Raw genomic sequence first — 67,458 nt, 5'->3', positions numbered from 1 at the left:
ACCCTTCGGGGCCATATGAGGTTCTCTTTAGCATCCGGTCATAATATTCAAGATGAATTTCATAATTCTAAGTCTGAACACCGTTACGAAAATTTATTTTCATCCTTTGGGGTGATATACTCTTTCTAACGAGTTGATTCGACTTTAGAATTAGAACTCAACCTTAATCTTAAAATTCCCAAAGAAAACTAATATTTTTAAAACATATTTTCAAAATTCCACCAACAATGGTTTGTTTAACTGATTGTTCCGGCCGATCCTATGATCATCCAGGATGATATGATCATGTAATAAAAAGTTAATTTCTTTCCTTAATTACAATACTAATAATTTAGGAATAATTGCACTGCATCATCCAGGATGATGTCAAAAAATAAAACATTCCTAAATAGATCTAACAGTTGATTCTTTCTGATTTGAGCCTATCATCCTGGATGATGCTAATATCATCCAGGATGATTTTCTTAATTGCGACTGCCTTTACCAGGATGCCCAAATTAGGTTTTTGTTTTTGGTTGTTGATCTCAGACGATGTGATCTAAAACAAAAAACTCTAAAACAGTCAAAATTTTCTCCCCAAGTGTGTGTGTGTGTGTAAGTTTGCTTTGCATCAGGATCCACATCGATACAATGACTCAAAAAAGGTAAAATATAATTGACGTATATAACAAACCGACTCAGTTCTAATCTACCTAATCTTGAGTTGATTAAATTTGCAATTTGATCTTGTGAACCTGAAATATTAATAAGCAAGGCAATCATAAAAAATAAAAGTATTAGAAATATTTGTTATCATCAAAATTATATTTCCTGAAATCAGATTCGCAACACATCTAAACTAAGAAAAGAGGCTTTACGAAGAATAGAGGAAAATATACCAATCATCCTATACAAGCTAGAAAATATTCTTTCCCCTTGATACTTTAATTCCATGGAACATCTTCCAATTCATCTGTCTTATGAGGCCAGCATAGGAGGATATATGCAATTTCATTGGATGTACCCTTTTGACAGTTAAAATATATATTTAATATGTTATCTTTAAAATTTTAATCATAACTAATGATTCTACTTGAGATATTTGAATAAGTGAAAAAATTATGTTAAGAATAAAACACGACTAGAATGATCCATATGTGAAGCATATTTGGCTCAAAAAATCACCCACTTCTACTTCTACTACTTTGAGCCCCATATGAGAAGTACAAGAATAAAAATTGGTTGTAACATAAACTTTGATATTAAAGAACAATCGTAATCTACAATGCTAGTCTTTATAAGTCATAAAAAGGTCAATGGTAAATGTGTTACAAGATTCCTTAATGATTTAGAAATTAAAATTGCAATTTAATATGTATTACTAAACTACAGGAAGTTCAAACTATCTTAGAGTAAGTTTTTTCACAAAATGCATAAGTCATATTAATTTTTAATTCTGATGTATAAGCTGAATGATATGTTGCCTGATATTTTGTAAGCAGTTTACCTCCAATAGATACTATAATTATTGAGTAACTTATTGCAAATAAATTTTCATTATGGCTTAGATCTTATATGAGTAAAATATATATTATTTTATTGATTTACATCTTATTAAATACTATAAACTCTGAAATTTCAACTTTTCTTAGATTCATGACCCCTGTAATAAGATCTTCGATTAAGTGGTATAAACACTGGCATGTGACCCAGTGCTAAAAGCAAACACATAGTCAATTTATATAGTTAATGGGTTTATATTTTATTTTAAGTTATGGAGTGAAGGAAAAAAATTAAAAAAAAAAAGGAGTTTATGTTAAAAGAAACACTCATAAAGAAAATGAGTGTAATTATTATGGTATTCTAGATGAGGTTCTTAAGCTGAAGTACCAAGGAGAAGATGAGAATATTGTATATTTGTTCAACTATCAATGGTACAATCTTGTACCAAATATAGGCACAAGCGTTCATCTTACGTATGGTTTTGTAGAGGTAAAATATAGTATAATATATAAGAAGTTTAATCCATTCATGTTAACAAGTCAAGTTGTTCAAGTTTATTTCAACAAATATCTCAATGGTCGTAGAGATAAGCAAGATTGACTGGCTATCATAAAAACCAAAGTATTAGAGATTATTAACCAACAATATGTTATAAGTACTGCACATCAAGAGGATTAGATGTCAGATTATAAGAATGTTGAAATTGATGTTCTTGATAGTTCATTTCCTAATGTTGAAATGCAGTTAGAAAATATAAATAGTTTACAAGCTCTTCAAGTGAGAATGAAGAAGAAAGTGAAGATGCCTTAGAGAGCACTAAAAGCATTTCTGATTTATAATAGTTCTTGTAGCTTAAGTGACCAAATTTATTTCAATATATTTAATGTTGTGTTACTAAATTTGTAATCAAATGAATATTTAACAAGAGCAAGTTAGTAAAATGACAAACATATCCACCTTAGTTATAATCTACATTTATGTGATTTTTTTTTTATTGCTTGTAATGGCAAATTAAATTCAATATGAAGCATTATCGTATGTAAAATCTCATAATTCATCTATGTTTTTCTGGTAAAAGTTTTTAAATAAAAATTCATATTTGTAGAGATTAAATTTGGTTCCAATAATAATTTTAGGGAAGATCCCCAAGCTCCTCAAAAGTGAATGCCACCATGCCACCATGTCATACCATTAAACAAACCATAAAAAATAACTTATTTTGATTCTAATTTATTTCGATGATATTATATGTGTATTTACAACATTACAACTAGGAGGTGTAGAGGAGGTCTACCAAACTAAAAACATACATTAAAAAGGGAAAAGAGCTAATAATATTGATGTTTGATCAAGCAAACGTGAGGAGTTATTCACTTTACAAATTAATGTTAGTCCCATAAGCTTGAATGTTTATTATTTGATTATTATGATAAAACATATATATGGTTGGATATTTGAATATAGTAAATAAGTTTTTTAGGTAGACCTGAATCATAACAAGCTAAATTTAACACAATTATGGCTTATACAGTGCACCTACTTACCTAATGATAATGTGGCTATGAAATTACTTTAAATGAAATAATTCAAGTGCAACAAATCGCTAGATATATATATATATATATATATATATATATATATAAAGTATTAGTTAAGGTATATTATGTCATAGATGTCCATGATGATATTTAAATTAATAAAATAATACTTTTATTTTTTTTAATGGAATTTTATTTTTTTTATTTCTAATTGTGCAAATCTTCATATATATTAAAACTTCATTTATAAATATGTATATTTGTTACAATTATAGTGTTACTATAATTTAATGAAATGTACAGTAATTTTTTTATTACACAAGGCTTCAAGTGATAAGCCTCCTCGTAGATCCATTACATCAATGTTTGGTCGTACAAAGAAGTTGAGCACTGGACCAACTTAGTCTAGATATGGTGATCAAGGTTAGGGGAAGACAGTTCCACTAGTAATAGGAGTGCCATCACCACCATCAGGGAATCAGCATCAATCCCCCACAAAGTAGAGTTAGGGAAAGATAAATCCACCTGTGGTTGGAGTACCACCCCATACTAGGTTCTTCCCAACTCCTATTTTCACTAAGTCCTTGATTTCCATCTCTAGATTATAGACACCAAGCTCCCTTCTATCTATATTAACCCAACCAACATCATAAACAATTCCATCAACCCACCCCTATCCTTCTTACCATCACCATTATTATTATCCATCTCTTGTGTAGTCAGACTAGGGCGGACCATCAATAGAAGCAGATGTTCGGGCCGGGGAACATGCAACTGTTTGAATAGTTGCTATATTTCGGTTAAACTTTATTATTAAGAGGGTTTAAATTTTAAAAACTACCAATTCACCCCCCTCTTGGTAGCCTTGGGACATTTACTTAGGCTTAACAACCTAATTACTGGACTCAACAGCAACAATAAGGGATAAAAAAGTATACATAAAGCTTAAGGGTGAAATGTAAGTTTATTTTATTTTGTAATTGAGAAAAATTATATAATTGAGAAAAATTTTTAGCTGCAGTTTTAACCTTACAAGGCAGATTAGCCATAAGATTTGTGACATAATACGGAGTAAATATGATACTCCTTACTTATCATGGAAGAAAATTTCAAAGGAAGTTTGAGGAATGTGGTTCAGAGAATTTTAGGTATATTTATTGGATATTACTTAATATTTGTGATAATATTTGTATTAATATTACTCATTATGACAATATTTTACATAAAATCTTTAGGTGATTGTCTGAGCATGAATCAAAGATTAGAACCATTTTTGAGAAAAGAGGTTATACTCATCTTAGGGACATGTTCGAAGACATTAGAAAGTCTGAGCAGTGTCTATTATGGATTGGTGATGGAGTGTGGGATGATTAATTTGACCAGAGCTTGGGGGAGACCTGAGTACACCATATTGAGATAACATAATAGGCAAAATAGAGCATCTAACTGTAAGGGTTTAAGAAGCTCTCTTCATACAGGTGATTCAATGCCTCATATTGAATATAGATGATAACTAGTAAAATATTATTTTATTTAGTTTTATAATTATATGTATATTATTTTAATATGGTCTATATTTGCATAAAGATCATCTTTATTGGGAGTCGACACCATTAAAGATGTATTTAAGGACTCACCAACTTCAAGTTGATCATTAGTGGGTTAACGAGAAGGCGATAAAAGCTCACGTGAGTAATATTTTTTTAGTAATAACAAAGAAATAAATAGAAATATATTTTCATGGATTTATTCTTGTAGGATGATATTATATGACTTCAGAAGGATCATCTATCTACTGACGAGGGAACATATTTAGGATCGACTAGTATTCTGAGTATCACACATGGTTAGAAGCTATTGGAGGAAGATAGATGGGGAGGGTTTATGGCTTAGCTTTGCAAGGATATATTTTTGGGAGAAGTATATCCACCTCAACATTTGATGATGCTAGTGAAGTTAAAGAAACCCTCAGCTAAAGGGTTGTTGCTCTGATAAAAGAGATAGATAAGATGAGATAAATTCAGGGTAAGATGTAGGCGGAGCTGTGATCGTATCACGCTAAAAATTATAAGAAAAAGGATAAGGAGCCTGTGCATCAATCATAGAGCAACGATGATACAAAAGATGATTAGATTTAATTTAATGTTGAAGTTGTTGTTAGACTTTGAAGAATAAGCTTTTATTTGAAAAATATTGATGTGAACTCTTTATTGTAGTTGACTTTATATGTTAAAGATTGTTTATGTTAAATTTTATATTTTATTATATTTTAAAGTTTATTTATTTTGAATTTTATGTTTTCAACTCTTTTAGTATGCGTTGAATATTAGTTTTGTGTTAGTGCATTTCATTTTGTTTATATTAAGCATCTAGTGCAAGTATAAAATGTGAAAATGTTTGCAAATAGTAAGGAGGATGTCAATTTTTTAAAGTTGCTTCAAGTTTAACCTCCGGTAATTAATGACAATTTTCTAGAGGCCCATTTGTCAAAAATTACTGCGGTCTAACCACCAAAAAATATCGGTGGTTTAACCTCCAGTAATGCCAATGAAAATCTCTGGCAGTTGTCTGACAGTCCATGCATTCGAAATCACTGAAAGTTAAAAATGCGATAAATTACTGGCGATCATATCAACGGTAATAGAGTTAGAAATCTCTGACAGCTATTCTGTAGAAGCTGCTACCCCGACCGCTGCCACAACCAAAATGGAAAATAGTCAGAAAGTTGTCGAAGATAATTTCTAGTGGAAAAAAATCCGATGGTTTGCATTTCCTATGCAACTTAAACCGACGGAAAAAATATGCGCGTGCGCACTCACGAGTATGCGTTTATGTGTTTTGATAAAAACTATTTTAAAATTACTAAATTTTGGCTTATTATTATTCTATTGGATTTATTAGATTATATAGATGCAAAGTGATAGATTATATGTCCCTTTTTTTATTAAAATTGAATTTATTTTGATTTTTCAAATATTATCTAGTGTTATTACAAATTTTTCTGTAGTGCCTGATCTTTAAATTGCAAAGAGGCTACCAATTGTTTTAGAGCTATCTAAAGGGATTTTGAGTTGCTCCTTTAACTATCATTTACATAGTTATCTATATTTAAATTTTATTTAATATTAATTAATTTCTATTAAATATTATCGTATTATTTGATAAAAAAATAACATAATATTAGCTTTCATTAAAGTTAGCTTAAATTATTTTTTGCTTATAAATAGCCCCCATTCAATTCATATGAGAGCGGTTACGATTACTCCTAACTTAAAATTTTTAGCAGATTTTCTTTCTATTCCATTCTTCTCATACTAAATTTTAAGAGGAGAAATTTAAATTTTTATTATTCCAAGTGCTCTAGAACTTTGCAGGTTCAACTCCTTAGTTCGAAAGCTCAGATGCACTCAATCAAGTAATTTCTTTTGATGTGCTTAGTTCATATTTCTTTCAATTTTTTTTTTTAGTACTCTTTTATTTTTTTAAAGAAATTATTTATGTTTTGGGTGAAATACTATTCGAACATTTTAGATTAACGTTTTTTATATTTAAAACTTCTTCATCCATAAAATAAGTAAACAAATCATTTTCATTTTAGCATAGATTTACTTTCTAGATCTAATGCATATTTGAAAGTATTTTATATACATATTTATTTCAAAATATACATTCTATGTTGTTGAAAATTTATTATTTTGCATCAAAAAGGGAAAATAAAATTAAAGTTAAATACTATTCATATATATAAAGATATAAAAATGTTTTATAGTTAATCATTTTTACATTCCATTTATAAGTGGTGAGATGATTAACAGTACATTATAAAACCACTTCAAATATCTTGATCATTTAATTGGAAAATATTCTGAGCTCGTATCATATACAATAAATTATACTTTATTTAAATCTAAGCTATTTGGCTTGGTGAAGTTCATTTTTTACTTAGATTGGGTTGTAGATATGTGTATAAGAGTATTTCGATTGTAAATTTTTTTATTTAAATATTATGTTAAATATTTTCTTTTAGTGGATTTCTAGTCCAAGAGTTGACTAGTTTGGACATATGCTACATTGTTGTTCGAGCTACATGAACTGTAAAATAATATTGTTCATACTTTTTTTTTTACTTGCATTATGTTAGTTTATCATTTACAAGTTTTTGAGATTATTTGATAATTTATACTCTTGTTAGTTAGCATTTATATTATATTATTTTTATTTTTAAAAAAATTTATTTAAAACCCCAATTTACTCCCTCTATTCCCGTTAGGAAGTGAGCCGAGCCAGCTCGTAAGTTGGCTTGCGATCCGAGTCAAGTTCAACTTGATAACAAGCTTGTGAACTGACCTTATCGAGCCACAAGCTCGAAATCGATCTAAAACATGAGCTCATTTATTAAACAAGTTTGAGTTTGAGCTTATTGAGGCTTGACTCGCAAGCTCACGATCCGACTCGTATTTTTTTATAACTAATTAATTTTTTTATTTGATAAATCAATAAATATTTTTTCCCTCTAATAAATTATATTTACAAAAATAAAAGTACCCAACTACCCTAAAAATAAAATAGTTGATTTTAAAAAAAAAATTATATTCCCAAGAAGAAAGTAATAAAAGAGATAGCCCGGATCCTAATAAAAGTACCCATCATTCTTCTTCTTTTTTAGCTAGGTTTTATGATGCCCTAGCTGTCCTGATCCTGACCTCCCTCTGTCCTTCATTGGCTCTACCATAGGGCCTTCTTCTCCTCCATGGACAACCTCTCCTCATCCTAAGATCTCCCCCCTCTCTCAAACAATTATGCTCCATCTTCTTCCCCCCTGCGTTAAACTTGAGTAACATTATTTATGCCCCTAGAAACCTTGGGAATGCCTTCTCCCTTTCTCCCCCTCCCTCTCTAGATGACCCCCTCAATTTTAACGAATCACATGTTAAAGATGTGATGGAAGAAAGGTATGTCGCTAGTTGGATACTTCATTGGAGGCGGTCGTATTATGAATCTTTACTCTTGGGTATATGTATGTCTTGGAAGCTGAAAGGTACAATGATGTAAATTTCTCTTAGTAATGGTTTCTTCATGCTAAAATTTACTTCACTTGAAGACTATGAAATGGCATTGTCTAGGGGTGTTTGGTTCTTCCTAGGAAATCTGTTTGTGCTTCAGAAATGGGTTCCTAACTTTAAACCTAAAAGAGATGAGTTCACCACCATTCCCATTTGGTTTAAAATCCTTGATCTCCCAATTTCTTTCTAGAAGGGATTTCTAGTATTGCTTGCACGATTGGGATTCCTTTGTCTATGGAGAATTTGACTATTGAAAAAACCCGTCTCACCTATGCGAGGGTTTGTGTTCAAGTCACCAAGGATTGTGCTTATCTAGAAACTATTACCATCAACATTCTTGGAGAGTCCTTCGAGCTTAAAATATAATATGAATAGAAACTAATTCATGTTTATTATTGTGGCTCAATAATGCATACAACTGATATATGTCCCTCCAAACCTCATCCCCCTCTAACCTCCTCTTAGCCTTCAACCCATTGAGAATACCTCTCATGCCACTAATGTCTCAAACTTCATATCTATTGTCCTTTGTAATGTATTCTACAAGATCGTCTCTAAATTTTGGCTATTAGAATTAAGGATATTATGTCTCTTATCATTGATAAAAATCAAGATGGATTCATTAAGGATGATATTTCTACAGACAATGTCTTTTTAGCATCTGAACTGTTATTGGAATTCAAAAAGTCAGCTAAGAAAAATTGATTTGTGTTAAGTTTGATATCCAAAAAAGCTTTTGACTCACTCTCTAAAGACTTTCTCCTTGCCAGAATGAGTCAAAAAAGTTTTCGACCTCTTTTATTTATTGGTTCAAAGCTTGCATTTCTAATATTCAATTATCTATTTGCATTTATGGTGCATTGGAGGTGTATTTCAAATCCACCTCTAGCCTTAGACAGGGTTGCCCTTTAAGCCCTTACCTCTTTGCATTATTATGGATGTCTTTGCTTGCATGATTGATAACCACAATTCTCAAGATAGATTTGTAGGTATTTCTTCTGAAGATTTTCACCTCACTTATCTTCTTTATGTGGATGATCTCCTCATCTTTGGAGAGGCTAGTTATCACAACTGTGAGATTATTATGAATATTTTGAATGCTTTTTCTGATATTTCTAGCTTGAAGGTTAATCATGATAAAAGCAAACTTATTATCTCCAATTGTATCTCATCCCCTATGGAAGTCTGTGCAGCTCTTAAGATCATTATTATAAGATGACTTATCATGCTATCCCCATTTCTATTAAGAAACACTATTCTATAGACTTTTAACCTCTTTTACACTCCATCTCTAATTTTTTGGCTGGTTAGAAAGCAAGACTCCTCTCTCTAGCAGAGCATCTTCAATTTGTTAGATGCATTATCTGGAATATGATTGCTTATTGGATCAGGGGTTCAATTATACCTAAATCTTGTCTAAAGAAATCAGGCATAATGTATGCTAAATTCCTTTACTTTGGAGATATGGAAGCCAAAAAGTTGCATCTTATAGCTTGGCATAATACGTGTAAACTGAAGATCTTTGGTGGTTTGGGAATTCCTAATCTTTAGGCTCTTCAATTTGCTAATTGAAGCTCCCATATCATGAAATTCTATAATTCTAACTCTCCTCTTTTCTCTTATCTGAATGCAAAATTTGGTACTCCTTGATTGCCTATTAAAAACAAAGCTTCTAGGCTTTGGAATGAGATAAAAAGGTGGCAAATATTATCTCTTTAAGCCTTCAATTCACCATCACTCCAAATAGTAAGTTGGCTATACTTTGGGACCTATGGTTTAATGGCAGCTCTCTATTCTGCCTCTCTCAATAACATCATTTGTTCTCTTCTCCCCTTTTATGCTAAGGTCTCGAATTTTATTGTTGAAGATTCTTGGAATTTGTCTGATATTATGAGTGTGGATTTGAATTATTTATTGGATTCCTTTCCTATTGTTAATGATAATGCTAGTTACATCTCCTGGAAGGATAAAAAGAAAATTTGCTTCTCTACCTTTATTAGTGATTTCTTTAAAGATGATATTACTTTTCGCTGGTCTAAGTTTGTTTGGTACAAGCATTATGCATTGAAATATTTAATTTATACTTGGCTTGCTTTGAATAGAGGGCTTAAAACAGTTGATGAGCTTCTAAAAAGGAACATTGTGACTGAACCATCTTGTCCACTTTGTTTTATACATGTTGAATCCACTTCTCATCTTCTTTTTGAATGTGATTATGCTTTCACTGTGTTGGTGAAGTTGATCCCTGGTTTGGGTGACTTCTTGTTGCAGCCGAGACTCACTCTGGTTTTTGCGTTTTTGGAGGGAAGGATCTATTTGGTAAAAGATAAAAAAATGTGTTTGCTTACGATTTGTTGTGCCACTTATTTTCTATGGAGGGAAAGAAATGAAAGACACTTTAATTCTAAATTTAGGAGTACTTCTACCTTATGTTCTCTTATTAAATTAGCAATGGATAGGAAAGTTTTGACCTGGAAGTTTGGGGAAGGCCTTAGAGTGCCCTGGTCTTCTTAACTATCTGGTTTTTTTGGTTGATTCTGGGTCCCTTTCTTTCTTCTTACTATTCTATCTACATGGGTGGTTTCAGGAAACTATTCTCTTGCGGCTCTGCTCTTTCATTTTTTGCTTGCTGGTATGGTGCTGTTGATTTTCTTATGCTGCCTTCGTGAATCTGATTCTAAGCTTTTTGGAAGGTCTTTCTTTTTCCTTGGATGATGATGACTCCTTCCTCCACTGAGTGTCATCCCTTGGAAGGTCTCTTGGCAAACAGGAATGTTTTTTTGTCTCATCTTTGCTTCTTATCTTTCTAATTCTTAAGTCCAGGCATGTTTAATATTTTTTTATCCGAATGTATTGGCCATATCTTTGATTTGGTTTTTGTGGTATTTTTGGGAGATAGCTTGTGTTTTTTATTTTTAATCTTGCTCATTTTTTGTAGCTTCTCATATGTCTCTTATCTCTTGTATAGCAACACACATGTAATTCTTTTGGTTATCAATACAAGGGCTTTGCCCATATTTCCCCCCCCCCCCCAGGGGTTTTCCCATAAATCCCCCCCCCCCCCTCCAAAACCCTATAACGAAAGAGTGAGGAAGCAATGGATCTTTTGAATCTTCTACTATTTACTGTGAGACTAATATGGATTTCAAAACTCTTTTTCATACTCTACAAACTCTCTCGAATCTCACATCATTATCCAACTCTTACTCACATGTTACATGTATAATAAGGTTGAGTATCATCCACAGATAAATTTAGATCTAAAAGGGTATGTTTTTTTCAAGCCCATTTATTCTCTCTTTATTTTTCTCAAATTTGCCTCAATTCATTGGATCTGTTGTTAGCTTATACTCAGGCATTATTTGTTGAACCTGTTGTTGGCTCAATTGATTTTGTGTGACTTATGCTAGCAATATCTAGTATCTTTTCGAGCTTGCCACATTATGCAAACAAGCGCTGCTATTGGGTTTTGAGATTTTTTATACTCTACAATTTCGTTATGCTATTTTCCATATTGTGTGATTGTTCATTTGTGATATGCTATCACATACATTCAATAGCCGGTACCTTTCAATTATTGTGTCCATATTTTTTTGCTGCATAGAGGATAAGTTTTGCCACCCCTTGGGGAAGGGCAAAATGGTGAGTTTGTTGAGACCATCCCTACGCGGGGCAACTTCCCTATATCATTTTGGATAGATGTAATCGAATATGCGGCCTCAAAATGTCTAATATGTCTAATAAAAAATCAGCATGTAAAGATAGCTCATTGGATTAAATAAATAACTGATATGTTGACATAGATTTTACATAAGCTCACTCAGAAAAATCAAGAATACAAGATGTTATTTTCCATAACAATATCTATCATATTACACGTTGAAATCTATCGATCCCACCCAGAAGGCCGTTTCCTTTCCCTTGGTTTATCATGGGAGCTGCAGAATTAAAGAAAATGAAATGATCAGAGTCGCATAATTGGCATTGTAAAATATACTAAACTAAAAAAATTTCTAGCGATCTGCAGCAAAACTTCCGAAAAATTGAACAAAAAAAACAAATGGTTAATTAGAAGGAAATACAATAGCATGACGAATCTACCTCTCAGCCTTCTTCTGACTTCCATTTTCAACAAAACTTCCTCCCAAAGAAGCAGCAGCAGAGATTGAGGTTGCCTGTGGTGCCTTGTATGTTTCTCCACCAATGGAACCACCAGAAACAAAACCAGGCAACAATGGTCTTGAAGCTCTACTAACATCATTTTGGGAATTAGAAGAAGCGGCAACAAAGTTACTTCTAAACTGTGCCATCATCCCAGTCCTCAGAGAATTAACAGCAGCAGATCTACTTGGAGCAGCAGTCTGAGAAGTACTTGTTGACTCGGGATTATAACCAATACCCAAACCAAAGTCAACACCACGAACGCCACGTCCTCCTCCGCCACCCTTCCCTCTACCGCCTTTTTTTCCACCTGAGTAATAATTCATGTTAAGCCAAGGATGATGAAATTAGACTGATGAATAAAGAGTTTCTGATGCATTAAACCATCACAAGCGTAGAACTGCTTATGTATGATTCAATTATATAAACAAACCTTTCCTTGCATCACGTCTTGCTCTGAACCTTCCATCCTAAGAAATTTAAACAGAAATGTGATCAACTTCAAGAAGAAAAAAGCGCAACATCAACACCTTCAAATAGACAATTATTTTTCAACCAACGTATTTGGTAGGTAGCTAAAAGATGAGTTCAACGGCAGCAAATTCATCCTTCTTGTTCTAGTTTTTTGGAAATCTATTCACATAGATGCGAAAGAGATTCTCCAACAGAACACAAGTAGATTTGAAAAAATAACCTCACAACAACATACGAGATTACAAAATAAAAAGAAGAAGCTGGAATTATGCTGCCACAATAAAGGAATTGAACATTACTACTATCTAATTAGTAAACTTTACCTTCATAGCAAGATCCATAAGTTCATTAGATACATTTTGCCCAGCAGCAATCAAACAGTTCACCAGCTCACCCGCAAAACGTGCTTCCTTCTGTGTAATGAGACTGTAAGCAGTTCCATCTTTGTCACCAGCACGACCTGTTCTTCCAATACGATGAACATGCATATCCATATCTCTAGCTATATCAAAATTAACTACCGATTTGATTGATTTGATGTCCAGTCCACGAGCAGCAACATCAGTGGCAACCAGAACATGATAAATTCCAGACTTGAATTTCTGCAGGGTTTCCATACGGGATGCCTGATCTTTATCACCATGAAGTGCTGCTACCTTGAAACCTTTCTGAATTAACTGCAATTCAATTTCATCCACAGTAACCTTTTTTGATGCAAAGACAAGGACATCACCATTATCAATCAGTCCAGGAAGCTTCTCGATAAGCCAGGGCATCTTCTCGGAATCAGAAGCAACTACATGAACAACTTGAGTAATGTCCTCATTAGCCATCCCAACCTCACCGACTGTGACTCTAATAGGATCAGTGAGGCATTCTCTAGCTAACCTTTCAACTTTGCGAGGCATGGTTGCAGAGAAAAGTAGAGTTTGCCTATCTGGTCTTATCTGACCCACAATTGATCGTATTTGTGGCTCAAACCCAAGATCAAACATCCGGTCAGCTTCATCAAGAACAAGGTAAGTAGCTCTCAACATTGTTAGGGCCTTCAACCTCAGCATGTCTATAAGCCTACCTGGAGTAGCAACAACAATATCACAGCCAACCTTCAGTTCTTTTAACTGATCATGTTTGGACATTCCACCATAGACAGCACTAACACGCAAACCATGTGGCTTTGCAAACTTTTTTGCCTCCAGATATATTTGATGTGCTAATTCTCTTGTAGGAGCACATACGACACCAATAGGGCCTTCTTCCTTTTTTAGTTCAGGTTGATCCATTATGTGAACGACCATTGGAAGTATGAAAGCAGCTGTTTTGCCAGAACCTGTTTTCGCAATACCAATAATGTCTCTTCCGGAGAGAGCAATTGGTAGAGCCTGGCATTGGATTGGAGTTGGTTTCTCATAACTCTGCTTTGCAATAGCATTCATTAACATATTAGAAAACCCACAATCTGCAAAGTTCTTTATTGGCTTTGGTACATCAAACCCGGAAACCCTTATTGCTAAGCTTTTCCGATATTCAGTGACATCTAGCTCACTCATACCTGGTAAAAGAAAACAAAGGAAAATCTGATAAGTAACAAATGAATAAATTATTTCTATGCTGACAAGTCCAAGGAAAATGTAGGATTCACGTGATAACTAATTTGATCCAAAAACTCAACAGCAAATCCTGCAAAACATAGCTAAAAAGATTGACATGCATGCATTTTACACAACTAAAAGGTCAAGCATATAATCATATAAAGAGAGAGAAATATATGCATGCATGCCCATCTGCATTAGCCAGCAACATTAGTCTATGATCCAAGGGATACATTTGCAAGCAGCAATTAAAATTCGTTCTTTGCAAAATATGTCAATAAATCAAGATGAAAAAAATGCTGCTTATGGCAGAAGGTTAATCTATTTAATAAGTAGATAAGTACATAGAGTAATTGATGCTGAAACCAACTCAGTTTCATACACTTTAGTATTGGCATAGCTAAACTATGCCTTGATTTCCTTGACTATATTTTTAAAGGATTCATATATAGTGTAGAACTACCAAAGGTATGTATGACTCGAAAAATCAAATCTGAGCAATATCCAGTTAGAACTATGTTGAAAAAAAAAACAAGGGAAAGTAAGGTATATGATATGATAAACTGGAGAGCATGCAAGACGCTCGTGGGGATTGGTGGAATGCCTAGCATAATCGAAGAAGATCTTCAATGATATGATGAATTGCAATTGCCAGCATCCATGAGAATGGAACACAAATTTATAAGTAATTTTTAAAAAATAAAACTTCTTAAGGATATGAATTTAAGTAATTAACATAAAAAATGATAATTTACAAACATGCTTTTATATTCACAAATATAAAGGAGGATCATATGCGCATAACAATACGTAATAGTAAATTATGAATAACATATGCTTCTGTCAGGCTAATTTGATAATCTCCTACCAGAACAACTTAAACCAAAAGTTGTCAAACAAGCCATTTCAACTGTGGACTATGAACATTAAAAAAGAAGTGTTGTGCACAGCTGAAATACCAATCCTAAACAGATAATACAATCATCTCACAGATGCCAAACCTTCCATGAAAGTGAAACTTGAGCCTCAAATCTAAATTACTCTCTCCCACTTACAATTGTCCAATTTCTCAAACCAGAATCCCCCAACATCCAACTACACTCATTGGGGGAAAATTTCACCTCAAAATCAACTAACTGGCTCAGTTGAGGCTCCCAGCCAATTGGTCAAAAAACAAAAGTTTACTACTTAATTTTTTATCAATGGATTTCAACCTAAAATAAACTGTTGACACTATACATTTGCTTTTAGATCCCATAGTCTTCTTTTTTTTTCCACAAAATTTCATCAGATTTTCAGTCTAATGGGCAATGACCATCATAAGAAAATTGCGACATTTGAGGAGATTTCTCATTGTTTGCTTAGAGAATGAGTTAAACATTAAATAATTCGTTTGAAATCCACACCATTAAAATTTTGCTCCAGATGGGTTGCCTTGATTCTATAATTAAATTGTAGCAATTGAAGGAATTTTGCCAATGGCGATGAATTTCCTCTTACATGCTAGCTTCCTTTTCTCAAGTTCTCTTTTAGCCACTCAAGCTTCTACTTGCTAAACCTTGTATGAGGTAACTCTTAGGTGGCCAAAGATTTTGAATGCCTATTTTTTATCCTCAGTTTATTATTTCTTATCTTTCATATAGTAACACTAAATTAATATTTTGTTTATTCGTTCATATTTAGATATTGCTAAGTGCTCCACAAATATTATTTATTTGGGATATTATGTGAACCAGAAAATCTCTTATTTATAAATAACCACCAATTATTTAAAAGGAACAAACAAACCTATGTAATTACATGTGATAGAACCAGATAAAAAAAATAATTAGAAATTTAACAATTTATGGAGAACGAATAATTGATATTTTATCGCATTCATTATTTGGGGTATTATTGCAAATATAAGTAATTGAGTTGTACTTTTATAAATATTTAAAATTTTGATGGCAAACATGTAATTTTCCATATATAGTTTTGGTTCTTATCTTATGTGTGTCTTCTTAGAGTGTTCTAGCATCTTATTAAAGCATACTTTTAGTGTGAGGGTTGGTCTTGAGCAAATGAGAATCACCTAGTCTACGTGCTGTACTGAAGCCTAACATAAAAACCTTGATCTTAAGCTCATATAAAACACCACGTATCGGGGATGCACTTGATCCTGAGAAAATGCAGGTGAATCTTATAAAAACTTTCACCATCACAATTAATGAAGGTTATTAGTGGAATTTCCAAATGGGGGCTTGCTAAGTGAATGTAAGCTTAAGGTGAAGTCTTACCACTATAAATCTTGATTTCTTTGTGTATGATTTGCCTTCTTGATTTTATTTATAGCGCTCCCTCACATATTTTGTTGTTTATTTATACACCTCTCTTTTTTTTTTTTTGTTCATTTCACTCATATGCTGAAATTTTTACGTGATTGCTATCAACAAATTTTTCAAAAAACCTCCACCTCCACTAACTCTTCACCATTTCAACCTCTGCCTTCACCAACTCTCCAGACTTGTGATTGTGTCACATACACATCCATAACTCTCAACTTTACAGCATTGACAACTCCACCAACACCAACTCTCTAAGACTATGCTTATGAAAACTCCAAATCCACAAACTTTCCAAGCCTATGATTGTGGCACTTCCACCTCCACCAACTCTCTAAGTTCATGATTGTAATACCTTCACTTTCACCAACTCTCTAAGGGTTGAGGCATTTCCACCTCCAAAAATTTTTTTAAGTTTATGTTTGTGAACCTCCACCTCAACTAACTCTCTAAGCATACGATCATGTCTCTGTATGTTTATACAAGTGGCACTTCATCTCCACCAATCTTTCCTTGGCACTTAGAAAGTGAAAGGAAGAAAGAAAGAAGGGAAGGGTACAACAACAACAATAACAACAACAACATCAAGCCTTTGTCCCACTACGTGAGGTCGGCTACATGAATGTTGGCCTTTAAAAGAGAAGCATAATACTAAGTTAAGTATTGCAAAGAAGAGGATGCTTAGGTGGATGAGTGGCTTTACCCTTAGATATAGGATACGAAATGAGAAGGGAAGGGTGTTGAAAAAAAAAAAACAGGGGTTTGGAGGGTTATGAAATGGAGAGAAAAAAGAGGGACAAGAAACACGATGAGATTAAGGCCTCGTTTGCTACGGCTCAATTACAGCGATATCCAATTGAAAACAAAAAAAAGACATTTGACGTCATCTATTTAGAATCACGGCTTTTGTAAAACTCTTTTTCCTAAATTGCATTTATTTACCGATTACGAAAGGTTTTTGATTGTTGCTTATTCATTCAGAACCTCTGTTTGGAAAGAAAATAGTTGAAAATACCCCCCAAACAAACAATCACGCATCTTTTTTTATGATATTAACTTATTCCAAGCATTTTTCTGTATAAAAGGCAAGTAATATCCATTTACATTTCTTTTCAGTGATTCTATCCCCTAGGGTTATTTTCAGAAATACAATTCATATTTGTTGTAGTTGTTACCGGTAAAATAAAAGCAATAATAAAAAAATACCAAATTCATAATTGTAATAGCTGAAGCAGCCAGCACTATCCCGAAAACTATCAATTAGAACAAATGCAGTATTCTCTGTGCAGTAATCCAAAATAGAAGCTAGAATTATCTACAAAAATAGAGAGAAGAGACATTAATGGACAAAGAGATTAATCACCAAAACTGGTGGCGTGAGAATTGAAAAGGAAAGTGCTCCGAGCATAATGATGTCGAAGGTTGCTTGCGAGTCGAGCAATGACATACTTCATTGCCATGTCAGATTCGCTGCTATTCTGGGTAGATTTCTCTCCTATATACTTACTTTTAATAAAAGGACAATTTAGCCTTTTATGATTAAAATGCTACAGCTTATAACACAACCAAGCAATTTAAATATATTTTTAAGTTTGCATAATTATGTCAATCTAATCAAACAATCATCAATTTATTTAAACAACTTTTTTTGAAACCCCATTTTCTCAAAAAACTGCTTTTACAATAACTTATATAAAAGGGGTAGAGGAACCAAACAAAGCCTAAAACTGCTTGAACAATTAAAAAACAAATCATTGAAAAAAAAAATAAAGTATAACACAATTACCATTTTGTTATGTAAAACAAGATTAGCTCGAGAGAAAGTGCTAATTTTTTAAGAAATGAAGAAAAATATGAAGTGCTAACCAGCCTTTCTTCCAGTCAAAACAACTAAAATTGAAGGAATTTAATTAGTGGTTTAACGTGAACCGACCCGAAACCCCACCCGAATCTGACTCGAAAAATTCCGGTTTCAGGTCAACATGTTTGCCAAACAAGTCAGGTTAGGGTTCGTTTTCTGACCCATTTCTAAAAACGGATCGTGTTCAGGTTGCCCCAAAAACCTGAAATCAACTTGGAAATGACTCGAGTCACCCCTGGTCTGCAGTGATCCCGTTGTCCTGCGCTTGCACCCATACTCCGACATGAGCCTACAGCGCTCGCTCCCACGTCGGCACCCGCGCTCGCTTGCACACACTCGCCTCATCGCCCGCTTGCACACACTCGCCTCATCGTCCGCTCGTGCCCCCTTTGTCCGTAAACGCTCCCCCTTCGTCCACACGCGCTCGCGTCCAAACTAGGGCTGTCAAAACCGGGTCACGGGTCGGGTTTGGGTCCAACCCGAAATTGATCCGACACTGTTCAACCCGACCTGAACCCGACCCATTTTTGCAAACGGGTCGGTTTTCCGAACCCGAACCCGACCCGATTCGGATATATTTTATTTAAAAAAAAATTTATTTAATTCAATTTATTTAAATCTAAATCAAATTAAGGTAAGATTTACTTCAATTCATTTAAAATAAATCAAGATTAATTTAATTTGGGCAATAATGTTTATAATTTTTTGAAATATCATTTACTTATTTCATAAAAATCCATTAAAAATCCTCCTAAATTAATTAAAAACAAGTCAAACCGGGTTGATTTCGAGTTTCCGGGTCAACCCGAACCCGACTCGATTTGAGTTCGGGTTGACCCGAACCTGAAATTTTTGGGTCGTGTTCGGGTCGGATTTTCGGATCGGGTCAAATATTGACACCCCTAGTCCAAACTCACTCGTGCTTCGCAGTATTCCATGTTAGTCAGACGGGTCGGGTCCAGGTATGAATTTCTAACTCGTTTACCAAATCGGGTCGAGTTCGGGTCAGCTAAATTAGACCAGGGATAATTCTGGGTTCGACTCAAACTCAACCCGAATACCCATTTTGATACCCGTAATTTTAAAAGGCTAATATAAAATTGTTTATTGGTTGAAGTTTCTATTTAGTTAATTATGTCATTTTTAGTCATGTTCATAATAATACAACTCAGATTAATTTATTTTTACAAGAAGAATAGATCATTCAGATTGCAAATATTATAGTCATTTCGAATGAAAGTTTATGTACCCAATGTCACTTACAAGTTTTGAACTTTAAGATGAATTGGCATAATATGAAAATTAAATTAAAATGTTATCTTAGAATTATATAGAAGCATTTAAAGAATACTAACAAAAATATTTTTTAGAGTAATATTTAAAATCTCAAGATTTTGATTCAACATGAGAAGCTTAATGTTACGTGAGAAAAAAGTAACTAGTAATATTAAAAATGTTGCAAAATATAAGCTTTGAGTATTAAAAAAAAAACCTACTAATAGTAAAAATAGTCAGTGATGGAATCAAAATGTGCAAGAAATATCAAAAAAAAAAAATTGTTATAAAAATTGATTTAAATGCAAAATATCAAAAATTTAGGAAAGATATGGAAAAATCTATAAGAAGTCTAAAAATAATATTGGGTGAAAAGAATTTAGCTTTTAATGATTTATATAATAAATTAGATACTAAAGAGGAAAAACATATATGTATAAGTTAGCCAAGCAAAGAGATTATAGTAAGAATCTAGTTCAAGTAAAGTGCATTAAAGATGAAGATCAAACAATACTTTTATTATAAGAAAATATTCAATATAGGTCAATGAGATATTTTGATAAACATTTCAATGAAGATTGTGAAACACATTTGACTTTAGTGACCTTAACACTCAAAATGAAAATAGATATTTTTCTTTTTATCATCGTATTAGCAAAATCGAAGTTAAAGAGACTTTAAATAAAATAAAATTGGAAAAGCAGTTAGTCCTGATAATATTCCAATGGAGGTGTGGAACTGCTTAAGAGATGAAGAAATTTTTTAGCTAATAAAACTTTTTAATATTATTTTGAAGACTAAAAAAAAGCCATATTAGTGGAGAAAGAGTGCATTAGTTTTGATTTTTATGAATAAAGGTGATGCACAAGTGTGTGCAAATTATGAAGGAATTAAGTTAATATGTCATACATTATAACTATGGGAGAGAGTAATATAGGATAGGTTACGACATGATACTAATGTTTCTCAAAATCAATTTGCATTCATGTCGAATAGGTCAACTATGGAAGTTATATATTTATTGAGAGGTTTGATAAAGAAGTATAGCGAGAATAAGGAGGATTTGCATATATTATTTATTGATTTAGAGAAAACATACGATAAATTTCCAAGAAATAAGTAAATAGTGCTTATATTAATATAATTAAGGATATGTATGCAGAAGCTATTACTTGCGTTCAAATACAAATTGATTTTAACAAGTATTTTACTATTTTAATTGGATTACATCAATGATCAACTTGAAGCCCATATCTTTTTGCCTCAATCATGGATGATCTTAATAGATATTTGCAAGAGGATGTACTAGAGTGTATATTTTTTGTTGATGATAAACTTGAATTATAGAGGTCATCCTTAGAGTTTAAAGGTTTCATTTGTAGATCTTAAACTAAATAATAGGGTATAATTTTAGTAGTAATAGATCTAATGGAGGCATTATAACTTTGGGCAATCAAGTCAATAAAAAGAGTACACGCTTTAGATATATTGGGTCTATTTTTCAAAGTAGTGATGAAATAGATAGGATATTATCAGTAGAATTCAGGTTTGATGATTGAAGTGAAGGAATGCAATAGGTCTATTATGTGCTAGAAAAGTACCTCTCAAACTCAAGAGAAACTTTTATAAGATGCTGGTGAGAGTTGCAATGTTTTATGGTGCATAATGTTGGGCATTAAAAGAGAAACATAAAATTAAGTTAAGTGTTGCAGAGATGAAGATGCTCCGATGGACGAGTGTCTTAACTCTCAGAGAAAGAATTTGAAACGAGTATATATGTGAAAAGGTTGAAGTAGCTCTAGAGAAAGCTCCAGTGGCAAATAAGAAAAGAGAGAGTCGCCTTAGATGGTTTGGTCACATAAAACTTCAGCCTTCCGATAGCCCGGTTAGGAGAGTAAATGTATTAGATGTTGCCTATGTTAAGAAAGGTAGATTTATATTAAAAAACTTGATTAAAAAGTATTAGAAATTACTTTTTATCAGATTTAAATGAGGATTTGACTGTTAGTAGGACACTAGAGAAAAATGATTCATGTAGCCAACCCCATGAAGTGGATAAAGGCTTGATGTTGTCCTTATTATTGTATCATTTCATCTATTTATTGCCTTGAACATGTATCCTCTGAACAAACACATTGAAGTGTAACTTAGTTCATGATGTGTTGATTACATGGCTCTTAGTTTTGGACAATCTTGTAAAAAGCATCAAGATTATATTTGTCATGTATGGCAAAACATAATATATAACTATGAACCTATGTGTGAGTTGATGACTCCAACATGTGATTTGGGAATCAATAACTTGAGAAATGTGATATTGTGATTCACTGATGTAGACACAATAAAGAAACAGACGCGATGGATAGAACTTAAAACAAACTTTATTAAAATAAAGATGAACAACTAAAACTTGACAAACACGACAAGAAATACTAGGAGATTTTTTAAGGAAATAAAGAAAATTAAAAACTAAAGCTATCCTCAGACAACCGTCAGAGCGGGTTCCTCACATGCATCGAATAGTAGATTAAATAAGAGAAGTGCATAAGACTAGCAAACCGATGGTCCACCACTGCAAGACTGTCCAAATGTTTCCAAATCAACCAAGACACGACACCCTAAAGTTGTTTCACTGTTGAGAAGAAGGATACAGATGGAGTGGAACTTGCGGAGAGACGAAAGAGGTTAGAAGCCCGAGAAGAAAGGTTGGAAAGAGCCCGTAGGATTTCCGGAGGGGATGAGAAAAGAAGGGTGGAAAGAGCCCGAAGGATTTCCGAATAAACCCGCAGGTTAATAGCAAATATGCTCACAAATATCAACTGTCTTCCTTTAAAACATCATCTCTTATTTATAGGCAAAGTAGAGGAATGCCAAAAGCCACCTTAGTTAATGTTCACAACATCCCAAGCTTCATTTTTTCATAGATTTCCAAATGCCACTTCGGAAAATAGCCCAGCATAAATCCTGAAGGAATAGTTACGGGAATCAAAGGTAATTCACGGAACCAAGGAGTCAAAATCTCGGAAAGCAAGCAGCCCACCAGAATTCAAAGCAACACAGTCTCGGGAAAACATCCAAGCACGGAAAAACAGAGGCTGGCCGGGCTCCCAAGAGGTAAAGCACAAAAATCAGCAACCTCATTATGAATTTAAAGCATAGAATTCAGCCCCCAATAAATACAAGCCACGGTTTCCCAAGAGACAAGAAGAAAGGGGAAGGGGAAGGGACAAGGCCACTCCAAAAGTAATTCTTTTAATGAGGTACCTTTTGGGATATTAATGAGCTACTAAACTTCAGCTCAGCAACTTAAGAGAATGAGCTCAATGCCAAATGCTCCAAACAGCCAACCGTGAACCATCATCAAAACAGCCAACCCGTGAACCATCAGTAGCCAAGGACCAATCGAGCCAGCAAACCAAAGGTCTACCAAGTCTTATGCTCAATCTACCATGATCATTGGATGCTTTCCCATCATTGGATAGCTAAAAAGAGAAGAAAATAAAATAGAAAACAAAATATATTATTGTTCAAATAAAAGAAAAGTACAGAAATTCTTGATAGCATCATTCACGTAACAAGAGAGTTGTGTGGTCTATTATTACTAACAATTAGTGAAGTTGGGTCAAGGCTCATTCTATATGTTTTAACAATTGCCTAAAACGAACTTATATATAATATGAATCACAAATCTTTTGCATGTGTTTAGAGCTGACAATTGTCATAAGAATCTTATAAAAGATTTGAACAATATTTCCTTGCTTCACATATCGTGTTCTTAGAAGAATAATAAATTATTCAATCCTTAAAAATATGAGACTCACAAATGAAGTCGTTCCATTAGAAGGACAATAAATTCTTCGATCCTTAAGAATATGATACTCACAAATGAAGTTGTATCATTTTATAATTTTCAAATTTCACTTGAACCTTTGTTGAATCAAAAAAGGTCATAGCAAAAGCTTGATATTTATGTATAACCTGATCATGGTATAGTTGGGTTTTCTAAAGGTCTCATTTAGATGCAAAATTGTTAGAATTGGCAAGCGGCAATTATTTCAACTAGGAATGTCATGAGGAAGATAATAAAAATAATTTTTTTAAGTGCAAACACACATTTAACTATAGTGCTAATTGGATATTTGTAGCAGCGATGCAGCCCACAAATTGATGGAATGAGGTGGGGATACCACAAAAAACTTGGTTTTTCAAGCATAACAAAGTCTCTACCCAACAACATAAAGAAATAGAAGATGTAAAATGCACAAAGGTGCTGAAAACATAACAAAGTGCCACATGTCATGACTCCTTAATGTAGGACTTTCTGAGGCATATGGTTTATATTACAAAACATATATGCAATAAAGTGGAATACAAGACTGATGAATATAAAATATTTTGAGAGAGAAAGTTCATCAATCCATCATTAGACTCATTAAATCAATACGGGAGAATTTCATCACTTCAAAACTAAAGAAAGAGGAAATGACCACATCTCAATAGTTTACTTTAAAAGATCAACAAATAGTTGATCTATTTCGACAAGGATGAAATTCCTTACAAGTAGCAGTGATTTTGTTAGTCAAGCAAACTTATCCAATTGAAATTGCTTTCTTGTGTTTTTCATGTGAACAAAAATAATATTTCACTATTTTTGTGAGACAAGGGATAAGCTTCAAGGTTTTTTGAGGCTCAAGACTCATAATGAAAAAATTGCGTAAAATTAAAAAGTAAAAATATATATATTAACTTCATAATCAATTAATATATTACAAAATGGCATATGTTTAAAAAGTAACAAATAAACATATATATCAAGTAACAAATTATACAATCCGTAAAGTATCAAGTAATAAATTACACAACTAGAAGTATAACGCAAACATCAAACATAAGATATAAAATAAACTAAAACAATAAATTAAATCAAAGTAAGGCATTAAATAAGTTTAGCACAATAAGTTTATCCCCCTCACTTCTATTGTATAGCATGACAACTTCCAAAGTTCTAGTAACCAAATTAACAATATAACAAGTAATCAAATTACCAAATAACAAGTAATCAAAAGTCCTCATCACTCCCCCCACTCAAGAGACTTCATTGGAATCATCATCATAATAAATAGTTTTCTCCTTGCCTCGTCTTCAATGGAATCTAAGTTCTCCCAATCTTCCACCTCTTCTTTAATCTTAGTAATATTCCTCTTCTCTAATCAATAATAGTCAATAAGAAATTGATAATAGTAATTAAAGTTTAAAACAACTTCAAATAGTTAAACAAAAAAAAATCCAAGAATATTCCTTAAACTATTCTTTTGTTGCTAATTTAGCCATAGAGTATCACGTTGCTCTAATTTAGCCCCTTAACTATACAAAATTAATCCAATATTGTCTCTCAAGTTGTAATTGTGATATAAAATGTATCCCAATTTAGTTCTCTAAATTTTAATATACAAAATGGACTAAATAAGAGTAATGCAATACTCTGGAATTAAATTGTCCATATAAGAATAATAAGAGGACTATTTTGAAATTTACCCCGATAGTTATTACTTTTTTTCCCTTTTTGTTTCTTGTTATTATTAGCTGTCGTTAGATGTAATTGTCGTGCTTCTATCCCCATTGAAAAAATCAACATTCAAAACTTTTTGTAGCAAATCCAAATGATTTGACCTCATTATCATCATCTAACAGCATATCATCACCTATGTTGCACCGATACGGATATGGAGACACGGATACGACACGATACGGATACGGGACACGTCAATTCTTAAAAATACAGGATACTGGTACGGCGCGGACACTGCATCATAATTTATAAATCATATATAAAAATTAAGAAAGCAATCAAAACATAATATTTGAAATTACAAAAAAAAATGACAACAACATCATTTGTGGTCTTGTAGCTTATAATATCAAAATATAAGCATTAAATGTCTAGTATAACAACAAAAGCATAAACATAAATTGTCTAGCACATAAAGTTTCAACTATTCAATAGAAGGAATGATATGATTAGCTTCTTAAGTGGTTTGTCTTTGAACTTCTATATCATCTTCAATAAATATCATAGCTTTTAATTCAGACTCATCAAGTGAAGATTAGTAATTTTTAACATTCTCATATCATCAAGAGACTCAAATCCATCTCTGAAATGAGAGCTTTGCTCGCAGCCGCGGAAGTAAATATGATGCAACTTTTTTTTTCGGATTTCTTTTTGTTTTTCAACGGACACGTGTATAGGATACGCGTGTCCTTTTGAAATTAAATAATATTTTAATTGGAAACGTCTTTGGCGTATCTGACACGTATCGGTGGAGTATCAGAGGCGTATCCGCGTATCGGTGTATCGGATACAGCACGCCTTCATAAATAGGTGTATCGGTGCAACATAAATCATCACATAATAGAGGATTCTCATCTTCCTTCAAACCATTCTGTTCAAATTTCCATCATTTAATCTCCTATTGTACATGATTTACAGCAAAGAGTTCATCCTAAAGGTCATTATATAGTTTGTCATTATATAGTTTATCCCTTTTGTTTGATCATGATTATATGTGTTGTAATTGTGCTCACATCTAGATGATGAACATGTAAGTCAAAATAACTTAAAAGAAAATGTTGCAGATCTAGAATTCATCATCAAGCTAGATCCACCACTCAACTAAAGTTTAAAGAAATAAGTGCAAGTAGATATTATAAATTTAAAATTTGAATGATATATTTTTATTCCAATCAAGATATTAAATGTTAAAAATTATCTAGATACTATTTTGCAACTATATCTTTAGCTTGCCATATTCGTAAATGGCACAAGTTACATATCATTCATTACTCTCTCAAATGAGTCAACAATCAACCTATCTATGAAATGGAGCAGTCCCAATTAGATCTCATGATTAGTTTAGTTATTCTTAGCATATTAGAATTAAAGTTTTAGGTAATATCCATCTACATGCAAATGACAATGGAGCTAAATTTCTCACTTCTCATTAATGATAACCCAAATATCTCTATAGTTGGCCTCATCTCCCTCTAAGTTATATGGTCTATCAACCTCTTGGCATCATCCATGCATTCTAAATGAAGCCCATAGTGGGCCTTTTCCCTACTTGTCATCCTCCAAATTTACCATGTAATAATCCATGGGAACTCTTGCACATCTACTTGAGCTTGGTTTACATGCATCCCTTCCATTGCCCTCACTCACATTACAGAGCCGACATCAACTCTACATCAAACTGTCTTTGCACCATATGATTTAACATAGTCAACTTGTTTTTATATGAGTGGACCTCTTTTTTTAATGAATATAGTAGTTTGGCAACAGGGCCATAGCTTTGTGTAACTCAGAGAGGTGCTCATTCATCCTTGTAACACACACTTAAAAAAAAACAGCTCATAATAACTGCATTTCAAATAAAAATATGTTTTGTCAATACCTCTAATGTCGACTTGCACAATATATATCTACAACGAGTCCTTCCTATGACTCGTGGACTTCTTTCCTTTAAACATTTCTTACAACAAATCCTAGAATACAAATTTTGATTGAAAGTTTAAACAAATTTGAAAACATGCAAACATTCAAAGAACTAAAAACCCAACTAAATCATGCAAAGAAATTATATTGATGCAAGGAAAAATTATAGTTTAGAAATTGTAATTGTCAATAGAAAAAATTTGGTAGGAGAAGTGGATATCCTTGTGGAAGAGGCAAAGTTGGCTAGGAGGAAGGGGCCAATGTGGGGGCACTGGAGATAGTCAGCAGTAATGACAGGGCAGGAGAATGTCGATAGGTGCATGAATAGAGTAGACAAAACTCTTGTTCTATTGACTTGCATAGATTAGGATGTTAGGATAAGTAAGGTTTGTTAGGAATAATAATATTTAAATATTATTTATATAAGAAAAAAATCTAAAATTAGGAGGTCCACAGCTCAAGTTACCTGATGTTCAGAAGGCATGTGTCTCAATGCATTTTGAGCCCAAACTACGTTAAGGTGCACTTCGCATTGTGCAATTTAAATAGTGAAAGTGCCTAAAGAATTTTACATAACTACTCCGTATCATATTAGTTTCTTTCAAGTTTTAAGAAAGTGAAATCAATACTTAAAGCATTTTTCCGTAGTGCGATGAGACATAAAGCTTGGAGGCAGACTGATCATAAGCCTCAAAATGAAAAAAAATGAAAAAACTCATCAAAATCAACATGTTTATTTTGTTCGTCTTCATAAACAATAAAATCACATAATAAGGAAAGCAAATCTCTATATTAATGTTAATAAATCAATCCATGTTAAATTACTATGCAAACCTCAAAACATACTAATAGATTGTTGTATTAAGGGGGACTAAAAGTCATGATAGCCTATTCCTATAATGTTGAATTTTCTCAACCTCGATATAGAAAAGTCATTGGATAATGATACCTAAAATAACCCAAGAAATAAGTCTTCAGCTAAGATAAATAGAAAATTGGATTTATATAAAAAATTTGAGATAAGATATGTGGGAAACCCTTCACTGAGCCGTTGCTAAGAAGTTATTAACAAAACCAAACATAAGCCAATCCCAATAAACAAAATAATCACATGAAAAAGGAACCATGAGTCAAACTCAGTACAGACAAAACAAACTCTTAATATAAGAAAACAACAAGATATATAAAACCTATTATAGGTATATTTATAAATATATGAAACAGCTAAATACAAACTTCATTTATTTTTGTATCTTAATTATGATCCAACAAACTCATATGGCTTGATTAAAATTCAAAATTCAAAAGCATAAGACCAAATGAATATTAGGAAAAAATATAACATAAGTTTTGCATCAATCCACCAAAAAATCATATTTTTTACCAAATCTACCATCAAATAAATTGGTATAATGAAAGGTTAGGTTATGTGAATTAAATAACAAGTGAAGTTTATCCAGTCAAGTATAGACTTCAGTAAGATATAAGGAATGAAATTAACACTAAAACAAACCAGGCCATCATTCACTATCGAATTTTATCCATTCTTACCAAAATCTAAAATTTTCGTACCTTTTTTAAGAAGTTAGATGGCCATGAATCACCAGGAAATAGGATTGTTAGCTACAAAGACTGTTAAATAGGACAAACAAAAAGGTGCGTGCACAATACTAGATCATGGGAGGGATGGTTTAAGATTTTTTTGCATACCATTTATATCATCCTATGAGATGGATTATAATGCATTGCAAATTTTAAGTTTTATATGAATCCCCTGTCCTCCAAAGACAGAAAGCTTTTTCCTATTATCTCACCCCCACAATAAATCCTAGATCTGCCACTATATGAAAGTAAAAGCACACATAAGAAGTAATACATGGATGAAAGAGAGATAGTCACGCAAGCATGTGTTTCATTAACCATATACCAAAAAAGCAAGATTAGAAAGATAAATTAAGTATTTTATCTTATTAAAAAAACCCTATTCATGTTCTAAAGTAATAATAAAGGTGCATGGTAACATCGAAAATAGCAGCAAAGTGGAATAATTTAATTCTATGGATATTAAGTTCATGTTCTAAAGCAAATGAAGAGAAATGCAATGAAAACTCTAATTCATATACTGGAACTTAATCCTTCCCTCAAAGATGGAAAACTCATGTTATAAATTTTTAAATAACTATGAAAAAACTTATCACTAATTCATGACTTGAGAAGTTTATCATGTTAACCCCAGCCTTGCTTGGGGTTTAGCCATGAATTAAGCCAACATAGCTCCTAACCAATCCAAGTAGGTTTTGAAGATTTTCTTTTAAGTCCATCTTAGAGCCTTTGAGCTTGTATTCCGATTTCCTCTTGTGACCCAACATCATCCTTCAACAAACATCATTGCAAACAAACATGCTTGATGCCACCACTAAATAAAACCACTTAAAAAAAAAAAAAAAATCCATTCATCATCATTGCTCATGAACTTGTTTGTAATTATCATGACACTCAATTATACAATCATTTTTGTCACACTTCATTGACATAAGCTAACCTCAATCCTCACCTTTGACTCTATTGATGACTTTGCACAGTAAGATGCTCACCGCTATCATCAGTACTAGCATTTACAATTAGTTGTCTCAACTCATTTTTCAAGCTTCTTATCTACGTGCACCATCATTGTCTCAATCACCATCATCCCTTGCATTATGGTTATCATCATCATCATTACCCCCTCCATTATCGCTAATAATTCCCAACCCTTGTTGCTTGTCCATCATCATTGCAGAAAGAGATTAAAAATGATTTTGAGATGGGTTTCATTAACTGATTAATAATTTTATTTCAAACACTGTCATTGCCAGGTCCCAAGTCCTGGATGAGAAAAGTGGAGGGTTGCGTTAGATAGTCGACAGCCAGCGTAAAACTTGTCGAACAATAATGACATGAATCCTTTAAGAAATTGTGTTAATGCTAGGGCGTCCCCTTGAAGTGACGCGCTGTATGGCCTGAATACAGTGAAGTGTGCAAGGGCCGATGCACCGGCGCCCGGGTGCAGTGTTAAATAGGCAAGGGTTCCCACATCAAGGATGGATGTGGGCAAAGAAGCTAGTCCATGAAACTAAAATTAGGATAGGAACTTGGAATATAGGTTCCCTTACAGGAAAATTAATGGAATTAATAGATATTATGATTCGTATGAAGTTAAATATTTTGTGCATTCAGGAAACTAAGTGGGTTGGAGAGAAGGCTAAGGAAATTGATAGTTTAGTATTTAAACTTTGGTATTCGGGTAGGAGTCGTACTAGAAATGGTGTAGGTGTTATTATAGATAAGAGTTTAAAGGATAATGTTATAAAAATTAATAGAATTGGAGATAGAATTATAGCTTTAAAGATTGTTGTTGATGATAAGATTGTTAATATTATAAGTACTTATGCTCCTCAAGTAGGTTTGAGTATAAGTTCTAAATTAAATTTTTTGAATGACTTAAAAGAATTAATACTAAAGATACCTCTTGAAGAAAGAGTTTTTATTGGAGGAGATTTAAATGGACATGTTGGTAGAGAGGTAGATTTTAAAAGCATTCATGGTGGGGAATATATTAAAACTACATAAATCTTGAAGTAAATGCCCGACATTGGACTCTATAGGAGAGGAGGAAGGGGAGAGAGCAGTTCATCATAATGATGATTCAAATAAAGAACCCCTTAGTGATGACAGTGTTGATGACTTATGAGTTCTTATGTTATATGTCATTGCTATTTGTTTTTGGAAATTTGAATTATATGTTAATGAAAAGAATACTGAGATTTAGGAAAGATAGAATTTTGAGTTGAACTATACTTCATGTTATCATATTATTGGGATATTTTGATTTCACTTCATATCTTATGCTTTTTTATGTTTTATATTATTCACTCATTAGTATATAAAAAATTTATTATTTTATGTTTACGCAATTTTTTTATTTTGAGGTTTACGCCTCAAAATGCCTTGAGGCTTACGCCTCGCCTCACGAATGAAAAATACCTCAATACCCGAATATGCAATTTTAAACATTGTTCCGATGACCCGGTTAGGAGAGTAGAGGTATTAGATTTGACTTGTGTTAAGAAAGGTATGGGTAGACCTAAAAAGACTTGGTTAGAAAATATTAGGAATGACATTTCTTTATTAGATTTAAATGAGAATTTGACTTTTAATAGGACACAATGAAGAAAAAGGATTCATGTAGCCGACCCCACGTAGTGGGATAAAGGCTTGATGTTGTTGTTGTTGTATAAAAATGTTAACTAATTATTTTAATTATCAGAGAAACTAATAAATAGCATAACTGATAATTGAATCATTGATTATTATAATTAATCTACTCTTTATTAATTAAATTATGCTACAAGTACAATTTTTTGATAAACATCCTAATTAATTGAAGCAAGCATAAATAATAAATCTAACTTGCTAAAATTTTTTTGAGCTAATCTTAGCATATATTATTATCCAATCAGACGGCTTAAGTTCACATAGGTATTATTAAACTACTAGAGCTCTTAAGCTTCCCGCTTAGCTCATCTAAACAGACAGCAAAACAAGAAAGTTAAAGGATAGTGATTAATTAGATTCAACAAAGCATCACATGCAGAACGGAGTGACTAAAGTTCATCTGCATGAATTTAGATTACAAAGGTCTCCATAAGCAGAAGTTCTTAAAAATAGGAATAAAGAAACACGAATAAAGCAGAAAAAGGATGACAAATTTACCAGATATGGATGGTTTCTCTTCATAGAAATCCTTGTTGAATGCGTCATAATCAATCGCACTATGGTCCAACGCCGGGATAGGCTCAATCTTCCTCTTATCCACCACAATCGGGTTATCGTCCGAATCATATTCCAGCATCCCAGCATCCACAGCCTTGGCAGCAGCGTAAACTTCCTCATCCGAATTAAATCCAGCATTTAGAGCTTCTGCAGCTAGGGTTAGCCCCACATCCTTCTTTGCTCTCAAAAAACTCTCCACGGGATCATCCTCGTCGTCATCCAGGAACCTGTCATCCTTCTCCCTAGCCTTCCCAACAGAGGGAGGCGGTGGGGCCCGGATCTCTTCCTGGATCCCCTCCATGAAGGCGTCGAGTGGGTCAATCTCACCTTCGTAGTCTTCACCTCCACCGTTGGCACCATCACCGTCGTCTGTTCGGGGCTCGGCGCCATCGTAATCGATGTTGTCCAGGTCCTGGTCCTCATAGTTGTCGCCGCCACGGCGACGGGAAGAAGGCGGCACGTATAAGCGGGCTGGTGCCTGAGAACGCTCGAAGTTGTAAGTGGCCGGACGGTTGATGCCAAAGCCCTCGAAGCCGAACTTGCGCTTCGACATGTGCGACTTCTCTTGGAAATGAAATCAAAGAGTCACAACGACCTAGAAGAACAGGGGCAGAAACCCTAGCTAGAGTATGGGCTCTGCATTGGTTACCCGCTTCTCTTGATTTGGCACGGTCGAGCGGATGGGCGGTGTATAGCGATTCTTACGATTTTAGCGCTTATTTGGTTGGCAAATGTTTTTGAAATATTTTGATGTTATTTGAACAAGTGTTAAAAAATATAAATGATCATATTTTTATTTAATTTAAAAAAATTTATATAATATACAGTTTAAAAATGTGGTGATTGGTTGATGGAAGTGACCGTGGGAAGGGGTGGAATTAGTTTTGATACATCGTCAAAAAATTATCTTGATCGGGCACGAATCTAGATGCAGAATCAAGTTGGAAACTTCAAAAATTAATTCGGAGACCACGCAAATTCCGATTTCAGCAAACTTATAGTCGAACTGAGCGTCTCGGAAATACGAACCCAACGACACCAAATTCAACTCGATCCGAGTCCAAATGGGTTCGAATCATGGACCCGAAGCACTGTTGGAAGGTTCAAACCTCAATTTCAGATACCAAACGGTCTCCGATTTTAACGAACTTATACTCGAATTGAACGGCTCGACGAGACGAATCCAACGAACCCAAGATCTCCGAATTCTGACATCTCTAAAGCCTCCAAATGCTTGACAAACGGTCAATGATCAGGGGGTTCAATATCGGCCGTCCATCCAACCACTCCTCATTTACCCTTGATCTCTCACCTATTTATGGGGCATGCCACTCCAGAAATCTATAAATAGATCTCCCTCTCCTCTTGAAAGGAGGAGGGAAGCCTAAGGAAAAGAGAGAGAGATCGGAGATCGCTCTTGCTTCCTTGCCTCCTCGACCACCGTCAGACCACCGCCCGACGCCATTGCTCCGTCGGTCCACCACCTGAAGCCCTCACCTCCGTCGGACCACCGCTTGACGTCGTTGCTCTGCCGGACCACCACTTAAGGCCCTCACCTCCGCCGAACAACCACTTGAGCCCTCACCTCCGCCGGACCACCACCTGACGCCGTTGCTCCGCCGGACCACCACCTGACGTCGTTGCTCCGCCGGACCACCACTTGAGGCCCTCACCTCCGCCGGACCACTACTTGAGGCTCTCATCTCCGCCGAACCATCGTCTGACACTGTTTCTCCACCAGAAAACCACCTGAGACCCTCACCTCCGCCGGACCACCGCCTGACGTCGTTGCTCCGCCGGACCACCACTTGAGGCCCTCACCTCCGCCAGACCACCATCTGATGCCGTTGCTCCGCCAGACCACCACCTGAGGCCTGGCCTTTTCCCGGACCACCACTTAAGGCCCGGACTCCGCCCGACCTCCATCACAAAACAACAGTCTTTCTTATAGAGAAAGTTGTTATTTGCATGTTTTATATTCTTGCAACTTATATTATTTTGATGATTTCAAATATTATTGTTTTTATATATCTCCTAACATTTTTTGGAAGTTTTATTTTTGCTCTAGTGTGTACTAACATTTCAGGAAAATCAACTCCAAGCGATGAAGACTTCAAACTATTCATTTGTAAATCATAAGTTTTTATATGAAAGGGAGTGATCTTAATTGAGTGAAAAATCACAACACACACTCTTAGGGGATAATTTTTGTGAACTGATCGTACGGGACGAACCTGGTTCGTACGGGACAATCATGTCAATCAACCCCTTAGGAGAGCAATGGATTGAACGTGCAAGAAAAAAACTTTCTAATTCCTAATCGTCCATGAGGAATTTAATATTCATCCCGGGACGAACTTCTCGGGATTCTCTCTTGCACTGTTCGTCCAGACGAAAAATAAGGTTCATACCGGGATGAAACTCTCTATATGAGATCGTACATGACAAAATTAATTTTCGTCCCTGGACGAAACTCTCTGTTTAAAATCGTCCCAGGAAGAAACCTGTTCGTCCTAGGACGAACTGAACCGACTTACGTTAGTTGGTTACATCCTGTAGAATTTCTGGGAATCGACCTATGTAATAACCGTTTCGTACCGGACGAACATAGTTCGTACGGGATGATGAGCGTGTATGAACATAATTCGTACCAATATACATTAGGTTTGTTTCTAACACTTTAAGTAAAATCGTCCAGGACGATCCACGATCGTACGGGACGATCCACTGCGTACATAATTGAAAACTTGCAGTTTTTGGGCAATTTTTCTTGTCTTTTGTATACATATTTCAAATTAGACTGCCACCCAATCTTTTTTCCATTTGATCTTCGTGCCTATTGAAAGAAAAGTCAAGGAGAGAGTGTGAGAGAGCATTCAAAGGATGATTCCTACCACTGGAGCGTGAAGGCTTCACTTGGTGTTTAAAGGTAAGAATCTCTACTTGTGATTTAGGATTACTTCACTCTTTTCTTTCTTCCTTCTAGATTTCTTGTGAGAAGATCTGTCAAAGAGATTCAGTTCTCTGCCAACACTAGGAGAGTGTAAAAGGACGAAGGGTTCTTTGCCCACACTAAGAGAGTGTAAAAGGACGAAGGGTTCTCTGCCCACACTAGGAGAGTGTGAAAGGATGAATGGTTCTCTGCCCACACTAGGAGAGTGTGAAAGGATGAAGGGTTCTCTGCCCTCACTAGGAGAGTGTAAAAGGACGACGGTTCTCTGCCAACACTAAAGAAAGTGTAAAAGGACGAAGATTCTCTACCGCACCGGGTAGTGGTGAAAAGAGTGATTGTAAAGGCTTCTCCGCCTTGCTGTGGGTGCAAAAGGAGAGACACTATTGGTATTAATGCAATACTCAGATGGTGCCTCTGGGGAGTGGATGTAGGTCTGGTTTAGACCGAACCACTATAAATCGTGTGTTCTTTTATTTTACTGTTTTTTATTTTCCGCATTTAATTTCGTGTTTTAAAAATTGTGGTTGAAAAACTTTTTATAAAAACTCACTAAATTTCAATTTCGGTTAAACTTATCAAAAGAGGGAAAATTTTTAAATACCAATTCACCCCCCCCCCTCTTGGTAGCTTTGGGACATTAATTTAGGTCTAAGAACCTATTACTAGACTCAACATTTCTGATCACAGTCTCCTAACGATTATGGTCCTCCCGACCTCCGTCGCCTACTACGGTCACTCCGACCTCCATCACAGGACAACGGTCTTTCTGACCCCATTATCCTGCCGATTACGGTCCTCCCGACCTCCGTCGCCTATTACGGTCACTCCGACCTCTATCATAGAACAACGATCTTTCTGACCCCAGTCTCCTGCCGATTACGATCCTCCCGACCTCCGTCGCCTATTACGGTCACTTCGACCTCCATCATAGAACAACGGTCTTTCTGACCCCAGTCATCTACCGACTACGGTCCTCCCGACCTCCGTCGCCTATTACAGTCACTCCGACCTCCATCTTAAAACAACGGTCTTTCTTATCCCAGTCACCTGCCGATTATGGTCCTCCCGACCTCCGTCGCCTTTTACGGTCACTCCAACCTCCATCACAAGACAACGACCTATCAGACCCCGGTCTCCTGCTGACTACGGTCCTTCTGACCTCTGTCTCTTGCCAACAATGGCCCCTCCAACCAAACAAATATGTCTATGTTGATTATTGTAACTCCCACAATGTAATATGTTCTATATAACGTACATTTGTAACATCAAGCTAAGGCCTTCTCCCTAAGAAGGGCCTCATTTGTAATCGACTGCAAATACTAGTGGATTCATTCAAACTGGGCCAGGCCCCGTGGTTTTTCCCCCTTTTCAGGGGTTTTCCACATAAAAACTCTGGTGTCTCTTATGAACGCTACACCCTCTCACTTTTTTGATTGTGTGCTGGATCTTCGTACAATGCTAAGATGTTAAACTATATATTATTCTACCGCCACGAATATTCCAGGACGCAACAGTTTGGCGTCGTCCGTGGGAAAGTGATTCCCGACTGGGGGAAAAATTTTGCTCCAACCTCAAAAGATCATAATGTCAACTTCCTGACTTCAGCCATTGCTTCATCAATTTTATGGAAATTAGATCTGGACTGAGGGGCAACTTTGACTCCAACTATGATTAAGAAGATCCCTCTAATGCTTTCAATATCAATATGATACTTCAAGGAACTCCCAGCAATTGCAAGGATACTTCTGAAAGCCATATACAGTCCCTTGCTGTACTTCTACTCCTTAGGCAATGTCTTAATCTCGACCTCAAAAAGGCAATAACGGTCTAAAGATAGACCATTATTTAACATTGATTCGGAATACATGCGGCATTCGCACCCTCCCAAATCAAGACAAAATCGATCCCAGGGGGATCCGATTCGACCTCTTCCATAAAGTTTAACGTCATCGAGCAAAGGCTCCGACATACAACCTCGGAAGGTCTTACATCCTTGGTGGATTCTCTCAACATCTTCAACACATGTTAACGTCGTCGAGCAAAGGCTCCGACATATAACCTCGGAAAAGTCTTACATCCTTGTTGGATTCTCCCGACCTCTTCCACACAGGTTAACGCATCGAGCAAAGGCTCCGACATACAACCTTGGAAAGGTCTTACATCCTTGGTAGATTCTCTCGACCTATTCCACACAGGTTATCGTCGTTAAGCAAAGGCTCCTGTATAAAAACCTCGGATAGGTCCTACATCCTTGGTGGATTCTCTCGACCTCTTCCACACAGGTTAACGTCGTCGAGCAAAGGCTCCGACATAAAACCTCGGATAGGTCCTACATCCTTGGTGGATTCTCTTGACCTCTTCCACACAGGTTAATGTCGTCGAGCAAAGGCTCCGACATATAATCTCGGATAGGTCCTACATCCTTGGTGGATTCTCTTAACCTCTTCCACACAGGTTAACGTCGTCGAGCAAAGGCTCCGACATACAACCTCAGATAGGTCCTACATCATTGGTGGATTCTCTCAACCTCTTCCACACAGGTTAACGTCGTCGAGCAAATGCTCTGACATACAACCTCGGATAGGTCCTATATCCTTGGTAGATTCTCTCGACCTCTTCCATATAGGTTAACATCATCGAGCAAAGGCTCCGACATACAACCTCGGATAGGTCCTACATCCTTGGTAGATTCTCTCGATCTCTTCCACACAGGTTAACATCGTCGAGCAAAGGCTCTGACATACAGCCTCTGATAGGTCCTACATCCTGGTGGATTCTCGACCTCTTCCACACAGGTTAACATCGTCAAGCAAAGGCTCCGACATACAATCTCGGATAGGTCCTACATCCATGGTAGATTCTCTCGACCTCTTCCACACAGGTTAACGTCGTCGAGCAAAGGCTCGGACATACAACCTCGGATAGGTCCTACATCCTTGGTGGATTCTCTCGACCTCTTCCACACAGGTTAACGTCATCGAGCAAAGGCTCCTATATACAACCTCGGATAGGTCCTACATTCTTGGTGGATTCTCCCGACATCTTCCACACAGGTTAACGTCGTCGAGCAAAGCCTCCGACATACAACCTCGGAAAGGTCTTACATCCTTGGTGGATTCTCCCGACCTCTTCCACACAAGTTAACGTCGTCGAGCAAATGCTCCTACATACAACATATCCTTGGTGGATTCTCCCGACCTCTTCCACACAGGTTATCTTCATCGAGCAAAGGCTCCGACATATAACCTCAGAAAGGTTCTACATCCTTGGTGGATTTTCTCGACCTATTCCACACAGGTTATCTTCGTCAAGCAAAGGCTCCGACATACAACCTCGAAAAGGTCCTGCATCCTTGGTGGATTCTCTCGACCTCTTCCACACAGGTTAACGTCGTCGAGCAAAGGCTCCGACATACAAACTCAAATAGGTCCTACATCCTTGTTAGATTCTCTCGTCCTCTTCCACATAGATTAACTTCTTCGAGCAAAGGCTCCGACATACAACCTCTGATAGGTCCTACATCCTTGGTGGATTCTCTCAACCTTTTCCACACAGGTTAACGTCATCAAGCAAAGGCTCCGACATACAATCTCAAATTAGTCCTACATCTTTGGTGGATTCTCCTGACCTCTTCCACACAGGTTAACGTCGTCGAGCAAAGGCTCCGACATACAACCTCGGAAAGGTCTTACATCCTTGGTGGATTCTCCTGACCTCTTCCACACATGTTAACATCGTCGAGCAAAGGCTCCGATATACAACCTCGGAAAGGTCCTACATCCTTGGTGGATTATCTCGATCTCTTCCATATAGATTAACGTCATCGGGCAAATTCTCTGACATATAACTTCGGATAGGTCCTACATCATTGGTGGATCTAATAACGGTTAATATTATCGAGCAAAGGCTCTGACAAAGAACCTAGGATAGATTATACATCCTTGATTAACTTCATCAGAATGTCTTCAATGGACTTCCATCGGACTTCTGCTCAAAGTAAAATGTCTACCTAATGCTGAATTTCCTCCTATCACTGAACTTTTGCCTTGCAGAACTTTCGACGGACTAATACCCGATGCCGGACTTCTTCCTACCGTCAGACTAATACCCATCATCGGACTTCTGCTCATCGAAGAACTTTCGTCGGTCTTCTACCTGACAGTACTTCTACTCGACGCTGGACATCTCCCCGTCGTCGGACTTCTGCTCGTCAGCAAACTTCTACTTGTCGTCGAACTTATTCTCATTGATGAATTTTCGTCGGTCTTCTACCCGACAGTATTTCTACTCGGCGTCGGACTTCTCCCTATCGTTGGACTTCTGCTCGTCAGCGGACTTCTACCTGTCGATGGACTACTGCCCGTCGATGGACTTTCATCGGTCTTCTGCCCAAGGCCATACTTCTGCCCGACGTCGGACTCCTGGCCGTCGTCAAACTTTTATCGGGTTTCAGCCCATTGTCAGACTTCTGTCCAACATCAAACTTCTTCCCGTTGTCGGAATTCTGCCTAGCATAAATTTTATCAGACTTCTACCTGACGCAGAGCTTTATCCCGTTGTTGGACTTCTACACGATGCCAGAATTCTCCCTGTCATTGGACTTTCGTTGGGATTCTGTTCAACGTAGAGCTTCCTCCCATCATTGGACTTCTGCCCCTCAATGGAATTTTGTCGATCCTCTACCAGACGTTGTACTTCTACCCGACATCGGACTTCTCCCTGTCGATGGACTTCTGCTTGTCATCGGACTTCTACTCGTCGTCAGACTTCTGCCCATCGATAGACTTTCGTCGGTCTTCTACCCTGCGTCGGACTTCTGTGTGCCGTCAGACTACTAACCGTCGTTAGAGTTCTACCCGTCGATGGACTTTCATCGGTATTCTACCCAACGCTGCACGTCTACTTGACATCAGACTTCTGTCTGCCTTCGTACTACTACCTATCAACGGACTACTTCCCGTCAACGGACTTTTGTCGTCCTTCTACCCGACTTAGTGCTTCTACTTGACGTTGGACTTCTGCCTGCCGTCGGACTACTACTTGTCGACGGACTATTACCCGTCGATGGACTTTCATCGGTCTTTTAACCGATCAGTGCTTCAACCTGACATCGGACTTTTGTCTGCCGTCAGACTACTACCTGTCGACAGACTACTGCCTGTGGAAGGACTTTCATCGGTCATTTACCCGATTCAGTGCTTCTACCTGACGTCAAACTTCTCTTTACCGTCGGACTTCTACCTGTCGACGGACTACTGCCTGTCAAAGGACTTTTATCGGTCTTCTACCCGATTCAGTGCTTCTACCCAATATCGAACTTCTGTCTGCCGTCGGATTACTACCTGTCGACGAACTATTGCCTGTAGGAGAACTTTGGTCGGACATATACCTGACACCAAACTTATGCCCGTCATCGGACTTCCAATCTCCTTCGCTCATCGATAATCGTTCTTCCAATCTACGTTAACGACTACGATCCTTACTACCTCCTTTGTCAATAATAGACCTTGCAACTTCCACTGCCAAATACTGTCCTTACGACCTCCTTCTCCAACTACGGTTCTCCCCGACCTCCGTTGTGAACCAACTACGAATCTCTCTTGGTTGTGGGATCTCTCACAAGAAAAAAGGGTCTCTTCAACTCAGTGAGGGGCCCTAAAATTGCACAAGGGATATCGCCTGCACAAGACCAGGGGAAGGCCTCACCTTGAGGAGAAGGAGAAAGAAAAAAGGGTCTCTTCAACTCAGTGAGGGGCCCTAGAATTACACAAGGGATACCGCCTGCACAAGACCAGGGGAAGTCCTTAGCTTGAGGAGGAGGAAGAAAAAAGGGTCTCTTTAACTCAAGGAGGGACCCTGCTATTGGACAATGGAATTATCCAAGGGCAGGGGAAAGCCTCTACTGAGAGAAGAGAAGGAGAAGAAAGCTCTTTCTCGCAAAGAGGGACCCTGATATTGGATAATGGAATTGTCCAAGGGGCAGGGGAAAGCCTCTACTGAGAGAAGAGAAGGAGAAGAAAGCTCTTTCTCGCAAAGAGGGACCCTGCTATTGGACAATGGAATTGTCCAAGGGGCAGGGGAAGGCCTCTACTGAGAGAAGAGTGGAGAAGGAGAAGGTGCAAGGATTAAGACCCTATGAGGGGTCTATTTATAGGCTAGAGAGGAAGTTATGGGAGAGAAAAATAAAAATAAAAAACTCTCCCACTCTCCCTCTCTCTCTTTCCTACTTCCACTCTCCCTTTCTCTCCCACTCTCTCAACTCTTTTAAAAAAGAAAAAAATACTGTAGCAACCGCAATCAGCACTGTAGCTAACGCAACCAGAACTGCATCAACCACTAACGGTACTGTAGCAATCATAGTAACACTGTAGCAACGCAAGCGATAATGTAGAAATCACTGTTGCACGGGTACTGTAGCAACCGGGTGCGTTTACATAAAATGTCATTTGCAGAAAATACTGTAGCAGTCGTGGTTATTGTAGCAACCGCAAAAAACTAAATTTTTTGTTTATTTTTAGTGCGCAATTTTTTGTTATTCGGCCAATATGAAAGGTCGACACATATATTTTCGGACTTCTAAAGCTACGACATCCGAAAATAGGGGGACAACTGATACATCGTCAAAAAATTATCCTGATCGGGCATAAATCTAGATGCAGAATCAAGTTGGAAACTTCAAAAATTAATTCGGAGACCATCCGAACTCCGATTTCAGCAAACTTACAATCGAACTGAGTGTCTCGAAAATACGAACCCAAAGACACCAAATCCAACTCGATCCGAGTCCAAATGGGTCCGAATCATGGATCGAAGCGCTATTAAAAGGTTCAAACCACAATTTGAGTTACCAAACGGTCTCCAATTTTAACAAGCTTATACTCAAATCGAACGGTTCGATGAGACGAATCCAACAAGCCCAAGATTACCAAATTCTGATATCTCTAAGGCCTCCAAATGCTTGACGAATGGTCCATGATCAGGGGGTTCAATATCGGCCGTCCATCCAACCACTCCTCATTTACCCTTGATCTCTCACCTATTTACGGGGCATGCCACTCCATAAATCTATAAATAGAGCTCCCTCTCCTCTTTAAAGGAGGAGGGAAGCCTAAGGAAAATAGAGAGAGATCGGAGATCGCTCTTGCTTCCTTACCTCCTCGACCACTACCAGACCACCGCCTAACACCGTTGCTCCGTCAGACCACCACCTGAGGCCCTCACCTCCGCCGGACCATTGCCTGACGTCGTTGCTCCACCGGACCATCACTTAAGGCCCTCACCTCCACCGGACAACCACCTGAGGCCCTCACCTCCGCCGGACCACCACCGGACCACCACTTGAGGCCCTCACCTTCGCCGGACCACCACATGACGCCGTTGCTCCGCCAGACCACCACCTGAGACCTGGACTTTTACCGGACCACCACTTAAGGCTCGGACTCTGCCTGACCTCCATCACAAAACAACGGTCTTTCTGACCCCAATCTCCTGCCAATTACGGTCCTCTCGACCTCCGTTGCCTACTACGGTCACTCCGACCTCCATCACAGGACAACGATCTTTCTGACCCCAGTGTCCCGCCGATTATGGTCCTCCCAACCTCTGTCGCTTATTACGGTCACTCCGACCTCCATCATAAAACAATGGTCTTTCTGACCCCAGTCTTCTATCGATTACAGTCCTCCCGACCTCCGTCGCCTGTTACGGTCACTCCAACCTCCATCATAAAAAAATGGTCTTTCTGACCCCAGTCACCTACCTACTACGGTCCTCTCGACCTTCGTCGCCTATTACGGTCACTTCGACCTCCATTATAGAAGAACGGTCTTTCTGACCCCAGTTACCTGCCGATTACGGTCCTCCCAACCTCCGTCGCCTATTACGGTCACTCCAACCTCCATCACAAGACAACGACCTTTCAGACCCCGATCTCCTTCTGACCTCTATCTCTTGCCAACAATGGCCCTTCCAACCAAACAAACATGTCTATGTTGATTATTATAACTCCCACAATGTAATACGTTCTATATGACATACATTTATAACATCAAGCTATGGCCTTCTCCCTAAGAAGGGCCTCATTTGTAATCGACTGCAAATACTAGTGGATTCATTCAAACTGGGCCAGGCCCCGTGGTTTTTCCCCCTTTTCAGGGGTTTTCCACTTAAAACCTCTAGTGTCTCTTATGAACGCTACACCCACTCACTTATCTGATTGTGTGCTGGATCTTCTTACAATGCTAAGACGTTAAACTATATATTTTTCTACCACCGCGAATGTTCCAGGACGCAACAAGTTTAATTTTTAGGGGGACAAACTTATGAGTAAAAGTGTAAAATTGGCCTCGACTCCTATGTGTTCATATCTTTGATCATTATACACTTCATAGATATGTAGGAGGTCCAAGGGAGCAGCGCCCCTTGCACGGGTTTTTTGGGGGCAGCGCCCCAATAACAAATTTTGGTTGTAATGATATTTTTGGATTCTGTTTAGGGGTTGTTTGGTATGCAGAATATGGAGGGTAAAATATTTGAAATACACTCATTTGATAAATTAGGTCAAATTAGGTCATTTGGATTGTTTAGAGCTAAAAGTAAGGAAGTCCTCGGAAGCATCAGCGGTGTATTGCGGCGGGCCCTTCGTGCGACTTTGAAACCCGCTCAAATTGAGCGGGTTACAAAATCTCTAGGCTTTGGCGAGAAAAAGCGTCATGCAGCTGGTGAGATTAAACGCTCCAGTGAGCCAGACTCCGGCATGAAAGTAGAGAAGCATACTGCCGAGATGATTTAATTGCTCGATCCGATAGATAGCCTCCTTGAACGCCTTCGTAATCAGCGTCTGCCCATCTCCAACTCTAAAATCCACAATCGACTAGGAAGGATGCCACCTCCAAGTCATTCAATCGGTTGTGAGAGGTAAGGTGGAGTGTTAAGATAGTTGCTATTTGCATGCTTTTCATTTTTGCATCTTATAAATTTTTGATGATTTCAAACATTATTGTTCAAATGTGTAGTTATCTCCTAACAATTTTGGAAGAATTGTATTTGCTCTTGTATGTACTAACATTTCAGGAAAAATGAACTCCAGACTACGAAGACTTCAAATTAAAATCAGCATGAGATACCTTGAAATTTTTGAAGCTTGCACTTTTCTTAGAAATCAAATTGAAAGGGAGTGATTGTATGTTGAGAAAATAAAAACATTCACACATAAGGAGATCATGTAGAAATCTCAAAATCATACCCGAGCAGTTTGGATAGCCACCTCTGATGTTCCTCTGTCACCATGCGCTGCTCCAGCAAATATTTCAGGCTTCGTTGGTCGGTCCGGACGATGAAATGCCTTCCAAGTAAGTAAGGACGCCACTTTTGGATGGCCAAAACAATTGCCATCAATTCCCTCTCATAGACAGATTTCAGACGAGCTCTGGCAGTCAACACTTGGCTGAAATAAGCAATGGGCTTGTGGTTCTGCATCAGCTGCTCCTAGCCCGTATCCTGATGCATCAGTCTCCACTATAAAGGCTTGAGTAAAATCCGGTAAAGCTAAGACCGGCACTGTGGTCATAGCTTTCTTCAACTGCTCAAATGCTGTCGTAGCTGCCTCCCCCCATAAGAAGCCATCTTTCTTCAACTGCTCTGTGAGTGGCCAAGCTATAGTGTTGTATCCCTTCACAAATCTTCTGTAGTACCCTGTAAGCCCTAGGAATCCCCTCAGCTCCTTTAGGTTTTTGGGCAATGGCCATTTAAGCATGGCTTCAATCTTGGACTGATCTGCTGCTACCCCTTCCTTGGATACCACATGACCCAGGTACTCCACACTGGCTTGTGCGAAGCAGCACTTCTTCAAGTTAGCTCTCAATTGGTGCTTCTGGAGAACCTCTAACACCTTCAAATATCCCAGTGCTCTTCCTCTGTTCTGCTATACACTAAGATGTCATCGAAGAATACCAGAACAAATCGCCTCAGATACTGTTTGAAAATCGTATTCATGAGGGCCTGGAAAGTGGCTGGAGCATTGGTGAGGCCAAAGGGCATCACCAGGAACTCATAGTGGCCCTTATGAGTTCTGAAGGCGGTTTTGGGTACATCTTCTTTCTTCATTCGAATCTGATGATATCCAGATTTCAGGTCGATCTTGCTGAAAATCACCGTTCCACTCAATTCATCCAACAATTCGTCAATCACTGGTATGGGAAACTTATCAGGTACCGTTTCCTTGTTGAGTGCGCGGTAGTCTACACAAAACCGCCAACTGCCATCATTCTTCTTTACCAATAGAACATGACTAGAGAACGGGCTGATGCTGGGCCTGATGATCCCTGCTTCCAGCATTTCTCTGATCAACTTTTCTATTTCATCCTTTTGAAACTGAGGGTAACGGTAAGGTCGCACGCTGACCGGCGACACTCCCTCCCTTAATGTGATGGCGTGCTCCTGCTCCCTTGGTGGTGGCAACCCTATAAGGGGTTGAAAAACCTCCTCGAACTTCTGGATCAAGGGCTGCACAGAGAGGGGTATGTCTCCCACATCCTCCACACTCACTCCCTCTAGTCGGTGTAATTCCACCAAGTAGCCTTCCCCCTCCTCCTGAATTGTTTTGATTAGGTATTTAAGAGAAACCCCTGCCTTGGTCAATCCTGCATCCCCTTGAATCACCATTTTCCTTCCACCCTTCACCAACTCCATCCGCAGTTTGCCCCAATTGATTTTGGTTTCCACCAAAGTCTGCAACCACTTCATCCCTAGGATGACATCCGTACTCCCCTGTTATAGGGGAAGGAAGTCTTCGTTCACTTGTATGCCTTGGATTTTCAGTACCACTCATTTGCAGATTCCTCTTCACATTTCTACCTTCCCAGTGCCCATTATCACCTCATAGCCTCTAGTATCCACTAACTTCATCCCCAGCAGCTCCACAATCTGGGTGGAAATGAAATTGTGGGTCGCCCCACTATCAATCAACACCACAACTCCACGATCAGCTATCTCTTCCTTCACCTTCATAGTGTGACTCAGAGTGAATCCCACTACAGAGTTGAGAGAGACTTCTGCCACATCCAAATGCATCTTTTCCTCCTCCACCTCTGAATCGCTTCCCCCACCCTCTTCGTCTTCCTCGTCTTCACAAATGAGGAGAACTTGAAGAGTTCGATCCTTGCACTTGTGCCCTGGCATGTATTTTTCATCACATCGGAAACACAGCCCTTTCGTTCTCTTCTCTTACATTTCCTTGTTAGTGAGCCTCTTGAACTGTCCCCATTTCCTCCTGTTGCTTTTTCCTTTGGAATTTCTTTCATCCCTCCTGGGAAAGCTCCCTTGGTGGCTAGGTGGGTAGTCGTCCACCTGTAAGTGCCTCCTGAGCTACTACTACTCCTCGCTCCCTTCTCCAAGTTCTTTTGATTTTGGACCAATTGTGAAAGCTTCATGGCCTCCCCTAGGTCCCTGGGCATCAGGACCTTCACCGCTGCTCGCACCTCAGCCTTTAACCCCTTCATAAAATTTCCCTCCAGCACCGTCTCGGACAAGCGGTCCACCCTGTTGGTCAAATGTTCAAACCTCTCTCGATAGTCTGCCACAGACCCCTCCTATACTAGGGCAAAGAACTGCTCGTAGAAGTCTCCTTCCTGATCGGTTTGGAAACGCTCTAACAAACTGTCCTTGAATTCTCCCCAGCTCCGGATAGGTCTCCTCTGATCTCTCCACTGGTACCAAGAGAGTGTCTTCCCTTCCAAACACAAACCTGCTGCCGATAACTTTTCCTCCTTCGTCAATCCGTTAACAGCAAAGTACCTCTCCACTTTGTAGATCCACCCATAGGCATCCTCCCCTTCAAAAATGAGCATTTTCAATTTCCTTACCTTCCGATCCCCGCCATTCCCCCTTTAACCTCCATAGTTTGCCCTCTCCCATGTGCCTGGAACCCCCCCCCCCATGTCTCCCGATCTTCCCTTGCTCTGCCCTGTCCCAAACCCCCTTCAAAATCCCCTCTCCGATCTTCAAACACCGCTTCCCGACGCCCATGATAACCATCCCGATGCTCCCAACCAGCACATCTTGGTTCCACGCCTCCGTAGCCTTGCCTTTCCCCATATCTTCCTCCTCTCTCCTCCCTCTAGAAAGGCTCCAAATGAGGCCTTCCCCTACTTTCTTCCACGATTTCCACCTCCTCTTCCTCCCGATGGATTTCAGAGTTGGTGTACTTCGCCGCTGGCCCTTTTGCATCAGATGCCGCTGATTGGGTTTGAAACTCCAACATCTTCTTCATCATTTCTCGTAGATCGGCCACTTTCCCCTCCATGGAAGACATTCGTTCCTCCACGGTCTCCTTGATTTGATTTATTTCCCCTTCAATTCGCTTCTCCAAAGCGTCCACCTTGTTAGCCGCCATCTCTTACGGCTTGAAAATTTGGTGACGATCTCTAGATCTGAAAAAAATTTCAGCAATTTCCTCTTCGCCGGCACAAATTTCAGCCGCTGAAATTTGTCAAAAACAGCCCACGATTGGTCCCAAGACTTGCTCTGATACCAATTTGATAGGAAATACTTGATTTCAAGTATTTCCTAACCACTTTCGACGCAAGAAACAGTGAGAACCTGCTGTCCACAGCAGGAATTGTCACAAAACAGTGGAAAAAATAGCAAATCTTAGAGAAATAGTGGAGAAAAAGCTTGTATTTTACTAGTAGATGCAAGGAAAATAGCAAAGATACAACGATCCTCTATTCGAGAGGAGGATCGCACTCTCCCAATTTCTAGAATTCGATCTAGAGCCTAGCCACCAAAGAAGAACAAAAAAAACTTCAAGCAAATTCAACATAACCCTAATCTATCCTTTTCTCCCTACTTAAAAGCATAAAATTCAAAAATAACATAAAAGGACCTAATTGCCCTTACTTCCACTCCTTTTGTCTCCAAGATTCAATTTGAAAAGCAAGTGGACCCCACCCGATTGCCTCCTTGCGGTTTCTGGCTCCCTGTTGTTTCCGCCCGCCTTCTTCTTCCGCAAACGAACAGAGCCGGCCCAATGGATTGGGCCGGCTGGATCGGTACTCTCTGGACCGGTCTAACATAACGATTAGCTTCTAAGCCCTTTACCGTTACACTACTTTCATTTCCGGTCAATCTAACACCTTTCTACAAATAAATCATAACAAAAGAACGACACAAAAAAGGAAAGCAAACCATTGTAAATCTAACAAGAGTAAGTGATAAATTATGAGTAGAAAACTTCGAATTTTTTATCAATTGATCAATTGAAAAAATCGAAAAAATAATGCCTCTGTTGACCTCCGTATAATACCCAAAGAAAATGAAAACGAAATGCATACCTGCTGTAATCCATCGGGTCCACGATATCTACCCGAAATCCCGGCTGAAATTCTGAAAATCTGGCTCAAATCCCGCTGAGGCACTGTTCCTTCGGCGCCGCTCACGTCGCCTCTCGTGAATCCAGCCTCGATCGTTACCCCATTCGCATCTATAAGACACGAACGAAGCTCGGCTCATTCGGTACTGCTCCCCATTCGCAAATCCCACGACCTCCATCCCTCTCCCGCAAGCTCCTGACCCCCTTGCTTCTTCGGCTCAGGGAGAAACAGAGAGAGAGAGGGAGGGAGGGAGAGAGAGAGAGAGAGAGAGAGAGAGAGAGAGAGAGAGAGAGAGAGAGATTTATAATTATTTATCATTAATTATAGTTAATTATTTTATTTATAATAAATTTTTTAAAAATTATAATTAAGTTATTAATTATTATTTATTGCTATTAATTATAATTTAAAAAAAAAGAAGAAAAAAAAATCCTCTCTTACCTCGGCATGCATGTCGGGTCGGCAAACCATATATGCACGCCTTTGTTGAGCGTGGAAGGAGGGAACCTGGTGCGACACCTACGACGAGGTAGGCGAGTAACTCCTCGATCCACGTGCTAACACCGACAACCCCGCGAAGGTACGATTTTTTCCAAACTCAGATTGTCGTTCTCGAAGTTTGTGGCCGACCAAAAAATTGCCAATGCACATCTTTATTGCGCGTGGTAGGATGGGACCCCGTTGCGGCGTCTACGACGAGGCAGGTAATCAACTCAAAATCGTACTTCAATGTTCGTGGCGGACTAGAAAACCGCCCACGAACGCCTTTATTGCGCGTGGTGGGATGGGATCCCGGTGCGGCACCTACGGCGAGGCGGGGTCACTCATAAGTACCCCCGAGCGGGGGGAAAGCAAAATTGCTTTTTTTTAAAAAAAAGTTACTTTTAAAACCCTATGCATGCTTTTGTTGGCGTGGTGGATGAAAAAATAAAAAAATATCGCCGCTGTGTCTCACAAACATTAACTGTGCACGTCTTTGTTGACGTGGCGGGTAGGCGGCCTCTTGATTTTTTCCCCTTAACAGGGGAGACGCCGGGAGGTTGCCGAAATTTTGTCTAAAAAGGACAAGGACTTAGAACGGACAGTCGACTTTATTAGGACATCAAATGAACTTAACTTGGGCATAATTTAAGGCAAAATCAAGCTTAAATCAAAACTTAATCAAGTGATGTTGTAAGGAACGAGAACTTGATTCAAACTTGATCAATAATGAACTTGAAAGACAACGAAGCTTGAACTGAACTTGATTGTACTCATTTTTGAGCTCGGACTTAAACTCTACAAGGACTACAGAAGACATATGACTTGAGCTTGCTACTTGAACACAAGCAAGGACTTGATTTGAACTAAATGCACTTGAACTTGAACTTAAACTTGATATGACATGAACAATTTGAACTCAAATCAAACTTGAGTGAACAAAAGACTTGAATCAAGTCTGATCAAGAAGGATTGAACTTGAACAATCACAAGATCTTGAATCATATGCAAGAGAATTCGAATCCGGATTTGAACGAAGTGCAAAGGGTTTTGAGCTTATTTGAACAACTTGAATATACAACAAAATTAGCAGTCACAAGAAATTGGGCCTTAAATTCAATTATTTGCAATCATGCAAATGTTAGAAGGTGACTCAAAGGAATTTAAATAAATGCTAGAATACTTGAAGCATATGGAATAAGACTTTTGTTCAATGAATGGGCAATCAAAATGGAGAGGTTCAATGAATAAATCTTGAGCATACAATTATATATACATGAATTAATACATCAGACTACAACAAACATGAATTGTAGGAGATGTGATAACCTACCTTTAAATCATCATGCAAGATCCAAATGAAGATGTCAAAAGTTGTGAACATTCAAATGCATCCAAAAGAACATCTTATATACCATATAAAGATGATGAGGGTTGATGTGTATATCAATCATATGAGCGAATATGATTGTCCTCTTGCAAATAAAATAAATTGATACATATGATAGTGGGTTCGCAAGAAAGCATCACCACGTATATTACCAAGTTCATCATACATATTGCAAGTATAATGTGATCTTTTAGTAAGAAAGGTCATGGGAGAAAGAGCTTGACCTTTATGCAAGAAAGCATGATAGCTCTTATTACATCTATGTGCAAACACTGATGAAAGATCATAGATGTTAGAAGAAATTATAGTGTGCCCACAAGTAACTGTAGAAGGTCCATTAGGCACACAGTGATTCATTTACAAGCATCTATAATCGAAAGCAGGAGACTCGTTAGTGCACAACTATCCACCTGTAGAAAACAAGTAGTACGCGACAGTCTACCTGTACAAGGAAGCAAACAAATCAATCCATAAGCTACTACAACACGCGACCGGACCCGCAACATCCTTGCAATCGGACATAAGACGTTTACAAATATTACAAAATACCTCTGCACGTGCACTGTAGTTTTTATACACATAGGTACACTAAAAGGGTAAAAGCAATCATAAAACCCACAAGGGCCCCGGCGAGCGTGTTATTAGTAGTACACACGTGACGTCTAGGAATGCTGCGCGGGTCGATAAGTAAATTCAAGTTTGAACCCGATCCTTCTATACAGATCAATAGGAATCGACAGGGTTCAAACTTTTAAACATATACACAGTTGTGGCGACCGGTGTATTTGTTTTAATACATTCATATTAGGCCTTCAAGGCCTATAACAATGAGAATTCACTAATAAAGGCACAAAGCCTACTAAAAACCCGATCCTCGGTCAATAGCTTGGTCGAGTTGACAGGGTTCAATCAACAAAGAGAAATGATCCCCAACGCCCTGATGATGGCCGTGTTTAATGTTTATCTCAACCGGAGGGGTTCACAAATATTTTCAAAATACCTCCCACAAGTCCAGTCAAAATCTAAAACTCCACTCAACTACTACAAAAATCCCAAACTTCCAGATATTTAAAATTCAAAAATTCATCCATAAACACTTAAAACAAACTTCATTCATCATCCGCAATAGTTTGTCGAGGTGGAAAAATTAAAATATTACTTCGGCTCACAAAGAGCAAAATGCCTAGTCGAAGATATCACTAGGATCCATTCTCAAACAATCTCCTACCAATAAGGACGTGGTACGTGTCCTTTAACCAGTGGTTTTACCGTCAAATGGCACCGCAGGATAAATAGTTATGACCTGGGGCCCTCTGAATCGAGTGGTTTTGCCGCCAAATGACACCACGAAATACTGGTTATGGCCAGAGCCAATACGCTCCTTATTGACATTAAATCCTTGAGATATAAATCAGTAGGATATGATCGATAGTGCACAAAGCTCTCTGTTAGTTAAGGTGGATTCAAATTTGTCCCCTTAGGCAAATATCCACCCCAGGTCTATAAGGTCCCCTTGGACGAAGCAACCCATGACTGCCGACAAGGATCCTTCTGTCAGGTTGGGTCGACTACCTCCTTTGACTAAGTAGACCAGGGACCACGATGGCCCGGGACGACGGAACTATAGGATCTTGATCGGGTCCATCATCCATTCCCCCACCATCCGCTTCAAGTGCAAGATGGTGCAATTTTCAATTTTAAATATCAAATCCTCAAATATCTCAACCCAAGCTCCCAAATTTCTAAATTCTCAAATCATAAATCCTATTGCTGCTACTATATGCCAGATAACACGTATCTCTATGTATCTGATTAACGACTAGCCTTAATCGAAAGTTGTCTCTCGTTATTGGGAGGGGTAATTAACTATAGGGGCTTGCGCCTATAGGAAACAAGAACTTAGATCATAAAGTCCTCGTAAAATGAGGGAGAAATTTCTGGGTAGTGTCTTATCTACAAACTCATCTGCCTCCAAAATTTACCCCGGAACTTAGTTCGTTAAAAATCCCTCGTCGAAGACAAAAACAATAAAAACAATCAACGCGGCGTGGAGGCCGGGGCCGAATTTTTGGAGCCCACAGCCTCTCTTGAAGATGTTGTTGCCAACTTGTTTGACTTGATTGCGCTCATTGTAGAAAAGCTCTAAATGCTGCAGGTTGCCTCTGGAATCATGACTGGCATGATCGAACTATGGAAGAACCTCTGATTGAACTAATTAAAGCCTCTAGGAACCTTCGTAACTATATAGGTATCCTCCAAAGTTGCGACTTGCGATCATTATGATCGAAGCTTGTAGGAACCTCTGATGTAATCAAATGAAGCCTCAGTAACCTTATTAACATTGTAGGTTACCTTCGAACGCTATAGTTGCCTCCATCGTCATGATTGATGCATGTAGGAACCTTCGATTGAAGCCTAGGAACCTCCATAGCTTTTGATCCTAGCCAACACCTCTCGATCAAAAAAGCCTATACATGCGACTCCTTTTGAGCTCTTTCGTGTGCATGCCAGTTCTTTCATTCAGGTGTGTAGGAGCCTCCGATCAAAGCCTAGTAACATTCGTAACCTCCATTCCAAGCCAAAACCTCTCGATTAAAGCCTGCATCTCTCGATCGAACCTTGTATGTGCAAATCTCTTTTCCAAACACTTTTGTGTGTATGTCGACTCTATCTTATGAATGTGGGTGCTGATTTAGTATTAAGGTTAGGCATTTTAATTTTGTAGATATCTTTATATATTAAATGATATATTTTATAAATTAGAATTTTAAAATTAAAATTCTTTAAAAAAATTTGCAAGCGTTATTTGTAGTTTGCATCAAGTGCTATTGCTCTTTCATAGCGCAAATAGCATGCACTATTTTGAATTAGCGACACACTATTTTTATAATGAGTATTTGGATTTTAAGCTTGTTATGTGATACATATGATATTATACTTTATAATGTGATGTTTTTTAATTTCAAAAAAATCTAAATTACATGCTTTGATTACTCATTTTATATTTAAATTTTTTGGCAATTCATGTCAATGGTGTTTTTTCCCATCTTTTATTGTTTTATTTGTTTACATGTTATATCATATATTGTTTAAAATTACGCAATACAAGACACGCCTAAGTGCAATTATAAGCAAAAAAGATAAAAAAAAAACACATGGAGATGCATGCCTTTAAGTCATTCTTATGAGACGTATGCCTTGACTCTTCAGCTTGAGGCATATGCCTCAAGAGTTAAATTATTATTTTTTATTAAAAGTAACAAAATATTAAAACCATATTTTACTTCACATGCACACACCCTATGGTCAAAATTGCGACTTCGCGAAGAATTGCGTGTGTGTGCTCGTCCAGTTGCGTTCTACCAAGCCCCCTTCCTGTGCTTCCAACATGCCCTAATGAGCCTGATGCCATTGCCACCTCCTTTTCCATCTTCTTATTTCCCAACTTTTTTTCTTCCTTAAGTATTCCTCCACCTATCTTATTTAATGTTGCAACCTTCTCGTCCTATTAGAAAATAATACGTTCCATTAGAGCATTTGGTCACGGCTTGAAACCTTTGTCCACATATATTTTGAGAACATGGATTTTGAAGGAGGTACTGGCCCCTGAAAAAAGCATTAAAAAAATTTAGTGGACTTGGAGCTAGATAGTGGTTACTATCATATATGATAGATGGTCATATATAAAGAATAAATTTTTTATTAATATAGTGATAAATAATCTATATGATAGTTTTTATGAAGTTGATTGAGGCATTTGATCAGGTGAATGATGATTAGTATTGTTTTAGATTACTTAACATGGTTGAGGAGATAGGGAAGCATTTGGTGGTTCAAGTAGTGATAGATAGTGCCATTGCTTAAAAGGCATAGACATAAAATTGATGAAAAAGTGGTACTTATGTTGGACACTATGTGTCACATATAGATTTGATGCTTGAGAGACTTGGGGAGCTGCTATAACATAAGAATGCATTAACTAAAGCTAAGAATATTAGTAAATTTATATAATTATTTTTGTGTTTTAGCAAAGATGAGAAAATTCTCAAAGAATAAGATCCTAAGGTATGTTGCAACAAGATTTGCCTTAACTTATCTGACATTGCAAAATCTATTAGAGGTAATGGTATCTTTGGAAGCTATATTTTGACCCAGTGGTTGAGTTACGCTTGGGAAAGAAAAGTTGAGAGAAAAGAGGTTAAGAAAAGTATACTGACACTATAGATTGTGGTAGAGTGTACTATATGCTATAACAACTAGGCTATTAGTGCAAGTATTGAGGATGATTGACACTAAGAAGAAGCCTGCAATGGATTTTATATATTATGTAATGGATGGAGTTAAAAGAGCAGATTACCCATAATTTTGGAGGAGAAGAGGGTAGCTATAGGGAAATATGAAATATTATTTATGAATTGTTGGAGCTTCAACTTCATCGTCATTTACATGTTGCAGGCTACTATATGAATCCATAATTTCTTATGGCTTTTCTATTTAACTGTTTGGTTTATGGAATACTCTTATATTGTACTTAAGGTGTCACATTGATACTTGTTGCTTAATTAATGCCACACTCCACGACGCCCCTCACCAAACCATGTAGGGTGCACTGGAGAAACCATACATTTCCTCAGCATTTATAATTCAATCCTTACAACTATCTTCATGCCACATAAAATAGAGCATTCACTTCATTTACCTCATATGTATATAATTACAAGACAACTAATCACCCAAAAATATTTTCATAATAATAGTTCACATACCTCATCTCATACTACTATAATATCAAACAACAACATCAAGCCTTTATCCACTGTGGGGTCAGCTACATGAAACATTTTTTCTCCATTTTGTTCTACTAAGAGTATAATTCTCATTTGAATCTAATAAAAAAGTCATTTCTAATATTTTCTAACCAAGTTTATTAGGTCTATCTCTACCTTCGTTAACATAAGTCAAATTTGATACATCTACTTTCCTAACTAGGTCATCAGGAGGCCGCCGTTTTATGTGACCAAACCATCTAAGATGACTGATAGGAAATACTTGAATGGAGTATACTTCTCATCACACCTGAAGCATAATCTCTTCGCCCTCTTCTCCTGTTTCTCCCTCTTCGTCAGTCTTTTGAAATTTCCCCCACTCACTCCTACTGGCTTCTCCCTGGTGATATCACGAAAACCGCCTGTTGCAAGACACTTGGGTGCTAGAAGAGTGGTAGTCATCCTGTAAGAGTCTCCTGAACTGCTGCTCTTGGCTCCCCTCTCTAGATCAAGAGGAGGTTCATTCTCTCCCAATTCCTAATGAATCTAGGGCCCAAGACACCAAGAACAAGAACTCTGAAATCAACCACAAAACAAAGTATAACCATAACCCTAAACATCTATTCCTATTTAATACATAAATTCAAATACTTCATTCAAACTTTTCCTCCAACCCTAGCTGCCCCCTCCATATTGATTTTCCTAATGGGGTCCACTAGGGGTTTGGGAGGCAATCCCTAGGGGGTGGATTGGGCTTGGTCCGCCTTCTGCAAGAACCGACCCAATGCTTTGGGCTGGCTGGGTCAGTTCAGTAGAAATCGGCCTAACAACTACTCTCTCTAATCTTATCTTCCATTAGAGTTACTCCAACCTTTTAATGTATTTGCTCATTTCATATCCTGTCTCTAAGAGTAAAGCCACTCATACACCTAAGCATCATCATCTCTACAACAGTTAGCTTAATATTATGTTTCTCTTTTATTGGCCAACATTCTACACCATAAAGTATTGCAGGTCTCACCACCATCTCATATAATTTTCCTGTTTGAAGGGGAGTTTTCTATTGTGCAACAAACCTGATGCATTTATCCGCTTCAACCATCCAATTTGAATTCTACTAATAATATCCCCATTTATTTCACCATCACTCTGAATAATAGACACAAGATATTTAAAACGTATAAATGATTTGATCGCCCAAAGTCACAATCCTTCCACTTGATCTATTACTACTAAAATTACAGTGCATATATTCAGTTTTAAATCTATTCAAACATAAACCTTTAGACTCTAAGATTGACCTCCATAATTTAGGTTATCCTTCAACTTCCTCTCTAGTCTCTAGTCTTATCAACAAGAAGAATATCATCCGCAATGACCCGGTTAGGAGAGTAAATACATTAATTAGACCTAAAATATGTTAGGAAAGGTAGGGGAGAACTAAAAAAACATAGTTAGAAAGTATTAGGAAAAACATTTTTTTATTAAATTTAAATGAGAATTTGATTCTTAATAGGACACAACGGAGAAAAAGAATTCATGTAGCTGACCTCATGTATTGGGATAAAGGCATGTTGTTGTTGTATGAAATATTGATATGTGGTGCTTGAATTCCCTCATAAAAATCAAGAAAAAAATCATTTTTAAATCATACCATTAGATTTATGCTCAAATTTCTTTATAAAATGTTCAAATCTAAACATATTTTGATATTCTATTTAGATTAGATTAAATGATAGTTTCTAAACTCAAACCTAATCTGTCATCATATTGCAACGTTTTAGTTATATAGAAGAGTTTCTGGTTTTGGAAGATATATCACTATAGATTAGAGAGGAATTCTATATGTTAACCTTAAAGAGGTGATCTACATCTTTAAAGAACTAGAGATTTGTGATATGGTAGCAGCAGGAGTTGTACTGTGACTTTAGTAGAGCACTATAAGCGATTTTCATCAAGTTTTATGATAAGTTGCTGAGTTTACTTTGGTGGCTTCAGTAGAGCATTAAGAAGAGAAGTGAAGGTGACCAGTGATACACGAGAGTTATAATGAAATGGTGAAAAAGGAAAATATTGGCTAGAGAATATATTATAGAAAAAATTAGATAATAATCTGTATGGCTCAAAGATTCAACAAGTTTTGCTAACGTCTGTGGCTATATATTCCACTAGTTCAGATATGAGTGCACGATAAAATTATTTACTCAAAAGCCTCTATATTTTTCTCCTCTAGTGTTTTTACCTTTTTTATTCCTTCTCTTTTTAAATTTGTCTTTTTTGTCTCCATTAAGTCTATCTTAATCCTACAACTCTAGAGCTATAATAAAAAAACCTAATAGCTATACTATATATAATATATCTAAAATATGATTATCTACACTACATAGTGTATATTATTTTTTCTATTCTTATGTCGTTATTGCTTGTGTACTTGATTTTTTCCAATAACTAGTACAAAGCTAGGCATTAAGATTGTACAAGAATACTAGGAGCAATGTTGTCTAAGGATGACATCTATAAATTTAATGACAAATATTTCAATTACTAGAAAATACAAGTTGAGTATTAGTTATATGAAAAGAAGTTACATCTACGCCTTTTAGAGATGAAGCCAGTAATGATATTAGGATCTTTTGGATAAGCATGTGTTGGGAATTGTATGCTTGACATTAACAAAGAAGGTTGCTTTTACATAATGATGTGAAGAATATAGTTTTTTTTTTTTTAAGAATTGCAATTTGCATTAAATAGAAAAACCTAATTCCAAACTACTAAGTGATAGCGAGCCTACCAGAATCCTCCTTTAACAAAGAAAAAAAAGGAGGAACATTATTACAAACTAAATTTTCCCACAAAAAATCTCCCACTAAAGCAAAGTTAGCACAGAAATCTGCTAATTTATTACAATCTCTATTAACACAATGAAATAAGAAATTTTCAAAATGTTTAAGAAACGATAAGTCTTCTATCACACCATTATCAAGAAAGCCAACAACCTTTCCAGCCAAAGCTTGGAAATACTTCATAACATTTAAATTATCACCCTCTAATATGATACCTTTAGCATCAAACCTCCAATCCTTGATAATCTTCTTTAGTGAGAGAAAAGCTAACAGCTCCAGATAACCGATGTCCCAGTGCAAACATCTAAACCCAAAAACGAAAAGAAATCTCCCTCTGTGATCTCTAAATACGCCACCAACTCCAGCTTCATTAAAACTTAGCAAAGTCGCATCAATGTTTACTTTAATCCATTCAAGTGGAGGGGGGTGCCAAAAAATAGAATTCGGCTGAAAAGGCCGATTAACACCTAGTGGTAAAAAAAAAAGATTAAATTTCGACGAGATAGATCCTAAGCTAATTGCATTAGACACCACAAATGCCATTCAGAGCTCATGACCTTCATGCACAAACTTGTTTCTACTTTTCCAAGAATAAAAAACTAAAGAGCAATACAAAATTGCAATAAAAGGATTAATCTTTGATAGCTTTTCCAAATTAGCTTTGCAATCCATTAATGAAGAGAACACAGGAATGGAAATACTCCATCTGTTCAGCAATGCTATGGCTTGAATCAACTTGGAAACATTTGACAGCAACATGCTCTGAATTCTCCACCGATAAACACCCTCTAGGACAATGGTTATAATTTAGCAATCTTCTATACATAAAAAAATCTGTAGTAGGAATTGATTCCCTCAACATACGCCACCAAAAGCAATCTACACGAGGATGACGCTTCATTTTTTTTCAACCATTTCCAATGATTTACATTGCCTGAATGTTTCTCCACTAAGCACATAGCCAAAGACGATATAGTTTTTCCAGAATAATTATTGATAAGTTCCAGTTTATCATTCACAAGATCTGGATATATTTTCATTTGAATAATGACATCAATCAAAGGCTTACCAAAGTATTTAGCTAACTCCACCTGATTCCAGCTCCCATCTAAAATAAAGTTATCCAAAGAAGGAAAATCCCATTCTACCATGGCAATGAACGTCGGCCATTTATCAAGACTTCTATCTAATATCCAGTTATCACTTAAAATGTTAATAGAATTACCTGAAGCAATCCTATATCTCATAATTGGTCTGAGAGCTTTTGCACCGCAAAGTAAAATCTTCCATGTGGATGACATATTTTTTCTGGGTTCTGTACGCAAGATGTTTCTACCGTATCTAGCAGATAAGGATTTGTTGTGAAGAGAATCTTGGTAATTAAGGAACCTCCAAGCAAATTTTGCTCTCATCTGACCCACTGTGGCAACATACGAAAGAACTCCACGGCCGCCATCATAAATTGGTTTACAAAGATCATCCCATGCGACATAATGAATCCCATGATTTCCATCTTCCCTTAACGGGGGAGACGCCGGGAGGCTGCCGAAATTTGGATTGAAAATCCAAGGACTTGGAGCAATTCGGAACATGGACACGATTGAACTACGAAGGACTTGTACTTGGACTTTTGAACAAAATCTAAATGACTTAATAAACTTGAATCCAAATAAATAAAAAAAATGTGCAAGTGATGAAGAACTTGAACTTGCAATGTGAACTTTGACATTGAACTCAAGCTTGTGGACATAAACTCGAACTGAACTCAGACTTGGATTTGTTTGGACTTAATTTGAATATCAAATGAATATGAGCTTGGACTCTCTTTTGAACTTCAACTTGCCACTTGAATTTGAACTCATCTTGGACTCTACAAGACAGCAGGGGACTTGAACTGGACATTAATGAACTAATTATAAAATTTGAACAAACTACAAAGAAACTCATCTCGGACTCTAATCAAATGACATTGGACAATGAATTTGATTGAACATTTTTGACTCAAACTTGAACTTGTATCTTGAGTCTCATTTGATTCAAAATCAAGAAGAACTTGATTTGAATGATGGCATCAAAGCTCCAATGAAATGATAAGGAGTTGTCACATTAATTTAAAGGTAAAGTACTCATTCAAATGTCATGCAATCAAGTGCAAGTTAGTGATCAAGTGGAATAGTCGCAAACTTTCAACATGACATGTTTACAATCAATGGCAAATGAGGAGTAATCATCTCAATTTGAATGAAGACACTAATGAACATGCAAGTGGGATGATGATATGCTAACAGAATATGCTTGGGGGAGTTGTAATGAGTATCACTTAAATACGATAATCAAGCTCCAAGAAGATACATCAAAGGAAATGGTCATCACAATATTCTAGTAGCCAACATCAACTGGCTAGTGAAAAAGAATGAGAATCCCTTACGAACAACTATGGGATACTTGTGATCGTTCATGAGCGATAATGGCATGCTTGAAGTCAATACAAATAGAAATGGCAATCCACTCATAAGTAACATCGATTGAAATGATGTAGAAGTGATGGGTTCTACACAAATATAGCCATACACTCGTATATTCGACAGATTGTTCACAAGGTGGTGATGAAAGCCATGTAAATCAAGGAAAGATACATATGATGCAATATACAATAAAAAGAGCTTTTATAGATTATAGCAACATATATGTAGTGGGTATAATATCCTCATATAGTCAACACCAATCAGTGTGCATGGAGGGGTTAGTGGCAGATGCATACTCCTATAAACTACTGTAGAAGTCCCATTGTGTATCCAATATAATGTCCACAAGCAAAGTGCCAAAGAGTTACAACGAATACAAGCATCTACGAACGAGGCAGGAGATTAGTTAGTGCACTATGACCCGCCTACAAAAATCAACAAATAGTGCACGACAGTCTACCTGTACGAAGCAGCGAACAATTTTATCCAGAAGCTGCTACGCCACCGGATCCGCAATTTCTATGTAAGCGGACAGAAGGCGTCTATAAATACTTTCAAAGTACCCCCACGTGCACTATAGTTTGTATACACATAGGTACACTAAAAGGGGTAAAAGAAATTATAAAACCCGCATGGGCCCCGGCGAGCGTGTTATTGGTACACACGTGACGTCTAGGGATGCTGCGCGGGTTGACAAGTGAATTCAGGTTCGAAACCGATCCTTCTATACGGGTCAATAGAAGTCGACAGGATTCGAACTATTAAGTAAATATAAAGTTGTGGCGACCAGTATATTTGCTTTAAAACATTCATATTAGGCCTTCAAGGCCTACAACAATATGAATTCATTAATAAAAGGCACGAAGCCTACGAAACCCGATCCTCAGTCAATAGCCCGGCTGAGTTGACAAGGTTGAAGCTACAAATAGAAATGACCCCAAACACCCCGATGATGGCTGTGTTGAATGATTATCTCAACCGGAGGGGTTCCCAAACATTTTAAAATGTCTCCCAAATATCCAAAGTTCATTTCAAATATTCCAAAGCTCCACCCAAAATCCCAAAAAATTTCAAAAAATTCCAAAATCTAAAGATATTTAAAAATTGAAATAAACCTATCAAATACTTAAAGCAAAATTCATCCACCCTCCGCAACAGTTTGCCGAGGTGGATAAATTAAAGTTTACTTACGCTCACAAAGAGCTAATGCCTGGTCGAAAATATCACTAGGATCAATTCTCAAAAAATCTCCTGCCAGTAAGGACGTGGTACGTGTCCTCTGACCGACGGTTTTGCCTCCAAATGGCACCGCAGGATAAAAGGTTACGACGACCCGGGGCCCTCTGAACCGAGTGGTTTTGCCGCCAAATGGCACCACGATATACCGGTTATGACCAGAGCCATTACGCTCCTTATTGGCATCAAATCCTTGAGATATGAATCAATAGGATATGATTGATAGGGCACAAAGCTCTCTGTCAGCTAAGGTGGATTCAAATTTATCCCCTTAGACAAACATCCAACCCAGGTCTATAAGGTTCCCTTGGACGAAGCAACCCATGGCTGCCGACAAGGATCCTTTTGTCAGGTTGGGTCGACTACCTCCTCTGACTAAGTAGACCAGGGACTACGATGGCTCGGGACGACGGAACCATGAGATCTTGATCGGGTCTATCATCCATTCCCCCACCATCAACTTTAAGTTCTAGATGGTGAAATTTCTAATTTTAAATATCAAATTTCCCAAATATTTCAACCCAAATTCTTAAACTTCCAAACATTTCAAATATCCAAATCCATTGCTGCTACTATATGCCAGAAACACGTATAATCTACGTATCTGATTGACGACTAGCCTTAATCGAAAGTTCTCTCTCGTGATCGGGAGGGGTAATTAACTATAGGGGCTTGCGCCTATAGGAAACCATAACTCAGATCATAAAGTCCTCGCAAAATGAGGGCGAAATCTCTGGGTAGTGTCTTATCTACACACCCATCTTTCTTCCAAAATTTACCTTGGAACTTAGTTCGTTAAAACTCCCTCGCCAAATAAGAAAAGCGAGTGGAGGCCGAGGCCGAATTTTCGGAGCCCACACTCCAGCTTCATTAGAACTTAGCAAAGTCGCATCAATGTTTACTTTAATCAATTCGAGTGGAGGGGCTGCCAAAAAATAGAATTCGGATGAAAAGGCCGGTTAACACCCCAGTGGTAAAAAAAAAGATTAAATTTCGATGCGATAGATCCTAAGCTAATTGCATTAGACACCACAAATGCCATTCCGAGCTCATGACATTCATGCACAAACTTGTTTCTACTTTTCCAAGAATGAAAAACTAAAGAGCAATACAAATTTGCAATAAAAGGATTAATCTTTGATAGCTTTTCCAAATTAGCTTTGCAATTCATTAATGAAGAGAACACAAGAATGGAAATACTCCATCTATTCAGCAATGCTATGGATTGAATCAACTTGGAACATTTGACAGCAATATGCTCTGAATTCTCCACCGATAAACACCCTCTAGGACAATGGTTATAATTTAGCAATCTTCTATACATAAAAAATTCTGTAGTAGGAATTGATTCTCTCAACATACGGCACCAAAAGCAATCTACACGAGGATGACGCTTCATTTTTTTTCAACCATTTCCAATGATTTACATTGCCTGAATGTTTCTCCACTAAGTACATAGCCAAAGATGATATAGTTTTTTCAGAATAATTATTGATAAGTTCCAGTTTATCATTCACAAGATCTGGATATATTTTCATTTGAATAATGACATCAATCAAAGGCTTACCAAAGTATTTAGCTAACTCCACCTGATTCCAGCTCCCATCTAAAATAAAGTTATACAAAGAAGGAAAATCCCATTCTACCATGGCAATGAACATCGGCCATTTATCAAGACTTCTATCTAATATCTAGTTATCACTTAAAATGTTAATAGAATTACCTGAAGCAATCCTATATCTCATAATTGGTCTGAGAGCTTTTGCACCGCAAAGTAAAATCTTCCATGTGGCTGAAATATTTTTTCTGGGTTCTGTACGCAAGATGTCTCTATCGTATCTAGCAGATAAGGATTTGTTGAGAAGAGAATCTTGATAATTAAGGAACCTCCAAGTAAATTTTGCTCTCATCTGACCCACTGTGGCAACATACGAAAGAACTCCACGGCCGCCATCATAAATTGGTTTACAAAGATCATCCCATGCGACATAATGAATCCCATGATTGCCATCTTGCTTATTCCATAGAAATTCTCTACAAATCTTATCAAATTTTCTTAACATGCTTAAGGGAACCAAAGAGTGAGTAGAATAGAACAGAGGGATAGAGAGAATAACTTATTTGACTAACACCAACCTCCCAAGCAAAGATATGAACTTGTTCCCCCAAAGATCCAACTTTGACGTAGCTCTTTCCAACAGGTTGAAGAAATCTGATGAAGCCAATCTCCTCAAAAGCCATTTTGATGGCCAAATAATGCACTCTTTTACTTCCTTAAAGCCCATCACATTTGAGATAGATTTCCTTAACTTTCGGTCCACTGAATTCCCAAATAGAATGACTGATTTATGATTATTAACTTGCTGTCCCGTCCAGCCATAATATTCAGAAATTAGCCTTTTAAATTTCTTCAAATACCCAATCTTGGCTTCCGAGAATATAAGGTTGTCATCGACATACATAAGATGAGAAATTTTTGGAGCGGTAGGAGCAGATTTTATTCCCAGATTACTTCCCTTCATCATAATGCATTATTCAACAATTGAGAGCACAAAATAAATAGGTAAGGTGAAAGTGGACATCCCTATCTAAATCCACTGTTTGCCTCAATCCATTTCGATCCAATCCCATTCACTTAGATCGAAAATAAGGGATCAACCACACACTCCATCAAGAGGTTAGAAAATTTCAATGGGAAACCGAAATAATCCAACACTTGTCTAAGGGTATCCCATGCCATACTGTCGTATGCATGTTCCATATCCACTTTAATAGCAACCAATCCCTTTTTTTATTTAGAAAATCTAAACTTGTAGAAGAGTTTCTGAGCAAGGAGAATGTGATCCAATAAAGTCCTCCCTTTGATGAAAGCTACTTGAACATCAGAAATTAAATAATGAATATCATCAATCTACAATAAGATCTTTCCAACAATCTTGTAGATTGACAAGCAAAGACTTATAGGCTGAAAGTTTGAAGGAAGAAGAGGGTTGCTAACTTTAGGAATAAGGATTACAAGAGTCTCCTTCCACTTAAAACACATCTTACCCGAGGATATGAAGAGAAGAATAGCATGCCAAACATCTTTACCAATCACTTTCCAATAAGCTTTGATAAAGGAATATGAAATTCCATCCAACCCATGAGCAATATTCATACTGAGATTCCTCACCACCAAATCTACTTCTTCAAATGAGAAATCAACATTAAGTAGATTGCAATCCTCTTGACTTAAGGAATTAGGTGAAGATGGCCAATCCTTCTAACCTCAATCTCTAAATCTCCGTTTGTTGCTAAAGAAGTTGAAAATAATATCCCTGATAACCATAGGATCCTCCACAAGAGTACCTTCATCATTCTTCACTTGATTAATACAATTGTTATTCCTTCTCCCATTAGCGAAAGCATGGAAAAAGTTCGAATTGCTATCACCCTCACTTAAATATCTCACTTTAGCTCTTTGTCTTCACCAAGTATTCAATTGGGCTAGCGTGACATTCAAATAATTGATTTTGGACCTTAACAACAAAAGCTTGTCTTCAATAAAATTAATGCCATTAGATTCTTCCAGTTGAAGTTCTTCAATCTCCTTCAGTATATCCTTAAGATCCATTAGATTTTGATGCTTAGCTTTGCTCCAAAAGTGCAGGACCCTCAAAGATCTGTAGAATTTCCTATTGAGTGCCTCCATTGCATCTCCGCAAGCAAACTTATTCCAGGATTTACTCACCACAGTTGCTGAAGACGGGTATGATAACCATGCGACCAACATTCTGGAGAAAGATTTTCAGCGCAATGGGGCAGTGGTCAGAAGCGACCCTCGCCAAGTGCCTAACAGAAGCATTTTGCACCACTTCCAACGCCATGGTATTTAGTAAACATCTATCAAGTCTTTCAAGAATGCGAGCACTACCTTTTTTATTGTTGGACCAAGTATATCTCGGACCAATAACCCCCACAGTATGCAAATCATTATTATTCATAAAGTTTTTCATCTCTAATGGACCTTGGGAAAAAGAAAAATTCTTCCCACCCCTTTTATCATCCTGAGACAAGATGCAATTAAAATCCCCCTTACCACTGAAGGCACATCCACAGTTGAATACAACTCCAAACACTCCCATAACTTCCTCCTTTTATACATGTCCTTATTACCATAGATAGTAGATACCACCCACTTGCCTTTATTAACAATCTTCAGCTCCCCAATGACACATTGAGCTGAAGCTTCCAATACAGAAAAAGAGGACAGATCAGCCTCCTAATAACCAAAATACCTCAAGACATCCCATTAGAAGGGAAGAGATAGAAATCCCAACCAACTCCCATAAATTTATTAAACTCTCCTCTACTAATAGAAGAAATTTTAATTTCGACTATTCCAACAAAAAGAACATCCCAATCCCTAACAAATTCTTTCAAATACAAGGAGGATTCTCTTTTGTTAGCCCCCCTTATTGTCATTCCTTCTCCCATTAGCAAAAGCATGGAAAAAGTTCGAATTACTATCACCCTCACTTAAATATCTCACTTTAGCTCTTTGCCTCCACCAATTATTCAATCGGGCTAGCGTGACATTCAAATAATTAATTTTGGACCTTAATAGAAAAAGCTTGTCTTCAATAAAATTAATGCCATTAGATTCTTCCAGTTGAAGTTCTTCAATCTTCTTTAGTTTATCCTTAAGATCCATTAGATTTTGATGCTTAGCTTTGCTCCAAAAGTGCAGGACCCTCAAAGAACCGTAGAATTTCCTATTGAGTGCCTCCATTGCATCACCGCAAGAAAACTTATTCCAGGATTTACTCACCACAGTTGTTGAAGCCGGGTATGATAACCAGACATCTTCAAATCTCAAAAATCTTCTCCGACCATCATTCAATAAGAGGGAAGGACCCCCGCTTCTTTTTTTATTAATTGAATTCACCTTCTTAAGCCTAGAGGATGAATTCAAAGGTCCAAGAGACCTAAGTTCTTTAAGAAGTTTAGGTTTAATACCTCTAGAAGCAGCAATACCCGAGCTAGTATGGCCATCTGCATTGATATCCTTATCACCCTCTTCATTAAAAACAGACATTGATGACTCCTCAGGAATTCTGAATAAAGTTCCTGGATCTTCCAGCTCACCTTCTTCTACTTCCATTCTAATCAAATTCGCAGCTATATCCACATTAGCCTCCTCCTCACTCAAAGATTCCAGAACTTTAAAGCTATTAGTAATATTATCAGCAACATTATGAGAGGAGCATAAATCTTTCACTGTGATCAAAGGAACGTCGCTTCCCTTATCAGTAGAGTCTACAACATCTGAATTTAAATTCTCAATAGCTTTCACAAAAAACTGATTACATCCATCTTGCGCAACTTTCCCATCCAACACCAATTCCGTCCTAGCTTTTATATTCACATTATCCTCCACAATTGAGTCTTCAACAACTACTCTTTGAACCTTGTCCAGATCCGAGGATAAAACCTCAGGCACCCGAACTTTGAAGACAGCTTCAGATTTTGGCAAATACACTTTCTTCCTTTGTCCCATATTCATTTTATTTCTCCTTCTATGATTAACCTACAGCCACGGCCCATAAGCAGAGTCATTAATGTCCTTCTTCGGCTGATCTTCAGCAGAAACCTTTCCAAGGTCATCTTGCTTCTCCACATCACTTTTCCCTTGAACCACCCCATTCAATCCACAAGTATCAATTGTGAAGACTATAGTTGGAGTGATGAATGCTTTTTCAAACCGAAGATTAGTCTCTGGTGGTGAATAAGGTATACATATAATAAGAAAATTATTTTATATTAAGGTTAAGCAATGAGCTTCTACAATAAATCATATCAATGAATCTAATTACAATTTAGTTGAGCTTTGATAATATTAATT

At 37.3% G+C, this 67,458-nt stretch overlaps 2 protein-coding genes across 2 annotated transcripts; both read right to left on the bottom strand.

Annotated features, from left to right (window-relative positions):
• Nucleotides 1-11,834: 11,834 nt before the first annotated feature.
• LOC110097832 (DEAD-box ATP-dependent RNA helicase 24) lies at nucleotides 11,835-32,775 on the bottom strand. The gene is made up of 5 exons (XM_020824436.2): nucleotides 32,012-32,775; nucleotides 13,042-14,270; nucleotides 12,678-12,714; nucleotides 12,185-12,554; nucleotides 11,835-12,021 (listed from the first exon to the last, which is right to left on the bottom strand). Exons 1-5 carry the CDS (start codon nucleotides 32,622-32,624, stop codon nucleotides 11,970-11,972), a joined length of 2,301 nt encoding a protein of 766 aa, XP_020680095.1. The 5' UTR covers nucleotides 32,625-32,775; the 3' UTR covers nucleotides 11,835-11,969.
• An 11,652-nt stretch (nucleotides 32,776-44,427) lies between these two features.
• Nucleotides 44,428-44,778, bottom strand: LOC110097830 (uncharacterized mitochondrial protein AtMg00860-like). The gene has a single exon (XM_028699283.1). The coding sequence runs from the start codon at nucleotides 44,776-44,778 to the stop codon at nucleotides 44,428-44,430; it is 351 nt and encodes a 116-aa protein (XP_028555116.1).
• Nucleotides 44,779-67,458: the final 22,680 nt, after the last annotated feature.

The sequence above is a fragment of the Dendrobium catenatum genome, unplaced genomic scaffold (assembly GCF_001605985.2).
Source record: "Dendrobium catenatum unplaced genomic scaffold, ASM160598v2 fragScaff_scaffold_133, whole genome shotgun sequence".
Lineage (NCBI taxonomy): Eukaryota > Viridiplantae > Streptophyta > Magnoliopsida > Asparagales > Orchidaceae > Dendrobium > Dendrobium catenatum.
The sequence above is the reverse complement of the archived record's forward strand: the minus strand, read 5'-3'. Positions and strand labels throughout refer to the sequence as shown.

What these genes read in the sequence shown, in the direction of transcription:
- LOC110097832 (XM_020824436.2), bottom strand. Translation starts at nt 32,624, where the DNA reads ATGTCGAAGCGCAAGTTCGGCTTCGAGGGCTTTGGCATCAACCGTCCG. An exon ending in AGAGAAACCATCCATATCTG is followed by an intron (nt 14,271 to 32,011) that starts GTAAATTTGTCA and finishes TTCTTTTACCAG; the next exon opens with GTATGAGTGAGCTAGATGTC. An exon ending in AAGACGTGATGCAAGGAAAG is followed by an intron (nt 12,555 to 12,677) that starts GTTTGTTTATAT and finishes ATTATTACTCAG; the next exon opens with GTGGAAAAAAAGGCGGTAGA.
- LOC110097830 (XM_028699283.1), bottom strand. Translation starts at nt 44,778, where the DNA reads ATGCTTAAATGGCCATTGCCCAAAAACCTAAAGGAGCTGAGGGGATTC.